Genomic DNA, 54,660 nt, shown 5'->3' on the forward strand with positions numbered 1-54,660 from the left:
CAGAAGAAATTCCCTCAATGCCCAGCTTGCTTGAAATTGAAAGTCACATGGCTTCTTGTAATCTGCTAATATGCCCTTAGCGTTTTGTATGGGGTTTCACATAAACCAAAACCTTATTTGCTGCTGAGTGGTATTTTTCTTCTGAAAGGGTGTTGCAAACACTTGAGCTTTAACCTGCCTCTGAAATGGGGATCTTGATGTCATTCATTTCTCATCTCAGGGTCTCAGTGTCCTCATCTCTAATGATAAGAGGCTTAACTAGACCTGTGCTCTCAATATAGAGGCCACTAGTCACAAAAGGCTATCGAGCCCTTGAACTGTGACTGGTCCACAATGGGGCATGCTGTGAGCATAAAATACACACTGGATTTCAAGGACCGTTCCAAAGAAAGAATGTAAACTTTCTCATTAGTAATAATTATATTGATTACACATTGAACTGATAATTTTTGGATATATTGGGGTAAGTAAAAGCGTATTCTTAAAATTAATTTCACCTACCTGTTGCTTTTTACTAATGTGGCTAATAGAACATTTAAAATACAGATGTGATTTGTAGTATGTTTCTCATGGGCAGGTTGGACTAGAGTTTCTGGGTTCCTTTCCATTTTTGGTCTGGTTGGTTAACTAGCCTGGAGTTAGGTGAGAGAAGGGCTTAATGGAAGACTTGAGGTGGCTGCAGGGCCCCTGCCTCTGGCTGCTCTAATGTGCCTCGCAGAGTTGGCCACTGTGGAAAGGGGAAGCCCAAGACTGCCGGGGTCCTTGTGAACAACTTCTGTGGCAAAATATTTGCTCTGAAAGGAGCTGCACCAGGGCATGGCCTGTCCTCTCTGCCACCAGTATGAGGAAGAGGTCACCCGTGCTCTGAGATCCTTCCTGCTCCGGGTTGACCAAACCCTTAAGAATGTCAGGCATGTGGCTGATGGCTGAAGGACAGTCTCAACTCTTGACACCACGTCCAGGAGTACGAGATGGTCTACCATGTTTTAAGACCTTCATAACTGTCTTAACTTCCAAAGAACTGATTCTTTTCACGTCAAGGCAGCTTAAGGAAAGAGATCAAAAGACAAAGGAAAGGGATTAAGAGCGTATCCTAGACAGAAACTGGATGACTCGGTTAAGAGGCTGACAGCACTTAGAATTCTCAAGAACTGGGGTGTGATACGAAAAACAAAAGAAGCAAACACACATGAAAAACAAAACCATATCTCTCATCGACTCTATTGTCAAAGGCCAGGTACTTGTGTGGCGTTGGTTAAGAACCGTGAATGCTATTTAAATGAATACCACTTAAAGGCAGGGCCTGGTAGATGAGAGTCAAGCATAAACTCATACCTGTGGGCAGCTGGATGAGGAACTAGGAGATGGGAAGGGTGATTCAAGAGTGGATTGACACACATAGTCTGGCCTTTGCCGCCCCTGCAGAAGGCCAGGGTTACTCCCAGGGAGAGATGGGATAAGCCTGTGAGACAGCTGGTTGGTCCTCCACACACACGGGGCACCATCATGAACACAGAGGGGTACACAGCAAGACAGCCTGGATGGGTTTTTGTCCCATATTCTCCTTCTCGAAGTGGGGGAACAGGTCTGTGAGCAGGAGTGACTTATCTAGGATCACACAGCTAAGTAGAGGAGAGCCGGGGCCAAGACCCCAGACTCCCACTGTCAGGGCCTTGGTCTCAAGGAGCCTACAGGATGATGCCACGGAAGCAGTGCCGGACTGGGTGTCAGAGGAACTTGGCCGTAGCCTTGAGTCACTACTAATGCTGTGATGTTGGGCAAGCCCTTTCGCTTCTTCTAAGCCGTAGTTTCCTTGTCGGTAAAGCAGGGGACTGGCTAGATGGTCTCTTAGATCTCATATCATAGCAGTCCGGATAAGCCAGTTTTTGCTGTGATAACAAACAACTCCCAAATCTCAGTGGTTTATGATCCAAAGACATGTCTCACTCCCACTGGTCACAGCAGGTCAGCAAGGTCTCAGGCTGAGGGAAGCCTCACCTTGACACACGTTTCATAGGGAGGAAGATGTGGCAAAGTATACACCAGCTTTTAAAGCTTCTGCCCAAAAACACGCGGATCACTTTCATTCACATTTGTGGGCCAAAGCACGTCACAAGGTCATCCACCAAATGCCCAGCAGAAGAAACTGGGAATTTTTGGTGACAGTCCTACCAGCCGTATGGTCCCTACATTGTGACAAAACCACACGGAGATCTGTGTGGGGCAGTGGGGATGGGCGCACTGGCCCTGAGCGGCCTGACGGGGAGGCTTCGCGGAGGAGGTTGCGCCCTGAGAGGCAAGGATTGGAGAGCGCAGCATCTAGAAGGCGTGGCGGAGGGGCAGAAGCAGGGTGTGACACAGGACAAGTAATGGGAACCGAATGGGGAACTGCCTCGTTTGGCTGAAGTGTTGGTGCACACGGGGAGGAATGATAAGAGAGACCAGATCATGTGGGGCTTTGCGTGCCAGGAGGAGGGGCGTGGGCCTTGTTTGCTAAGCCCTGCCATTTCTGAGCAGGTCTGTGCCTGTGTTGAGTGGTGTGTGGACGGTACCAGCAGCTCTAGAGACGTAGGGATAAGAATAGCACGGGTTGGGGGGCGGACGAGGTAAGAGGCCACTGCCGTCCTTGGGGCTGGAGGTGATGGGGCCCTGAGGCTTTATCCTAGGCTGGGCGCGGCAGGGGGAAACGGGACAAAAGCAAGTGAGGTGACCTGTGAAGGAAGCTAGCACAGGTCTCGGCCCCCAGGGCTCTCTGCGCAGGTGTGGATGCCCCACGGGGCAGGTGGGGTTCGTTTCCGGAGTGGCCGGTGGCTGCCCCAGGGCTTCGTGCTTCTAAGGGCACTGGGGCCTTCTCGGCAGGGAAAGGGGGTAGCCCGAGGGATGCTGGGGGCTCCCTCCTGAACGCTAAGGGGAGAATCAGGCCGAGCGACAGGGTGGACACTCCTAGCTGGTCTAGAGTTGTGGTCAAAGGCATGCATGAAGTCCAGCCCCAAACAAAGGGGCCCCCACGCGTCAGGTGTCCTTCGCTCTCATTCTGACTGGCCGTTTTGTGCGTCTTGTCCGGATCTCAACTTGCCCTTTCTGAAGGGGCCGCAATCAGCTGCAGTTGATGCAGAAAAGATGTCCACGCGCCCTCTCAGCCCCCCTGCTGCTTATGCTCCTCCAAGACTCTGAATATGATTATTTAAAGGAATAGTGAAAAGCAAAACAGGAAATTCGTATCCGTTTTGGCAGGAAATTCTTTAGCTGCGTGGAAGGTACTGCCCCGGGGGGGTTGTGCCCTCCAGGAACCATTTGGAAATGATTTATGGTCCAAGATGGCGCCAGTCCCTCCTCAAGCTCCTGCGTTGGAAGAGGGAGGGATGAGCTGGACCCTGGGAAGTGGGACCTACACTATCTCAGAATGTGCCTTTCTGTTGATAACATGTTCATTGTCTCCACTAATAAGTTATGGTCCTGTTTTCGTCTTGCCCTGGGAAGGGAAGTACCAAATTTAGGCAAAACAAAGATGTTCCACTGCAAGTTTGAAAAGTTTAATTCCTCAGTGTGCATGATTTTATGTGGAATCCTAAGTAATAGGACTTAGGAGAGATGGTTTACGTTGATTGAGGACACATGAGTTCCACGTGGTGCGATAGACCCTCTCTGTGTCGTGTTATTAACAATGGGTGTTATTTTCTTCATCTCACAGATGTAAACACTGAGGCGCGCTGAGGTTAAGCAACTGGTCCAAGTCACATTAAGTCATAAAGAGTGGAACCAGAAGAAATAATGTTTTCAATAGACTCCGAGGTACCTGGGGGCCCAGGCCAGGTGGCCAGGTCGGCTTTGCTTACCCAGCACCTGGCAGAGTGCCTGGAATACAGTAGGTTCAATCCCCCCCAGAAAGAAGTTCTCGTATGAAAAAACTAAGGTGTCTGGGAGGGGGGGCGTAATTGTCAGAGCTTTGCTGCAGTGTCTTATGGCGAGGTCCCCTTCTTCCCTTCCCGTAAGATCTTTGGATTATTTCTAGTATACGCAGTGCCAGGGAGGACAGATCTCATCCAAGGGTTGAAGGATGGGTGGTTTCTACCCAGAGCCAGTGATATGGGCTGATTGGTATTCCCCCCAAATTCACCTGAAGTCCTAACCCCCCATACCTCAGAATGTGACTGTGGTTTGGAGATATGATTTTTTAAGGAGGTCATTAAGATTAAATGAGGTCATTAGGATGGGCCCTAGTTCAATATGACCGATGTCCTTATAAAAAGAGGCAATCAGGACACAGACACACACAGAGGAAAGACACATGGAGAAGACAAGCCAAGGAGAGGGGCCTCAGAGGAAACGAATGTGCCGACCTCTTGATCTTGGACTTGTAGCCTCCAGGACCGCGAGGATATAAATTTCTGTTGTTAGACCACCCAGTCTGTGGCATTTTATTACAGCAGCCTGAGCAGACTAACACAACCAGCCTCTCTCTGTGTCTCATTGTCAGTGGGCATCACGTCCTCGTGTTGGCTTCTGGCACATTCCTTATTGCACTTTTATTTTGGAATCTGCCATCAGGATAAGGCCAGTGCTGAAAGCGGTAGGAAGTTCAGCTCGGGCTGAGGGTGGGGGCGGCAGATCTATATTTGAATCTGCTGTGTCTATAGACCCTCCTTTCTCCCCCTTGGTCACGATAATGTAACAGTTGCTGCTGGAAGATCTAGATTCCAGTCATTGGGCTGTCACAAACGGGCAGGCTCTTCCACTGTTTGAGCCAGTTTCTTCATCTGTATTTGTCAGGCTGGCAAAGGTTTTGTTTTTAAATGATTTTTAAATGCTTCCATTGAAAAGGGTGTGTGTTCTCCAGTTCACCACCGACCAGCGCCCCGTTGTCGTGCACCTGTCTGCTTTACTCGCGTATATTCAGGTTGCAACCTCTTCTGGCTCCAGCATCCACTGTGTACATGATGCTAGGACACCTGAGCATGCGGCTTAGTCTGTGCTTGGCCCCAAACTAAGGAGGCTTCTCATAGCAAGGGTGGTTCCCTCTGCTGCAAGGCCTTCTCTGTGGCTGGTGTTTGCGCCTGGTGTCCTGCCAGCTTGTCTGTCTTCATACCGCGAACTTACTTCAAATTCCGCTTCTGTGAACTTGGGACTGCCCCCTGCTTGTTTCATACCTAGATTAGCACTGACCGATTTTTAGGTTCTTCCCAGGCCTGACCGTGTCAGCAATCCCATATTCACTCATTCATTCATTCATTCAATAGATATTTATTGCTGGCTTTCCAGGATGTCTTTTCCATCCATTTTGATCTCTGGTGCTGCTAGCTTATTTAGTGTGGCTAAGACCTGGCAAACTCTTTTGGTTTATCCCTTTGAAGTGAATTGACGCTGGAAGACAGGCATTATAGACCCATTTTACAAGATGAGGGAATAGAAGCTTGGCAAGTTTAAATTACTTACCCAGAGTCACGTGGCTAATAGCAGCAGAGCCAGCAGCTACCCTGGTTCTGTTTTCTCAGGATACCCTGTTTGCTTCTAACTCCTGACAAATGTAAAGGGGAGAGGTTTTTCAGCTTCGGAGAATTTCCTAAATTCTAAGAAAAGGTAAGGAATTGTGTGTCTAAACCCTGCTTCTGTGAAACCACTGTTAAAAGAAGTGGACCCAGGGACTTCCTAGGTGGCGCGATGGTGAAGAATCCGCCTGCCAATGCAGGGGACACAGGTTCAAGCCCTGCTCGAGGAAGATCCCACATGCCGCGGTGCAACTAAGCCCATGAGCCACAACTACTGAGCCCACGTGCTGCAACTATTGAAGCTCCCACACCTAGAGCCCATGCTCCACAACAAGAGAAGCCACTGCAATGAGAAGCCCATGCACCACAATGAAGAGTAGCCCCCGCTTGCCTCAACTAGAGAAAGCCTCTGTGCAGCAGCGAAGACCCAATGCAGCCAATAAATAAACAAATGAATAAATACATTTCTAAAAAAAAAAAAAAGAAGTGTACCCAGGCTGGGGGAGGCTGGGGGGGATGAAGTGTCAAAGAGGGATTTGAGGATGTGGGCTCTGCAGTGATGTGGCCAGACGGGAGCGGGAGAAGCTCAGGGGATGCCCACTCACATGCCGCAGGCCTGAGCACTTGCTGCCCATGCCACACTTGGAAGAATGTTTTGATCCAAAGCAGGAGCCCAACCTGGGACCTCGGCTGTAAGGAGCTTAATTCGACAGGCTGAGGACCTTGAGTTGGAGGGACAGAGAGCTAGGAGGTCAGTGACCAGAAAGTTCTAGACAGCCAAAGGAGTTAACCAAGGGCTTGAATGGGGAGTAGCAGGAGACGTAAGACTTCAGGCTTAGCCAAGCTAACTGAGCAACAGAAAATATGTTTCCATAATCCGTAAACCCAAATGTGCACCAAGATACTTCCCAGTGGAATAAACATTGGTATAGAAATCCTCCCTTTCCAGGTCAGACTTTCTACCTCTCCCGGGGGTAATTCGCTCTCTCCATCCCCACACTGTCCCCTTTGCATTTTGTAGGATGACCAACTCTTTCTGGTTTACTTGGGACTTTACCAGTTTTAATGCTGAAAGTCTCATATCCCAGGAAATGGCTCAGTTATGGGCAAGCCCAGGAGGGTTGGTTACCATAAAGATCTTTCCCTCCACTGACTCGCTCCTAACCTAGCACATGCTGATGACTCCTCTTTGTTAAAGAAAATTCCATTTCCTTTTGAGCTCCTGCTCCATTCTTTTTTGTCTATGGATTGCTAAACCTCTCCCACGTGCAGTCCAACATCGCTATGTCCCTGCCCCCTTCTGGATGACTCCGGAACCTCCCCTATCCAACTTCACCAGCCTTTGTTCTTATTAGTTATTCTGTTGCATTTAGTACCACTGGGTTCTGAGATTCCATTTTCTCCTTCTAGCTCTGAAGCTGCTGCTTCTCTGGCTCAGGTCTAGGGAGTGACTGTGCCCTCTGCTCTCTCTGCCTATTCAGGACACCTCTCAAGGCTCAGGTCTTGGTCCTGTGCTCTCGCTGATCTGTAAAACGTCTCAAAGAGAAAAGCAGGTGATGTGATCTGTTAGGCCGACTGAGTGGGGATGGCGTGAACCAGAGTGTCTGTGCTCCAGTTAGAGAGGTGTTCTCTTTAGTAGGTTTTCAAAAGAGTTGGCCACCCTTGGTTTGAATGTTTTTGGAGTTCAGCTGTTATATGAAGTAAATTTGATCCAACCCCTCTAAATGGGATATTTTCTCCCAAAGGCATGGAAGCAAATCTGGATACACCTGAGGCAAGCATTCAGAGGTTTGGGGAATATCCCATCCTTGACTTGGGAGAAGAGTTCTTGTCCTTGCATTGGGGTGAGAAGGCTCTCTCCTCACCTGACTGTGCACCCTTCCGCCTCCCAAGCAGGTAATCAAGCTCCTAGTCACAAGGCTCCCACAGTACAGTCAGGACTTTGGTGGGGACAGATGAGGACCAGCTAGTCAAGTCCTGGGAGCATTGTTAACGTGGAAAAAAATGCTCCTATCTGATGAAAGTCTTTTCACTCATCAGAGGCTTATTATTCTTTCCATTGCAATTAAGGGGTAGAGTATGGCAATATCATGAGTGCACGATGGTCAGCAACCGAGGGATCAGGTCACATTTCAGTCACGAGCAAGGTCTACAGCTTGACTCTTTAAGCTATTTTAGTATTCAGTGTCACAAGTCTAGAAAAGACTTTGAAGAATAATTTGTCGATTCTTCTGGTCCCTAGTGGGGCTGTATATAAATAATCTCAGATTTTCTTTTCTTCTTTTTCTTTTTTTAACATTTATTTATTTATTTATCTGGTTGTGCCAAGTCTTAGTTGTGGCTTGTGGGCTCCTTAGTTGCAGCACGTGGTCTCCTTAGTTGTGGCATGTGAACTCTTACGGCAGGCACGTGGGATCTAGTTCCCTGACCAGGGATCAAACCCAGGCCCCCTGCATTGGGAACGTGGAGTCCTATCCACTGCACCACCAGGGAGGTCCCTCTTAGATTTCTGTATTCTAATTCTTATTATTTCCCTAAAGAGTTTGTGCCCTTTGCTCCTTGTTTCAAAACAATTCCTTCTTTCTTTTATTAAGCATTTTTAAAGGCAATATAGTTGGGTGTAAAATGTAGACGAAGGTGTCTCTCTCTCCTTGAAAAGTCTCCAGTTAGTGAGGGGAAGACAAAACATACAGAAGTCCTTGGAAAGACTTCCCGTTGCTGATCCTAGCCCTGCCACTTCATGGATGTCACCCGGGGGCAGGTAACAAGCAAATCTCATCTGAGTCCGTGCAAGGCTGGAGCTTTCTCTGATTGAAGCCCTCAAGGGACTCCATTCACCGGGCCTGGGCCAATCTGTCCAGCTCCAAATACCAGCAGATCTCCCCTGGCTCGTCCAGGCAGTTTGGGAGGAAGCTACAGGAGTAAGAAACTCAAGCCTGCCCGTGGTAGCTTACAGTCCGGTCAACAGAAAAATAGAGACCCTTGAGACCCTTACTAAACAGCTCAGTCTTACGTTATTAGGTACTGAATTTGTGGGTTCATCCATTTCAGGAAAGGGAGAGGTCACCGTGGACTTGTGATCAGGGCTGAAAAGAGGGGAAAGTGGAGACAAGCAGAGCAGGCATATTCCCGAGCTGCCTGCTGTGGGAGGGTGTTGGCAGGCAGTGCCGGGAGGAAAGGGTGCAGAGCTCTTACATTTTACAGATGTGATTCAAGGAAAGGTTCAACTACCTGCCCAGGGGATAGGCTGCAGAGGCGCTGGTAATGGACTTGGTGGCCTGGAGAGCTGACTGGTTCGTAATAGGTCAACATTGTCCTGAGTTTTCAAACTGCTCAGCTGGAAGCACTTTCCAGTGTTGCCTTTCTAAAGCTGGAATTGCTTAAGAGAAATAGGATAGGAAGGTTCTGGTGAGGTGTTTTGCAAAGTTGTTCTCAGGTATTCTCCAAAACTGTTGTACCACTAGAGAAACAGGACAAAAACAATTGTCAATACACACACAAACACACACATGAATACCAACACACGAGGCACACACACATGCTCTGTCTCTCTTACACACACACACACACACACACGAATGCTGAAGCTCTGTTACACTGCAATATTCCTAAAACATACTTTGGCAAATTGTTGAATTAGAGCCAAAAGCTACAATAACTGAAATAACTTTCTATGAAATCTTTTCGGGCAGTGGGAAGAGTCAGGGGAAGGGCATTGGAAGGATTACCTTACTTTTCATCCTTGTTTGATTAATTCTCACAGAGAAAGGGCGTGGGCTGAAATTGATCATATTCCCCACACCCCCAATCTGCCTTTTTTAATTTAAAAAAATGACTTTGGTTTGAGACACATGAATGATCCATTTGGTTTTCAAGGGAAATTCTACTTTTGCATTGGAAGAAAATTAGAGGTTTTTTTTTTTTTTTTTTAAACATATCTAGAGAGTTGCACTTCCTGAGCTGCAAAGAAAAAAACATTTTCTCTTCTCGTGACTTATCTCCTTTCTCTCAACAATAAGTCATCTTGGCTTATTTTTCTCCGTGCCTGGATCAAATGAGCCCAACAACGGAGGGAAATGATGGGACATGATGGTTTCAAAGCTTGGCCACGGTGGAAGGCAGGCCCTCAATAGTAGAACTGAAATTGGGGGAGGGCTGAGAAGGCGGTACGAGGACGAGGGGGCCCACGTGCTCCCGAGATAAGCTGCAGCTGCAAAGATGAGGACATTGCAGAGAGTTAATTAAATGATCACCTCTTTAAATCTTCTTTCTTTGCTAGACACCAATTCCCCCGACTCAAAACTCGAACAGAACCCTTACAGCACCCAGCAGTCATTGACTTTGTCTCAGTGAGATGGGAAAAGAGTCAGAGGACCCAATCCCATTGACCCCAGAGTTCACGCAGACAGCACTTCCTTCACTGCGACATACAGCTGCTGAGCTCCATGTGTGCAGACAGAGCCCTGATTTCTTTCTTTCTTTCTTTTCATTAATAGGCTTTATTTTTAGAGCAGTTTTAGGTTCACGGCAAAACCGAGCAGAAAGTATGAAGAATTCCCATATACCCGCTGGCCCCACACATGCACAGCCTCCCCGACTCTCCTCATCCCCTACCAGAACTACACTCGTTCCAGTGAATGAACTTACAGTGATGCATCATCTTATCACTCAAAGCCTGTCGTTTACCTTAGGGTTCACTCTCGGTGTTGTACATTCTATGGGTTTTGACAACTGTATTTTGGTCCTACATTGTTTCCAGATGCAGTTCCATGTGCATGTTGATAAGGAAAGTGTTGTGATAACGAGATAGTGACTGCTGAAAGATATCACATCCAGAAGACATTGGTCCAGACATGTGGGTGGCAAGGGGCACTCATAAGGATCTGGAGCTCCATTGGTGGGTGTCTGAGGCTGGGTGGACGTGATGATTTCCAAGGTCCCATTCAGCTCCAAGACCTGCGGTTCTGTAACCTAGGCCAGACATAATCAGGAATTGGCCTTATGTAGGCATGTTCTATAAGGGGTGCTTACCCGTCCAGCCCACTCTGGCCAACAGGGGCCTTACCATTGGGGTTCACCATGTCCAGGCTTCTATTTGCTTAAAAGTATCTGAAGAGAATCCCTTTTCTCAAGACTTTTCAAAGATGATAAAATGATTAAGACTATGGAATAGATTGACATGGTTCAGGGACTTCCCTGGTGGCACAGTGGTCAAGAAGCCACCTGCCAATGCAAGGGACACGGGTTCGAGCCCTGGTCCCGGAAGATCTCACATGCTGCGGAGCAACTAAGCCCATGTGCCACAGCTACTGAGCCTGTACTCTAAAGCCTGTGAGCCGCAACTACTGAGCCCATGTGCCACAAGTACTGAAGCCTACGAGCCTAAAGCCCGTGCTCTGCAACAAGAGAAGCCACCACAATGAGAAGCCTGCTCACTACAACCAAGAGAGCCCCCGCACACCACAACTAGAGAAAGCCCACGTGCAGCAACGAAGACCCAATGCAGTCAATAAAAATAAATAAATTAGAAATAAAAAAAAAAAGATTGACATGGTTCATTAAACTATGAACTATGTCTAGCATATAATTATTTATATAATAAACTACATATAATATACAATACAGCTCAGGTATTAAATTTGATTCCTCCTTACTGAGAAACTGGTGACATTTTAGTTTAGGATGGTGCCACCGGTCCCCATTCCTGTGCCAGCAAAGCCATAGCTGACTGGTCACGGGAGGTACCCAGGGTCCTCTCATCAGTATTCCAACAGCTGCTACTCGTCCATGGCTGCGGAGATGTGGAAACCAGCCATGGGGATGTTGATCCCCGTCAGCTCTTCTTTTGTTGCCCTAGTTCCTTCTCATCCACTCATCTTCTAGTATGTCCTACAAGTCTGCAATTAAAAAAAAAATCCCATCCTTATCCCCAGGGCTTTTATAGCAAATGTAGAAAAGTCTCTTTATGCAGTCCTTATAGACTTCTGCTTAAGGACAGCATCTTCACCAACTCTGCTCCTAAAGAAGTGTCCTTCCCTCTAAAGCTTACTTTTTGAAAGGGTGTTCTCTCCATCATCTATGGACCCCCATCTCTCTCTGAGCTGTGGCACACCCAAGAACAGGAGAGATTTGCTTTCAGTAAGAAAAGAAGAAATTACAGATTGAGAGTGATTTGAAAAAATGGTCTCATTCTACAAAGAAGAAGAGCCCTATGGTCCTTCTCATTCACTAATAAACAACCCTTTGGCTGGCGCTGCCTGAGGTGTAACTCTGGAACCACTTTCCCCTGCGTTCCATGGTGCCAGCTTCTCCCAGTAATTCAAAGTGCCCTGCCAAGTAGGTTTGGCGCCACATGGCACTTATATTCTGGCAAGGCCACCTCTCCTATTTGCATGGTCAACTAACTAGTCCCCATGAGGCCAACCTCTGACTGGATTTATTACTGAGCCATTGACTGTTCAATTGTGCCAACCACTATTTACTGAGCAGCTTCTATCTGCCAGACCCTCTCTTTTACTGCAGGTTGGCTTCCCTGGGAAGCAGTCCCTGGGATGGAGTTTAGCATGCAGCGAGTTTATTGGAGGGTGCTTTTGGAAAAGGGAAGGGGAAGATGCAGGAGAGGGCGGAGGGAGGTACTGGGCTGCAATGCCATCATGAGGGCTAGGCTGAGCCCATGTGGAGTTCTAAAGTGAGAGGGCCCTGCAGAACTGTGCCAGGTGGGGCACGGGGCCAGGCCTTCACAGCCACTCACTGACCTCTCATTGGGTAGAGCTGTCCCTGGGAAGGGGGTGTAGCATTGGAGGAGGCAGATGTCTGCCAGGGTCATTTCTGGAGACCGCTTGAAGTAGAGGGCTGGCAGCTGGCAACGCTACCTGCAGTTGGGGAAATAAGCACTCGAGGACAATCCAGGTGACACAGCAAGGCATCCCCTGCACGGGGCTAAGCACGTTCCATGCCCTGAAGGAACTCATTATCTGGATGGTGAAATTCAACGAGTGTGCGCAGGACATGGACCCAATTGAATTAGGTCCTGGAAAATCCCAGCTTGCGGATTTTTGTCATTATCCAGTCGCAGTCGGATTGAAATCCTTGGTGCATGAAGTGGCCCTTCTTGTACACAGACCACTACTAGAATTCCAAACCAGACATTAAGTCAATCCCCAGGGCTGAGGAGTGACATCTGGCCATGCCTTGCAGCTCAGAGTCAGTTTACTTGTTTTCTCTTCATCTCAAGAAGTTCCAGGAAATGTCACTGCAGGGTTCAGGGCTACTATTATCTCAGGCCTCGCTTCCTGTGGTCCCTGGACATGCCCGGGGATCAAGAGGACAAGCTGCATCTGCTCTGGGGCCCGGACAGTTACTCTGCTCAGGGCAAGAAGCACCAGCTGACTTCCTTGCAGTTATATCTTTACATGCCATGGCCTATTCCCGAGGAGCAGAATTTTCTGGAATGAGGGGAATTGCGTGTACTGCCGAGAAAGCTGTGGAGGCATTTAGGAAGCAGATAAGATCCAGAGGGGAAGCCTGCATAGGAGCAGGTGCCTGCATGGTGGCGTGTTCCAACACAGGCCTGACCCTGAATCTCTCACCTTCTTCTTTGCTGGATTGACAGGGACCTTTCCCCCTGGGCCATCCTGCTAGACTCATACCTGTGACCAGAGTCACGGCCCAAGCACTTGACCCCAGGGTCACACATGCAGAGTCTTGGTTCCTCAGATCAGCCAGTGGTCTTGTGGCAGGACCCAGCTCCATGGGAGGGAACAGACTGGGGGTGGGGGGTGGTGTATCCTTGGCCTGGGGAGGGCAGAATGCCCAGCTGGGGAGATGTGGTCCTCTGGCACCCTGAACGGGGGTAGGAAGGAGGGCAGGAGAAAGAGAGAAGAGAGGAAGTGGGTTGTGAGAAAGGAGACCTGGACCGAAGTCAGATTTCACCAGCATCATCATTATACCAATAAGTGAGGTTCTCTCAAAGGTGAAGCACATCCCAGTCCCATCCCTCGATGGGGTTGGAATGCAATGAGGGTCATCTCCTTTCTACTCTAATCTGGCATTTTCTACTCTCTTAGCTCCTTGTCTTAAACAAGGATTAAGAAATGCTATTTCAAAACAAACAAAAAAACAGAAAATACTAGCTGGCAGAAAAGGAGACTTCACCTTACACAATAGTGTGATTCTGGAACTTTGTGAATGAAGATAAACATTTGACATTTGGGTCGTGTTTTCAGTATCCTGGAGCATCTGCTACGACCTATGACATCTGTCAGTGGTCTGCGCTGGGGCCAGGCTGTCATGCTGCCCCTCCAGCCCACCCAGTGAGTGCACCTCGATTGTCCACAGCCTCCTTCCAGCACCGGATCTTGGTGGCTAGGAGGCCAGGCATGGGTGCCAGGCAGGGGTGCAGGGCTGTGCATTTATCCAAGTGGCAGGGGCCCTGGGATCCAAGGCCTGCAGGTACCCACAGGTAGTCTCCGGGCCCCCGACAGCTTTCAGGTATTCAAGGACTGCAAGCCTTGCTCTTCCCAGATCCTCCACAACTCCTTCCATACATAGTTACTTTCCTTCCCTCCTGTACATAGGATTCTCACCTCTTCCCTGAACTGTGCCTCTTCCAGCACACGCCAACCAAAGTCACATGTGTAGCATTTTTGTTACTGGTGAACTTTCCCACCTATTGTCTCTTTGTATTCTCACAATCTCTCAAAAAAATTGAAATGGTCCCTACTCAGAGGAAAAATGAAAGGAGGCACAGAGAGGCTGCACGTCGTATCCTGACGCTGGAGTTCAGGTAGCCTGAGCCCCAGGCCCTGACCTTTCCATCTCTTCTGTGGGTAATGAGGTGTGTACACGCTGACCAGCCCTTGGGCCATGGTTGCCGCTATTATGCTTTAGTGATGTTTCCTGGGGAGGGGTTGGGGGAAATTCTCCCTATGAAATTCTATAGGAGGAGATAGAACTGCTATTTTTAACATTTCCTTATTTTATAGTCTCAGATGTTCTAAGCACACACATTCATACCCTCTGGATTCTTAGAAAGAGATTATTACTTTGAAAATTCCCCAGTCACCATTCTTTCTGTAAAGCCGTGCCACCCCCTCTCTTCCTCACTTATCCAGCAAGAACCACTGTAGGGTATTCTCCCAGCACGCGTGCGCGCACGCGCACACGCGCGCGCGCGCACACACACACACACACACACACACACACCCCTCCACGACGTCTCCCCTGTTGCAGCCTGGTGCCCTCGGCACGTCTCAGCAGTGCTCAGGTCCCCTGGTTACGTGGCATGGGATCATTTGCTGTGCTGTCACTAGTGCAGGCCAGGGCTTCATCTGATCTCACAAGCAAGGCCTCTAGCTTCTTGAGCATAAGAAGGAAGTTGTGAAGTCAGGAAGCTTCTGTGTTAGCTGCTGGGTTCACCTCTAACATGATCTGCTTCAGTAAACTCTCCCACGAGTATATTTGGTTGGCAGGACCTAAAATCACATCCTGAACCTGGCTGCAAGGGAGTCTGGGGATTGTAGTTCTTCTCTTTCCAACCTGTGCACTCTCTGTTTAGCTCCAGGAAGACAAATGCCCAGTCAATCCTCAGAATCTATATTATCACAGAAAGAAGACAGGTCCTATCAGCATTTGTCTCCATTAGTGCAAAGTTCTCCAGCTTAAAAAGCAATATAGAAGGGTTGGGTCTGGGACATCGCAGAATATGGCTCAGACACTACAGACTTTGTGCAAATCACCTAAGCCTTTGGCTTCAGGTGAACTTGGTTTTTGAGAAAGCAGAAACTCAATCTCCTAGAAGACTTTCCTTTATACTTACTCAATGGACTAAACTATTGGAAGAACTTAGCAGGTATCTTGGTCATGATCATCTAAGTGATGCTGGGTGATAAATAGCCCATGACTGTGACTGTCAGTGGCTTAAAATGAAAATGACTAGAGTTTACACCTTGCTCCGCCACCCGTCCAATGCAGACTGGTAAGGGATTTTAGAGTGACCCAGGGACTTGGGCTCACCAAGGCTGCCATGTGCATTCCTGGCCAGCCAAGAGGAGAAGAATGTGGCAAACCACATGCTTGCTTCTCCCAGGAAGGGACATGTTGCCAGCCACCATATGACTCTCAGCCAAAGCAAGTCATGTAGCTCACCTAATTTTTTTTTATTTTATTTTATTTTTATTTTTATTTTTATTTTTTTTTTGCGGGGTACACCAGGTTCAATCATGTAGCTCACCTAATTTTAAGGGAGTAGAAAGCGCAGTCCTCCCTGTATCAGGAGGACCCGAGAACCGCAATGTGGGGAACAGCACTAATTACCTCCAGGGGGAGGTCGAGGGGAGAGCCACATCCCTCACATCATCCCATTTCCCTCATGGTTTCAGCTGGGATAACTTACATTCCCTGTTACCATTCTTCTTTTTCTCCAAGCACTGGAAATTTCAACTTTAAAGACACTGATAAAATTTTTACTTGAAATGGCCTGTGAAAACCAGCACGGTCTCTAGGGATGAAATTCTCATCATGCTTTTCCTCAAATACATCAGTGGTTCTGAGTTGCTCAAGATTTTGTGGGCTGGGAATGCTGTGTGTTTACTTTTACATAAAAATCCTGTCTCCCTTGGATTCGAGAAGGGAGAAGATGAGCACAAGAGGCAGACCCCAGAAGGCTGTGGGTTCAGCTCACGTGCTCCATCCTCACCCCACGCTTTCTCTGACCACCTTCTCCCCAGTTGGAAGCCATTTCTGACTCTCATGAGCCCCAACTTTGCCTGCATGTCCCGGTCCCAGGACCTGTCGTGGTCCCTCATTGTATTATCAGTGTTTGTACGGATGTTTCACCTCCCCAATCAGGCTGTGAGCTCTGTGAGAGCTGGAACTTGATTGGCTTCATCTAGAACTGTCCCTCCTGCACAGATGGCATTTGTTAAGTATTTCTGAATGGCTCAATGGATGTATGAATCTCATCTTAGAGTCTTTTCTCAGGAGATTCTCAGTGGCTTCTGAATGAAAGGATGAATGGATGGATAAATGGATGGATGGACACATTAAAGAATAAAAGACTGAATGTGTATAGAGGTTAGTTAATATCTCAGAAGGAAAATAAGCTTATTCCCCCTACATGGCTGTGCTAATTCTGAGCAGCTAACACATAAATGTAGACTCTTGGAACAGAGGGGACAATTGGGAATGGGGTGACTCAGGGCAACGTCTTACCACCCTGCAAACCTGAACCCAGGCCCTGCTGTGGCAGCAGGGTCTCCCATACGCAACTAGGCTTTTGTCGTGACTTAGCCCTCAGGTAACAGGGGCAGGCTTTCCAGAGACAAGGGCATAGGGCATGGCTCTTCCTGTCTCAGCATTTCTGTGGCCCAGGCTGAGTGTGGGGGAAGCAGCGACAGGCCAGCAGGGCCTCTAGGGATTCTTGCCGGCGCGACTGCCGTGACGTGGCGCTGCTTTCCACATTAAATGTTTTCCAGGCTGAGGCAGGAGATCTCCGCAGGCCCCCAGAGCCCGCAAGAGGTCAGTAGGCGGAGGCAGCAGGGGCAGAGGGACAGCTCCAGAGAAAGTGTTCCTCATCTGTCCCCCACCCATGTGGAAGAGCCTCAAGGACCACTTCCTCTTTCTCAGCAGATGGGAGAAATGCCAGGACAAATTCCCATGCCTCCCAGATCTCTCGGGGGTGGAGCCTTGAAAAAAGGGAGTGGACAGAGACGGGGAGAGGAATGGCAGGAAGGTGACACGTGTCCAAGAGGTGGTGGGGTGAGGGGACAAACAGGCACCCCTCTCTCATCTAAAACAAAGACAGAAACCTCTCCTCCCCCTGTTGTCATTTCTCCTTCAGCTCAAGTAAAGGTATAGAGCTGAGAAATGGTCCCTCTGCTGGGCTTGGCACTTGAGGTAGAGGAGGTTAGACCTCTCTGCCTTGGTCTTCCTTTGGCCTTCATTTAACGAGAAAGAGAAACGTGTGGATGCAGAAGGAAGCCCAGGAGTTGGGGACCATCTTCCATCCAGAGTGGCAGGGTGGTTCCACCAGGGCAGCCACTAGTCAGTGGGCCTGAAGAGGCACCAGGTCAATGGGATGCTACTTGTGGATGCTGGCGATGGGCGGTCCCCAGCCTCTGCCAAAGATGCCTGAATAAGAACCCAGCTCCTCTCCCTCAGCCTCCCACGGAATGATGTTCTGTGGCCAAGCAAGTACCAAAGGATAAATGTGCTATATTAACATGAATACTAATGACAAATGCACTGCCGTAGTAAGCACATCGTAGATACATAGAATATTCTCTATATAGTCTGAACATAGATATAAAATAAGTTATACTTGTTTTTGCTTTCCATCACAGTCGGAGCATAGCATACAAAGTGACTGGTTCAGTGGCCACAAAGCAAGCCAAGGGAGAGACCATGAGGAGGCTGCAGGGCACTGAGAATGGCGGGGTGGGGGTGGGGGGTTGCCAAGGACACTGCAGACTTGTGGGGGTCCTGCAAGGGAACACAACCTCAGACCTCTCAAGCTGGCCTTCAGAGAATCAGCAGGAGGTCCCATTTGATAAGAGCTGGTGGCTGCATTTGAGCTGGGATGATTCAGGCTACTGGGTGGAAGGCGGAGCAGAGACAGAGGCGAACAGCACCCAACAGGCCAGCCCCCTCCCCCGCTGGCGCTGTTGGGCTTCTGCGATTTTAGGAACATAGGGCGCATCGCCAGAAGGCACGGTTTGCTTCTGTGCTGTGACAGATGGCCAGACGGATGGCCCAGCAAATGCCGGCTGGCCCTTGTCCCTCGCCAGCCAGCTCTGGGAGGCCGTGAGGGCCCTGCATGCTCGGCTTGTTCTTCGTGGCTTGTCATCAGCCAGAAATGCTGGGATCCGCACATCATCACAGCAGAGGGCAGAGTCTGTGGCCCCGGCTCCATCACATGCGAGCTCTGTGACTCGGGGAGGGTACCTAAACTCCTGTGAGTCTCAGGCTCCTCTCTGCAAATCAGAGGGACTGACGCACACTTCCTTGGAGCGTGGTGGGGACCATATGGGATAATGTATATAAAGTGCCTGACAAAGCTCCTGGCACTCAGAAGGGGCTGGATAAATAAATGTGAGTTGAGTACAAGCATCCAAACACAGAGGCCAGGTGGGGAAAACATGAATCTCACAAAATCTGTGGAATGAAACCACCATGACAGGCTATGAGAGCAGAAGATGACAGGACAGTTTCTTTGCTTTCCTTCCTGCCAAGTTTCTCCTTTCTCTCTCTGGTTCTGGGACTCTTTGAAATGAAGTGCAAGCAGGTTTCGAAGCCAGGTCTGCCATGGCAGTCAGGACCTCAGCCTGGGAAAGAACAGGGCTCAGGGCTACGTCTCTTCAAGTCTGGGGCCTGGTTCCCTGAAGACGCTTCCAACCTCCCCTCCCCTCCCCTCCCCGCAGCAGCCCCCCTTCCCTCACATCTCCTGGCCCCAGAGCAGATTTCATATTGGGAAGCCAAAGAGGGGGAGAAAGCACAGAAAAAAGTAGATTGTCTATTAAGTGAAAAGCCTTTTCCATCTGCTCTGAGTCTGGGAAATCTGGAGGTGGGTGGGCCATCTGTGGGCGAGTGGACGGCCTCTGCAGGAGAAGGAGGGTCTCTGGGCAGTGGAACAGGGGAGGGAAAGAGGATGGAGACCTAGGCTTGACACCTGGGGCCCTGGGAGTGCTCCTGTGCTTCAGCCAATGCTGAGAACTTGGAGATGTGTCCACATAAAGATCCACCTGGAAACCTAAGGATCACTGGCCCCTCTTATCCGCAGTGCTGTTCTCAACGTGTGTGTGTGTGTGTGTGTGTGTGTGTGTGTGTGTGTGTGTGTGTGTGTGTTTTGTGTGTGATCGCCTCTCCCACCTCCTCTAACACCTGCCTGCTCTGGACCTCCCCGCCTCCCATCACTCGGCAGCTTTCCTCTTGGATGGGGGTATGAGGTGGGCAGGCAGCTCGTTGGGCAGCTCGTGCCCCTCCAGCTTGACCTTGATGAGGTGGTTGGCCAGTGCAAACTCCTCATCATCCAACATGCCATCCTTGTCGATGTCGGCCAACTTCCAGATTTTGCCCAGCACGCTATTGGGCAGCTTGGAGCGCACCATCTCCTTCTTGGCATTGGCACCTGTGATCTTGCCGTCCACCGGTGACAGGGTGTAGAAAATCTCATCATACATGGGCTTGTCTCTGGCCACCACCCACTCAGCATCATCAATGCCCTCCCCGGCCCCCTCCCCATAGCCGTGCCCAAAGGGGCCATGCAGGGTGCCCTCAAATGCTCCGCCCTTCACTATCTGGGCAGGTCGCTGTGTCTCCTCCTGGCGCACCAGCACCATGAGCTGGGCAATGTCATGGGCCAGCATGTCGTCCACCACCTCCAGAAGCTTGCTTTTCAGTGGCTGGAATTTGCTGAAGTCCTGGGCCTGCAGCTGCTCCTGGGAAGACAGAGAAAAAAGGTGAGGACAGAAGACACTGGAAGGAGATCCAGAAAAGATACAAGAGGAGGAGAAAAAGGGCACATTGGCTCTTGGTGGATTTTTCAGGAGAGAGAACAGTTGCAAGGGTGGAGAAGAAAGGGAAATTTAACAACTACTGGTTTGATCCATTTGGATTTCCTTCAGTGTTCTAGAAAGCAAGTACAGTCAGCCCTCTGTACCTGAGGGTTCTGCATCTATGGATACAGGGGGCCAACTGTACTACACCATTTTATAAAATGAAATTGAGCGTCCATAGATTTTGGTATCTGTGGAGGGTCCTGGAAGCAAGGAACGACTGTAATTAAATTTCTCTCTAAGTTAGTTTTGGCTGTCGAACAGTGAGTGGTTCTTGAATGCTGTACCCCTCTGAGACTGAGTCATGTGGGTCTCTACTTCGAAAAGGGTTATACTCGAAAACACTGGAAGTGATTTCACTACATTAATGATCTCATTCACTCCCCTGTGACCTTCTGAGAGTGTGAAATCACCTTCTGTCACCACATAGGAAAGGAAACATGGAGGCATAGGCAACTAAAAACAAATGATAGTAGAAGTCAAAGGTCATTCCCAAGCAGGTGGTTCTTAATCAGGGATTATCTGGAGAGAGTTTTCAACTACTGGCTACTCCCTGAGGGTTCTGACTCAGTAGACACGTGCAAAAGCTCCTGTCCTTGACTTCCCGAGACCTCCACACCACATGGTAAAAGAAATATGTCACGCTTTGCATGTCTTTGCCATTTTGAAAGGTCCTGAGTCTCAAATATCCAGCTTCTCCTTGGCCTCTAAAATGATAAGACAAGAGCTTCCTGTTCCCACCCTGGCTCTGGCCACAGCAATCTCAGGACACTGGGAGGAGGCCAGTGCACAGGGGACAGTCTCAGGACACGCACACTGAGTTCACTGCAGAAAAATTCAGAGAACACTCACGGCTACATTTCAAGACCAAGTGTGAGGCTGGGCATTCTCACCTCCCTTCCAGGGTGGGGCTGGACCAGGGAGGCTGGTGGGGCTGGGAAGGGGTGTGGACGGTGAGGCAGACAATCCCTCTCTCCTGAACTTGGGCACAACCTCCCAAGGTCCCTCTGTCTTTCCCAGCCTGTCCACATCTAGATGTGTTTGGTGGGCTCCCAACTAGGGATCCCAGTATCTTCCAGAGGACACAGCAGTGGTCCCATCAGCCCACAAAGATGCCCCCACAGGACTGTCATTTACATACTGATCCAGCATCCCTAACAGAACCTGACAGTAGACGGGCAAACAAGTGAGAAGGTGAAACCATTTATGTTGCAGAAGAATTCCTCACATTAAAGAATGATATGATCCCTTTCAAACGTCATCTTCCCCAAACATTTGCTTATAGATCCTCAAATTCTTAACAGAAAGAGAAACTGAAAGTTGAAACCCAAATTATGTGAAATCAATTCTGAAATTAGAGACTGGCTCCTGGTGGGTGGTTATAGGGACGAATAGATACATGAACAAATGCATACTTTGGATGTCTATTTTTCTCTTTATTTTACTAGATAGGAAACTAAAAATTTGTATGTAGGAGTATACTGATGTTCTAAAACCCTAAGAGCAAGAACAATATTACTACTACATCTGCTGCTATTTTCTCCTAATTCCCTAATTCTTAAAAACTTTTCACTTTTAAATAATTACATGACAATTAATCATGAGAAGTTGCAAAAACTGCAGAGAGGTAGGTTCTTCGTGCTCATCAGCCAGCTTCCTCTACAGGTGACATCTCGCCTCACCTGTTACTGCATTTTAAAAGCATAGTCTGCACCAGGCCGTGCTAAGTGCCTTGAAAGTATTATCTGATTTATGCCCACAATATCCGTATAAGGTGGTGCTTTTGTAGCCTCAGTGTGTAGGTGAAGAGACAGAAGGTCACAAAGGATCCAGTTAGTGTGGTGGGAGTTTTTGCTTTGACCTTGGACAGCTCCTGGGGTTTCCATCAGTACTTGCAGCCTACGTAAACACTATTAAAACTGCAGGCAGGTTAATTACCTTTGTAAACCTTAGCTTGCTCATCTGTAAAAGAAGGATGAAATGCCTCCCCTAGAGGACTGTTTTGGGGGATAACATAAGAAACTATGTGTGATGGACCCTGACGCAAGAGAGGGGCCCACGGTGCACCCCGAAGGTGGTGAGCTCCTGTGCAGACTTCTGTTTCTCTGTGGCTTATGTCCCAAATCACTCCCAAGTAGGAGCTCAGCAATAAAGAGCCAGGAGAATGTATGTCATGTGACTTGTCCTGTTTCACTGGACATGGTAGGGATTCTAAGCCTGTGGTGGCCAGGACTGGGGAAGGTCATAAACTGGAGATATCAGAACCCCCGAATATCCTCTAACACCGCTGCCCCCTGGGAGCACTGGGGCTCCATGTTTCTCCCTGGTCCCAGACAGCACCTGTTGGGCCAGTGTCAGCCCAGCAGGAAGGGCAGACCCAGGGCCATCTGCCTGCCTGCTGATTCTGGGTTGAGTTTCCACCGGGGACTCCAAGGGTGGCCTCCTCCAAACTCAAGCTGCTCTGCCAGCTCATCACTTTCCTGGAGCCCCAGACCCCGATTACCTGCATCCTCTTCAGGTTGGGAAAGTCCCCAGGTGAGATCTGGTACTCCCGCTCAATCTGGCCATAAATCTCACCCAGGTTGTTCACCAGCTCCTTCTTCTTGTTGTCCTTTCCGAACACTGAGGGCATCTCCTTCTTCAGAGAGCTGATGATGTAGGCATGGACCTGAAAAACAGGGGCAGAGAGAATCCTTCTGATCAAGACCTCAATTCGTTCCTTCCCTCTAGGGTGGCCTCTCACCCCATCTTTGCCCGTAAATCGTTCCTCCTCCTGCTCCTACTTTCGAAATAATTTCTGTCTCCACCCTCTTTCTCTCCCATTGCATGCAGCGCAAGCTGTTTTGCTAGATCTTGGGGAAAGGTGAGATTGTGAGGCGGTTAAGGCCAAGGCAGGAACAGGGATGGTAATTCTGGCGATGACGTTGATGGGGGAGACAGGAACAACAGCTGACATGTACGAAGTACTTCTGAGGATGCCAGGCACTGTGATAAGGGCTTTTTCCTTCTTTAATCTACTTGATCTTCTAAGCTTTTCATTTTACCATCATGGAAACAGGCACAGCGCCACTAAGGGCCTTGCTGGGGTTGGGATCACAGAGCAAACTGCAGAGTTGAGTACACAATCTGGCCATCTGATGCCAGGGCGTGTGATCAGAACCACCACACTACACTGTCCTGCCCCCCTCCTCCCCACAGCTCTAGTAGCTGACCCCCCACCCCAAACCACTGGCCCCACCCATGCTGCCCATCTCCCCAGGGGCAGCCTCACCTTGGCCAGCCTGGCTCTCTTGATGAGGTCGTTCAGCTTGCGCAGGGCAGCGTTTCGCGGTAGACTCTGGATGTCCTTGAACAGGTCCTGCTCCTCGGCCTCAAAGAGTTTCCGATTGTCTGGGATAAGAAGGGGGTGGGACCAGAAGGAGCCGATGTAGACCCGGATCACCTCCGGGGTGTTCACGATCTTCCCCAGGGACCACATGAGGGCCCCGTACACCCGCATCAGCTGCTGCGTCTCGATCTGGTCGGCCTTGTTCAGCACCACCCGCATCTTGTCCTCGTGGTTCTTGAGGGCCTTGATGACTTCTGAGAACTCATCAGAGATGTCCAGCTTGTGGGCGTCGAAGAGCAGGATGATGCGATCGACCCGCTCGGCGAACCACTCGAGGACTGCCGCGAAGTCGTACCCTGCGGCAGAGCAGAGTCAGGGGGCGGGGCCTCTGGGCCGAAGGGAAGGGGCTTGCGGTGAGGCCGCCGGTGCGGTGGAAATAACGGGGTCTCGGGAGTCAGATAAGGGTTCAAATCTGGCTCCCCCACATTTTCACTGTTTGTCCTTGAGCCGGGTACCAAATGTCTCCGAGTCAGTGTTTTTCCTTCTATAAATGGGCATACTACTAGTACCTAGCTGTTAGAATTGTAGGGACTGGAAACACTCGGAGCCTAGCACCTAGCAGCTGTGCAGTTAATGCTAGATATTATTACTAACATCATTTCCCCATGAAGCACAGTCACCATCCAGCTCCCCATCCTTGCTTATTGTATTTAGCAGCCAGGGGCCCTGCTGGAAAAGAAACTCTGGACATATATTTTGAATAAAGATCCAGAAATTCTTAACAAGAGCCCCAAATTGCAAAACAGTAAAATGGAAGATATTGGTGATTGTTCAGACCATGCCCATCACTGGTCTGGAAGAAGTCGGAGGCTCTTGACACATGACTTGTTCTCATGCCTGCTGATGAGCTCCCTTCTTTCCTTACTCATTGGCTGCAGCCCCCAAATTCCTAACTCTTAAAACCACAAGGGGTTTCTTCCTTAGCATGTGACGGACCTCTGGCTGCCACACCTTGGTTATCTGGCACTGAGCTGCTTCAGGTCAGGCTGGTTCCAGGAACCTCACAGCACCTGCTCTGCTCAACTCCAAGTAGCAGTGGATCTGGGAGGGGCTGGAGGGGGAGGTCATGCCAACAGTCTGTACATTCAGCCTCATATTCACTGACCCTTAACAGCTGGACGCAGGTTCACCTCTCTGTGCCTCAGTCTCCTCTTCCATAAAATAGAGGGCAATAGATGGGAAAATGAGGTTCAGAGAGGTAAAGCGACTTGCTCGAGGGCACACAGCCCAGGAGTAGCCGCACTGGGATGAGGATGGAGGTGTCAGGCCTTCTGCCGCTCCCTGGTGCCACACCTCTGGCGGAGAGGTAGGAGCCCTTCCTTAGGCCCTGGTGGGATCAATGACCCCAGCTCCCAACACCACAGGGTTCCAGGGCATCGACCCTGGGGCCCCAAAGCTCATTGTCACCACTGAGTGGGAGACCCAGCCATCAGGAAGAAGCCAGCAGTTCCCGCCCTGCCTCACGGAGGAAGATTAGAGACCAAGGCAGGTCATTAGGCAGCTGCCTCGCAACTGAGTCAGATGCAAGCAGCTCTGTGCACCTGTAGCAGCGGTCCTCAACTTGCATGTGCAGCAGAACCCCCTGGAGGGCTTGTTAAAACCTAGATGGCTGGGCCCACCTGAAAGCTTCTGATTCAGTTCCCATCATGACCTCATTTTACCCTCACACCACCCTCTGAAGCAGGCACAGTCCCACTTTCCAGAGGAGAAACCTGAGGTTCAGAGGTGAGAGGACAGCCGAATCGCCAGCATGCGGAGGGGCCAGGACTAGACCCACCCATGGGGCCCTGCACAGGCCATGCAGGCAGTGGTCTGGCACCTGTGCCCCGCCGCCTCCCACTCCCCTCCACTCCCTGTGCACAGGCCTGGCCAGCAGCTCCCCAGAGCCCAGGAGGCCCTGCCCCCCTGCTCCAGGTGGGCCTGTAGCCCGTCCCTCCCCCCGCCCTCCTCCCTTCCCAGGCCTGGCTCCCTCAGCATAGCCAGGTGGAGGGCAGCTCTCACCTCCCGAAGGCAATCCCTCAAAGCCCTGGGAGGGGACAGAGGGGCAGAGGGTTCAGAAAATCAGGTCAAACGGACTCCCAGGCCCCAACTCCCGAATCTGGAGAAAGGGGTCATGGCCTTGCTGCTCTGGTGCCTGGAAGCCGCACGCTCGCCCTCCGCTGTCGCTGAGGAGGGCAGCGGGGCTCAGAGGCCTCCGGCCCTCTGCTGAGGCCTACTCCCCAGTCCAGCCCGACAAGGTTCTGACTGTGGGGTGCAGGCCACGGGGAGGGCAGCTGGGAGGGGCTCGCTGCTCCCTCCCTCCCACCTGCACAGGATTTCTGCCCCGCCGTGCTCAGCACACTGCCGGCAGCTGCTCAGCCGGCTGCGCAGCCAGAGCAGCTAGCCCTGGGCGCCTGATGGCAAGGCTCAAAGCAAGTGGCCAAGCAGCGGGGCCGCCAGGGCCAGAACCTAGCCCCGCACTCCAGCAACCCCTCCACAAGCTGGGGAAAGTGAAGGGGCCAGAGAAGCCGCAGAGAAGAGGCTCCCGGCCTCCGAGCCCTCACCCATCCCCGAAGGCAGCAGCCATGTGAGAAGAGCCTCAGCTGCAAAAGCTTGGGGGGCGGCAAACCCCAGCAACCTGACCAGCCCCTGCGGGGGGCGGGCAGGACAGTGACAACACCAGGTGCATGCTGCCAGAACAGGATGGCCCCCTGTCCGTTCCTGTCCTCACGGCTGGGTCCGGTGCCCCTTAGGAAGGCGCCTGCCTCTGCTCACCCAGGGATATGTCGTCCCCTCACTGCACAGGGAGCTGGGTGAGGAGGGCCGCTCATCCTTCTCCGCTTGCCCTGCACCAAGCACAGTGTCCCGCACACAGCAGGTGCTCTAGCAGCATTTGCTGAATGGAACTGAAATGTGACCCCTATTCTGCCTCTTATTACATCCTGGGGACAGTGAACAAGTCATCGCTGGGCCTCAGTTTTCTGGTCTCTGAATTGGAACCCACCAGACCCTGCCAGAGAGTGGCCATGAGGGTCCAATCAAAGGAGAGGAAGCAGGTAAGACTGTTTGCCTGTGACCCTGCCTGTTCCTAAGGCTCTGCCCATTTATAAAGAGCTCCTTCCACGTACCAGTTTCTATGACTTAGGTGTCCTCTGAAGGTGTCACCTGAGGTGAATTGGGCTGGGCAAGCCCGCCTCTAGTTTCTGCTCAGCTATTAATTTGCTGTGTGTCCTTGTGCAAGTAGCCTCCCTTCTCTGGTCCTTGGTCTCTTTGCCTGGTCATCCAGGGGGTCTGAGTTTCCTTTCTCAGTTCACAATGGCCTGCTTCTAAGACTGGAGGTTTGAGGGTACAGCAGGATGGGTGGAGATTAGACACAAGGAAGCTGTTACAGGACAAGGGGAAGGAAGGCTGGGGGCTGCTGTCTTTAATGCCCGGGGGCGCCTATGTGATGTCTGCTCCTGTCTGAGGACAGGGAGATGGCTTCTGGGAACCCTTTCTAGGATTTCAGGAGCACAGGGGACTCCTATTCATTCTCCCACTTTTGCATATTTTGTGTGCCCTGGCAAGGCTGGCTATCAATTACCAACTGGGTAACGCTGGACGCTTCCTCCCCAGGTGTGGCTGTGTGGAAATGGGAATCAAGCAGTGACTCTGTGGGCTTCCTCTGAAGCTCAGCCTCCTGCTCCTGGCTATTCAGAGCCTAGCAGGCTCCAGGCTGGGTATTTAATTATGTCCATAGACTAGGCTTATGCATATCCAAGAATGGGAGCATCTGAAAGGCAGGACCGGACCTATTAAGGAAAAGGGTACAGGACGGCTCTTCCGTTTGCTCTCTGTGTGGCCTTAGGCAAGTCTGAACCTCAGTTTTTTCAGCTGTAAAATGGAGATAAAAACAACTGACTGATGGGGCGTCAGTGGTAGAACCATGGCAACAAGATAGCGGAGAGAGGGTCCAGACTCAGTCTGGAGGCTCTGCCCTGACGTCGCGGGTGACAGGCCCCTTTCCCTCGCTGGTCCCAGGAATGGCTCGGAGCCCCATAGCAGGCGCTCTTGAGCACCTGCAGCAGCCCAAGGGTTCATGAGATACGGACTAGTGGGCAGTGGGAGATTCAGACTCCAGGAGACGGATGGCGAAGCTGGCTGACCTGGAATTACGGGTAGCAAGTCCGCCGCCTCTGGAAGATCTGGTGTGCAGGCACCCGGAGCAGATACTGGGCAGCCTGCAGGGAGCTGGGCTCCCCCTGCCCCCAGGCTCCAGGGGAATGCAAGGAAAGCATTTCTAAGTCATGCCAGTTAGGAGGAAATCAATGAGACAAACACAATAAGTGCAGCAACTCCTTAGTCATCAACCAGCTTCCTTCACAGCCTGAGAGGCAGTGCAAGGTGCTGACAAGGCAGCACATTTCTTTGTATTTTCAGCCACACAGTCTCATTTGATCCTCATAACTCTGCATGTGCAAGGAGGTAAAGAGGCACACGCATCTTACAGGGAAGGGAGAGGGAACAGAGAGGTTAGGGGGCTCGCCCAAGCTCACACAGCCAGGTGGTGGCAAACTCGGGGCTAGGACCCAGATCCTTATTCCCAGCCATGTTCCCTTCTCGGCTCAGAACCCTAAGAGGCTTTTTGGTGGGTACATAAAAGGTCCCATCCTGCCCCCCAAATCTTCCAAGATTTAAAGACATTTTAGCAAAAGAGAAATTAGAAGGCACCAATTTGCAACATGTAGGAAGAGTTCAGATGACAAAGGCCACCCTGCATGCCTCCCAGAAGTAACCTTGAAAAGCGGCCCAACAGACTCGTCCCAGGCCTCCCAGATGGGACCACATGGTGAAGGCGTGCCCTCCTGAAGGGAGTCGGGACTCTGCTGCTCTGCCCCTGTGTGTGATGCCCCCACTGCCGTGTACGTATAGCATGTGGTCTGCGGCCCCAGAGGCCCCTAAGTGAAGATGGCAAGGACAGGCCAGGGATGGGAGGCTGCGAGGGTCCACCAGACCCTCCAGGGTCCCCCAAGGGAAAATTGTACGTGAGAGTTTTCCCTCATTCCTCTTCTCTGAGTTCTTCCTGGGCGGGCAGGCTGAGAAGCTGCTGGACGGGAAGCAGGACACCAGAGTTCCCATCCCAGTTTTGTGACCTGGGCAAGTTTTTTTCTGCTCTGGCCCTGCCGAGCTCACCTGCACAGAACGGGGTCCTCTGGGAGTGATGTGTGCAACGTGCCATGGGGCTGCTTTCCTTGGGGGGGCCTGTGGGGATTTCTAGCTGAGAAGCAGACAGGAAATGTGGTTCCCAAGTGTGAGGACACTCAGACTTCGGGAGCCCTCCCACTTCTGCTGCATCCTTGCTTCTTCCCAGTAACAAGTCCTGGACTGCATCCTGTCACTTCCAGGAACTGCCTCCCTGCCCCTCTCACGCCCACACCAATGCATCTACATCCAGAGACAAGTGGGGGCCTGGGACTTCCCGGGCTTAGGTTCCCAGATGTCCCCTGCTTCCGCTCTCCCCCCAAGACACACACAGCCCCTCAGGTCCGGGCAGAGGGGCCACACCCTGAACAAGGACCACACTTTGTCCAGCTCTGGCCCAGGGCCTGAGTGCTCCTTCCTGTGAAGCCTGAGGCCCGGGGAGCCCTTGGGAGCAGCTGGCTTTCCAGAACGTGGCATACTGGGCCTCGCCCCAAGGGTGGCTCTGTGTGGACTGGATAATGATGCCCTGTTTTTCTGGTGCGACACAGCCCTGTGCCTGGCATGAGGCTCAGTGAGCGGAACGGGGGCTGGATTTCAGGCTTGACACACCCCTCAGTTAGGTGCACTCCTGCAGGGCTGTCCACGGACTATCCGTGGGGCTCTGCCCGGCCCTGGGCTGGAGGAAGGCAAGAAGCACCCCATCTGTGCTGTGGCCAAACCCAGAATTCTGAGAGCCCCAGGCAAGAAGCCATGCGAAGTCTGCTTGGCTCTGTGCACACTCTTGCGTGCTTGCGCGGGGGGGGGGCGGGGTGTGGCGGGAGGCGTGATGTGTGTAGATGGGGGGCATATGTGTATAAGTATGAAATGAACTACTGAGTTCTGCGGCTGATTGTGAAGGATGAGGAGGGGGTCTTCCTACTGGAAAGTTTCCTCATGTGGGGTGCCCTTGATATCTGAGGGTGTCTGATCCTTGTCCCCCCATGTTCCTGGTCTCTGTGGAGTGCTGAGGTCAGCACTGCCCCAGGCTGACGATGCAGGGGTGGCGGCCCGGCTCTCCGCTCTTGTTTTTATCACAGGCCTGCAGCTGCATTTACAGTCTAGACTCAGGAGGGCAGAGAACAAACTGGCTGGCATAGATACACACAGGGGCTCCCACGTCTCCCAGAGGTGGGATGAGAGCTGGTGGTAGTCAGTGCAGGGTGGGAGGGGATAGGAAGGGCCGGCTAGAAAACCAAGCCCCCAGTTTACTGTAGAGCAGCCACTGAGGTCCACAGGGAAAGTCAGCAGAAAAGGTAGAGGAATAGGAAAAGAATGGAACGGAGCAGAAGCTGAGGAAGGCAGGAGTCCCTAGAAGCAGGGCCACCACATACAGCTGCATAGGCTGGACTGTGCAACTGCAAGGTAGGCCATTCACGTAGATTACCCTGGGGTTGTTTAACAGGGTGGCCCTGAGTGGCAGATAAAGAGGAAAGAAGGGAGCTCACTGTGATCCAGACCCAGAACTGACGTCTGTGTTTCCATTACCGTCTGTGGACCTCACAAGGTCACGTGATGGGTATCATTACCCCTTGTTGTGCATGGGGACATTAAGGCTCAGGGGAAAAATGTGACCTCTTGAGACCCACAGGTTCTAAAACCCAATGCTCTAAACTCCCAGTCCAGTGCCCTTGGAAACCCCGAAGGCTGGAGTCCTCTCTGGACCCACCTGTCAGGTGTCACCAGCCTTGCAGGGACAGGTGCCACCCACCCCCTGGGTAGTTCAGGTGGAGAACTTTGGCTGTTGCCTGAGCCTTCCTCGAGGAGACGCAGGCTGTCTGTGTGACACAGTAAATTCTCCCTAGGTCTAAACTCAGGATGAGCCTAGAGGAAGACTTAAGGGATGAGGGTAGGGACAGCTCAGGAGAGAGGGAGTATTTAGGGAAATAAACAGAAAAAAGACAGAGAGCTGCCCAAGCTGTACCCCCTCCATGGGGCCCTGAACAGGGTGCCAGTGAGCTTACAAAGGGTAGGTAAGCTGGAAGGGGGTGGAGGGAGATGCCCCTTCCCCCAGGGCTGTGGGGTCTATGCCCCCCTCACCCCTGTACCAGCAATACATGCGCTTCACCCCAGGCACGTGTGGGAGGAAGGCAGACAGTCACCGAAGGTCAGTTCAGGGCAGAGTTCCGGCTGCTGCCTGGAGAGCTCTTGCCAGTCCAAAGCCTTCCCTTCCCGGAAGCTGCCTTCTGAGTGCCCGTTTGGCTCCTGCCCAGCTCCCAGCTCCAGGACCTGGGTGGGTGTGGCTTCGTCAGCTCTTCTTACCAGAAACACAGTATGAGGCACAGAAAGGGTCAGGGGCTACCTGGGGCATGCAGCGTGCTGTGACAGGAGAGGCTGCGGGAGGGGAGCCAGGAGCTGTGGTTGCCAGATGTCTACAGCACCCATCTAGTATTTTAGAGGCAGGAAAAATCCAATGACGATGGTAAGGATCTATAACACCTCACGTTTACTGGGCACTTGCTACGTGCCAGGCAGGAGGCTTTTTATCTCTTTTAATCCTCAGACAACCTAGAAGGTAGAGAGAATTATGTCCCCTACTCTACAGATGAGCCAGCAGAAGGAAAGAAACCTGCCAGGTCTCCCTGTCGGGAAGTGTTAGAGGCAGGCGCAGAACGCTGGTGGGCTGGCTCCCGAGTTCCATGCCAGCGACCTCCCTCAACCAGCAATGACCCACCTCTGTCTGGAATGAGCAGTCTTCGAGTGCTTTCACAGACCCAGGTCCCTACTCTCAGGCCCCAGAGCACACTGTCGCCCTCACGTTGTGAGGGTGACACGAAGTCCTCTGCACGCACTTGCCTCCCCTGCAGAGCTGCAAGCTCCCGGGGTAGCAGGGACTTCAGATGCAAGCCAGGGTCCGGCCCACGAGGAAACCCAATGAAATGCGTAAGGCAGACACTGACGTCTCCATTTCACAGATGAGAAGACCGAGGCCAGTTGTCTCCTGAGCTGCAGTGGACCCAAACCCACTTGCTGGCCCTAGTTTAGGATGACCCCACACAGCACACGAGGCAGCACTGGCTCATCAAGAGACAGCAAGGCCCCGGGAGCCTCTCTCCTGCTATATAAGCCAGAGAAGGTACCAGAAAGAACCCAGAGCCAGAGCCAGCCCTACCAGGCGGCTCGCTTACCTCGGCTGATCCTCTGCTTCTCCCCAGAGAGGATGCCCGGCGTGTCGATGACGCTGATGCTCTCCAGCACTGGGTTGGGCAGCTGGGCGCACACAAACCTGCGTGGGTGGGAGGAGAGCCGGGGTGAGCCGCCGTCCTGTTCTCGCCTCTCAGGCACCCTCGCTTCAGCCCCACGCCAACCTCTGTGCCCTGGGCAGAGGTTCCGATGGGCTGCCTTCCAATGCAGACTCCCAGATCCAAGCTAGACTCAGCCCCAGCAGTGGGCCCAGGATCTGTACTTGGAGGAAGCTCCCAGGGTGACCCTAAGGCAGCTGTGGGCCTATGTCTGTGAGCCCCTGCTGTCAGGGACACCAGGATGTCCACCCTCGATCCCTGCCTCTCAGGAGCACAGTCTGGTGGAACAGTGGAGGCGTGCACAAGGATATAGGTGTGATGGGAAAAGCAGCCCCAAGGGAGGTCACGTGAAGGGCTTGGGAGATTCAAAGTGGAGGGGAGGCTTCCTGGAGGAGGAGGCACTGCAGTTGCCCTCGAAGAATGGGTCACACCACCCAGGAACATTTATCTGGGCTTCTAAAAGGCTGTCCAAATACCAATCATTGCTATTAGGATAGCAGTCAAGCCTTATTCAAGGAAATAGTTCTACTATTACATCCCCAAAACTCAAATACAAATTGGTAAACCTAAGCTAGATCCTCAAGCATTCTCTCTTAAATGCCATTTTTGGTGGAAGCCAACAAAGTGTCTGACCATTGCAGGTACATTTCATGGTCCCATAGTCTCTGGGAACAGACAGGGAAGGGAGCCTCTGCTACCCAGTGAGGTGACTGCAGAGATGCAGTTTAGATGAGGAGGCCAGGGATGCACGGGAAAGAGGGTCCAGGAAGCTTCTCAGAGAAGGCAGAACCTGAACTGAGACCTCAAAAGATGACCAGCATTTGCCGCGCAGACGAGGATGCGGGCAGGAAGCCAGGGTGCATGCGTGTGTGTGTGTGTGTGTGTGTGTGTGTGCGTGCGTGCGTGTGTGTAGCTACGTGAAGATACAGACATGCACAGAAGGGAGACGGCCATGTGAAGATGGAGCCAGAGATTGGAATTAGGCTGCCACAAGCAAAATGCCTGGAGTAACCAGAAGCTGGAAGAAGCAAGTAAAGATTCTCCTCTACAGGCTTCAGAGGGGGCATGGCCCTGCTGACACCTTGATCTTGAACTTCTCGCTCCAGAACTATGAGTCAATAGTTATTTTAAAGCCACCCGGTTCATGGTAATTTGTTTTGGCAGCCCTAGGAAACTAATAGAAGCAGTGTAAATGCGGCACAGAGATGGGATTGGGGGAGAGGAAAAGGAGGGAGAGAGAGAGAGAGAGAGAGAGAGAGAATGAATCTGTGTGTATACAGGCACCATTCCAAGGGGACACTCATCACTGAGATGAGAACCGGAAGGCAGAAGCAGCTAGAGATATGGCCGGACAGGGAGACAGGGGCCAGATCACCAGGGCCTTGCAAGCCACATTAAGAAATGTGGATATTATACAGAGGGCAGTAAAAAGCCACTGGAACATTTTAAGCAAAAGAGTGACACAATCTGATATGATGGTTGTCAGCTCAGTTCAACAAATATTTATGAAGCATGTGCTGTATTTCTGGCACCGCGCTAGACAGTGGGGGCAGAAAAGTCCACAGCACAGCCCCGGTCCCACCCATTGAGCCTGGGGCCCAGCCACATTCTGCTCCTTAGGGTCTAAGGCACACCCCACTATAAACGCCACGTTTTGCTGAAGGCAGCTTGGGCGGGGCTGCTGTCACTTGGTGACCAGGTGTACACGGGGCTGGTGTCTGCGGCCAGGGCTGCAGCCAAGGCATCACCCAGGCCAGGTGCCTGGAGTGAGGAGGGCGGGGGGCTGAGGGTGACACCAGGTCATAGGAGCCAAAAAGAAAGGGGACCAGGGGAGACTGGAGAGGTTCTGCCAGGGCAGCAGGAGGAGGGCCACGGAGCTGAGAGGGGCTGGTGGGTGAGAGAAGGCAATACCCAGGAGAGATGGGGTAAGGTGAGGACGGAACGTGCTCACGGCTTATCACTGAGAGGCCACGGATGACCTTCACGTGGGCAGCTGTGACAGGGTGAAGCCATGTTCCACAGGTTGGGGGAACAGGAAGAAGTGAAGGTGAAGCCCAGAAACGGGGCTATGGGAGGAAAGCCGGGGGTAAGAGCTAGTAGGGCCTGCTGCAGGGTTTTCAAGAGGAGACAGAGAGTTCCATGCGGAGAAGGAGCCAACGGAGGGCGGAGCTGTCAGAAAGAGGAGGAGTGACTGGCAGAGCCGTCCCTGGGGTAGGGGGAAGGGAATCCATGGATACGCGCTTCCAGCTTCTCTAGAATAGGAAGCAAGGTCATCGGCTGAGAGAGAATGAGGCGTCTGGAGAAGGCGTGGAACACCCGCAGGGAAGGGGAGCGGAGATGTCAAGGGGTGCGAAATAGGACCACAAGGCAGCACCGATTCGGGAAGCAGATGTCTGGGGCGAACGTGCGGCTGCAGTGAGGCTGGTGGCACAGGGAGGCCCTCCCCCACCCCAGCCCACTCCACCCGCGCCCCGATCCCTGTAATTCTTCCAATGGACATGCCTGGCAGATCCCCAGCCAACAGTTCATCTGCACATCTGTCACTCCGCTGCGGCGCGCTCCTGCGGAGGAGCACGAGCCTCACGCTGCCAGCTGCACGTGCAGGGCCGTCTCCGTACGTCACAGTGTTCCTGCGCTGAGCCACATTCTTTCATCCTCTCTGCTTTTATATACATATATTTTTCTATATATGTATTATATACATATTTGCAGTTTTCTCTGGCTGGAATCTCCTTTTGTCTTTTTTTTTTTTTTAACTCAGTGTGATTTCCCTCATGATTGAACATCTGTGTCAAATGCCAACTTTTCCACAAAGTCCTCTTGCCTTGGAGGAGGACATTACTATTATCCTATTTTACAAATGGGAAAAGTGAGACACAGAGCAGCTAGGTGATCTAAGATCGTGGTGCTATTCGGTGGGATTTGAACCCAAGTTGGTCTGCAGCCAAAGCCCATAGTCTTTACCTTTACTCGAAAAGCCTTTACCTCTACTCTAAAAGATAGTAGTTTAAAAATTTTTGAATGCAATATGCATGCAAAGTTGTGGAGTGGCTTATATAACAAGCATGATCAGGGGATCAGCCTGCATTCTAGTGAAGCAGAATAATGGCAAGACCCGGGTGAGCTTGTCAAGCAGTCCCTAGAGCTTCCTGCATTCAAAGCAACCCCATGACCCTGGTGTCTGCAGGCTGACTTGTCCCAGCGGAGGTGACGTCCAAGGTCACAGAGTGAGTTTAGTAGGAGGGTGAGTGCTCAAAGCCAGGGCTTCTACCTTACGTCCAGGGTTCCTGCCACCAAATAAAAATAATATCCAGGAACAGAGAGGAAACTTCTTTTGCCTCCTTCCAGTTGGATGCAAAGTGCTTCCACAGTAGAGGCAAAATCTGGGAACTACACAGAGCAGCTCTCTCTGCTTTTCCTGGAGGGAGGTGCAGATTAGAGAGATGTGATTTAAGAGGGTGAGTCAAAAATTATCTGCACTCTGGCTGTAGAATTTATTTTAGAAAAGACAAATACATCATTTTTTGACATAATCTCCTTGCTTTTCAGTACACTTTGTCCATCTGTCAACAAGCTTTCATATTCCCTCACTAAAAAATGTTTTAGGCTGAGTTGTGAGCCATGAATGTACCACTGTCTTCACTTCTTCATCGAAAGTGAATCTTCCTCCTCGTAGGGCTACTTTCAGGGGACCAAACAGGTGAAAGTCCAAAGGAGCAAGATCAGGACTACAGGGAGGATGCTTTAACACCTCAAAATCAAGTTTTTGCAGAGTGTCGACAGTGTGGGCACAAGTGTGCAGATGTGCACACCCTCAGACCACAGAAAACGAATCACTGCACGCTGTTCTTTCGTGCAAATCACAAGTGGGGCATCCATGTTTGCTGGCACCACAGTTGCAAATGAACTGATGTAACACGTTCACACCTACACAGTAGTGACTGGGGAGACAGTAGCCTTGAACAGAAAGAGCTGATAGGACAGTGTGGCCAACAGAAGTGTCAATGTAACCAGAGTGCGGATAATTTTTGACTCACCCTCGTAACTAGTTGGACCCTTCCCTGCTCCTTGATCAGGAGAGATAAGCCCAGTGTTTGCAGCTCTCACATCCCTAATCAATGGTGGTTTCATTCCCAGCAAGAAGGGGACAATCAAGAGAGATTCCAGGTCTGGAAAAGGTATAGAGTCTCCCAAGACCCTGCCCTGCCCTTTCACTTCTCATACTCCAAGAAAAGAGAGCATCCAAGGTGTGTGTGTTCCCTCTGCACTCACCTGTTCAAGAAGGCATTGCCAAAGGCGTTCAGTTTCCTGAAAGGTTTCTTAGGATCCACCACCAGGGCGTTCCCGGGGATGATACCCTCCACCTCTCCCTGCATCACCGCAATGAAGGAGTCCGTGGTTGGCTCGGGCCCAATCCTCATGCCTGGGAAATCCTGTTCCAGCAGGTACCTGGCAGAAGGAAACAGTCATAATGCAGGGATTCTGTTCGCAGATCAACACCGCATGCCTACAGTGAGGCAGACGCTGGGGTGAGTCAGGGCAGAGGGGCAGATCCAGAGCAGGGAGATTTCATGGCAGGGAGAGGTTTTCGTGGATGGGGAATCCAAAGACCTTTGGGAGGAGGTGGGGTTTCTGTTGAACTTAAAATATCAAATCTGTCCTTCTTGGTCCTTATCTTTTCCCCTCCATGAAGCAGTGGCGGTGGGGCGGGTGGGGAAGGAGAAAGGTTTGGGCTCAGAAATAAAGAATGGCTTGAAACTGATCCCTACACAGAATGCTGTAGACTTCACAGCTGAAGGGAGTCTTCCAAAGTCCCCGCACACAGGCCTGGTTAGAATTAGACCACCCATAGGCCCTGCTGGCTGTCCATAGGTCGTAATTTATTTATCTGCATAGTCAGTCAATTAATGTAAAAATAGCACGTACATGATACAAACTGTGTGGGGGGGACACTATGACAAGTGGATCTCCATCCCACCCTAGACGTGTGGTCCCACCCTCTAGCACAGGTACCAAGCTGTGGCCCCAGGGGACAGGTACCTCCCTTTGCTCTGCTCCAGGCATGAGCAGTGAGAACCCAAGGCCAGCACCCCTCTCCACAGCCCCCTTTAGCGTACATGGTGAGCCAGAGAATGAAGAGAACAAGCTGGAAAGAAAACCAGGAGGAGCTCAGAACAGCTTTGATCCCAAACAGCTTAAGGCAGAGCCCAGAACTGCCCTAGGTTGGGACTGGCCAGAGAAGAGTCCCAGGGGCCATGATGAACAAGGAGCTAAGGGGTGTGTTGTCCAAGAAACACAGACCCTTGGGTGAGCCCTCACCGTGTGCCAAGACCCTCCCCCCAACCTCAAAGGCTGATGTTCACACTGAGAAGGAAAAGTCAAAGAGCCCTCAGGAGAAGGGATGGCAAATCAGAGACTGCTGGCCGGGAAGGGAGCCTGAGACCTCCTGGACCAGCAGTCCTCAGCCGGCTGCCCGTGGAGCTACCGTGGAGCTCTAGCTAATGGTGCTTTGGCCCAGCCCAGAGGTTCTACCCCTCTGGCTCAGGGTGCGGCCCTGGTGACTGGTCCTTTGTAGGAACTCCCCAGTTGATTCTGATGTGCAACCGGGGCTGACAACCTGCTCTAGAGCCTGTCGCTATGCTGATAACACCACTGACACTCGAAAGCACGTCCATGCCAGACACCGCACTCATCACTTCGAGAATGCACCTCTTACCGGCCTCACTGCAACCCTATAGGCAGGTACAGTCGGGGTCTCCGTATCCACGGGCTCCACATCTGAGGATGCAACCAACCCCAGAGGATCTGGGTTGCATTCCGTGGTTGGCTGAATCCGAGAGTGTGGAACTCGCGGATCCGGAGGGCTGGCTGTATTGTGCCATTGTATGTAAGGCACTTGAGCATCTGCGGGGGAGGTGGAGTCCCTTGGTCCTGAAACCAGTGCCCCGAGGACACTACCGAGGGACGGCTGTACTGAGGAAACCGAGGCTTTGGAGGGTCACGTGGCTCCTCCACGTTAAAGAGCTAACAGGGGAGCTGGAACCCAGACCCTTCTCAGTCTGACACCAAATCCTTAGCTCTTCAACGGTCTTCTGCCCTGAGGAAATGCTCTCTGCCCACCCCGTGCCACCCCAAGGTGGGTCTGCTCTGCCCAGAGAGTGGCAGCCGGGGGACCGGCTGGGGTTTCTTCTGGCTCATCGACACCCCTTTGTGTTCTGAGCTGTTACTTTACTCCGTGCTTCCGGGGCAGTTCAAGTCGGGTTGCCACGGTCTCCTTCCCCAAGGGGCTGCGGTGGGGGAGATGCTGCCCGGGGCCACCCCGCCTGCACCAGAGGTTTCAGGTTGCCTTGGGAAGCCCCTCATCTCCCTCCAGGATCCCAGCCCAACATTCTGTGTGTGAAGACAGGATTTCCTCCCATCAGAGGATCATTTCGAAAGCTGGGTTGTGATGAGACTAAATCACCACAGCTGCACTTGGACAGTGCTTTCTGCTTTCTCAAACGCGCCTCTCCTTCAGGGCCTCGGGGGAGAGGCAGGGATGCTCAGGGCCTGGGGCCAGCAGACCTGGTTTCTCTAACCTTCAGAAGGTTCTTGGCCTCTGCAAACCTCAGCACTTTCCTCTACAACACGGGAGATCACCGCTCTGATTTATTAAGCACCTACGACATGGCACGCACTGTTCCAGACTTGCCACGAATTATCTTGTTTCATCTCATGTTTCCTCTGATCTGAGCTCTGTGACCCTTCTCATCAAATGGGCCTCATAGGTAAACCCACCTCATCGGGTGTTCTGAGAGTTAAATAAGTTACAGACCTTAAGCCCTTAAACCAGTACCTAGCACTTAGATCACCATCCCATTTTTTTTTTAAATTATTTTTTGGGGGTACACCAAGTTCAATCATCTGTTTTTATACACATATCCCCCACCATCCCATTTTACAGAAGAGAAGACAAAGGTTAAACTATTTGCTGCAGGTCACACAATCAGTAAAGAGCAGAGCTAGGACTTGAACCTGACGCTCATGCTCCTAACCACTACATTCAGGGTCTCCCTTCCCGCCTGAGGTCTCTCCTTGACCAGGAAATGCAAAAGGACTGAGCACCCCCTTGGGACTAGAAGGAGGAGTGGGACAAGAAGGCCACAAAGGAATCTGGTTTGGCAGGAGGCTGGCCGGGGGCCAGGCCTTGGGGGGGAAATGTTAGGCTTAAGGGTCCACAAACCCAGGAACTACTCATCTCCATAAACATCCGCCCTTGGGGTTCACAGCTCAGCCTCAGTGGGTGGGATGTGGCAGCAAAAGCTGTTGCTACTGGGTGACCAGAGCAGGCCCCAGGCCCACTGGATCTAAAAGGATATTCTTGGGACTTGATGCAGTTTCATGAGAATCAACACTGTGATCTGGAAACCCCATCCATTCCTGCCCGTGTGCAGGGAGCATCTGTCCCAGCGGGTGCTGGGGTGAGGGGCCCCGAGCAGTGGGTGTGGCCCGTGCGAATTCTGTGGCAGAAGGAGGGTGGTGGGTCTCATCAAAGGCTCAGGGACAACTGAAATAGACAGGGCTGGAAGAAGACAGTCTGAGGCAGCCTCGAAAATGCCCAGCCTGAACAGGGCCAAGCAGCAGCGAGGAAGTACCTTCCTGACCCAGGCGGCTCAGACTCCATCCCTGAGACGCACTGTGCTGGCAGGTGAACAAAGGGGGATGCTCCCCGGCATTGCGGGGACTTCCTGGGATGTTCTGGAGCTGCAGCCGCGAGCGGTCCAGCAAGGGCCTGGGGGCTGGGCCTGCTATCCTGCTCCCTCCGCTAAACCCACGTGACCCCAGATTTGCTGACCACACATGGGTCTGGAGAAACACAGAGTCCAATGAAGCCAACAGCAAGTCCAGGGATGCAGTCAGGCCAAACAGAGAACCCAGGGCTGGGTAAATTCTCAGGGACATCTGGGCATGGCCTGCAGCCCTGAGTGTCCCCTGAACAAAGCCACCCCTGTGTCCAGAAAGGAAAACCTATTGAGGGAATCTCATGGCCGCTTCTCTGTGGGGAGTGATACAGATCGCCTCTGTTGCCAGGCAAAAACATTCCCAAGGCAGTGTAAAAAAAGAAAAGTTAATTCAAGCCTGGGTGGGAGCAGCTGAGACGGGGAAGCACGAGAATAAAGAGGGGCTGGTAGGCTGAGTACCTGCTGGGAGGCACGTGCTGTTCTGAGACCTTTCCCTGAATTATTCCACTTAATTGGTCCTAGAAGCACTGTGGGATGGCTGAATTATTTGTTTCTCAGGTGATCAGGTTGAGATGGAGGTTGCCTAAGTTCAGGGCCAAATACAAATATGTAGAGGCCCAAAGAGCTGAAAAGTTTTGGGTTCCCCCATCACCCTCCAATGTAAAATAAATACTGAACTATAAAATGGGTATAAGGAAGGCCAACGCAATTCTGATTTTTCCCATGAGGACGACTTTTCTTATATTTTTCTTAAGCAAACTATTTCCTGACATTTCCCTCATTTTTTGGTGTCCTGCTTGGCTGGCAACCTAAGCGTGTGGCTTGCTTTACTGGTGACCTCAGCACCCCGGGTAAGGCGTGGAGCCAAGAATCTTAACCCAGTCTCCAGTGTACTGGTCTCTGCAATAATGGGGCCAAACCTCCCTGCTGCTGGGATGGCACCCAGGGTGGGGAACAGAGGGGCTGGGGCCACCAGCAGTGCCACCAGAGGCCTTGGGCTGGCTGGCCCCTCTGCCTCGGCTCAGTTAGGGAATGAGCCTTGGTGGGTGGCTGCTTCATTGCAGATGTGTCCTTGGACAAGTCCCTCAAGAGCCCGTTGCCTCAGTTTCCCCAGTTTACCAAGTGGGGCTAATCCTGGGTTTCTAACCAGCTCAGCCGGATAGAGTGAAGGTTTTATGATGATATACGTGAGTCTGGGAAAAGCAAAGGCTACACCAGACATGTGCCCACACTGGCAGAGACAGTAATTAGAGAAAATGAACATCTCATCACTGCCAGTAAGTACTCAGCGCATTTTTACCTGGACTCCAAATCCAGGGCCCTCGCCGCCTCTGTGATGTGAAAATCCGCATAGCTCTTAATTTGCATATCTTCAGGTAGACACAGAAGGCACATATCACTTTCTGCCTTGTGTTACAGGTGTTTGTGTTATATATCTGTTTTTGTTTGTTTTGGCCACACAATGCAGCATGCCTGATCTTAGTTCCTCAACCAGGGATTGAACCCGTGTCCCCTGCAGTGGACGCGCAGAATCTTAACCGCTGGACCTCCAGGGAAGTCCCATGTATATCTGTATCTTTGATCTCTCTCAGCCTGTGTACTTCAGCTTTAAAATGGGGTCAAGACAATAATACTTGTCCTGTCTGCCTCTCAGGGTTTCAGGGAGACTGAAAATTGCCCCACGGACAACGTGAGGTAGGAGATGGGGGACTCGAGGGCCGAGTTGAGGTCTGAGTCAGCTCTGTGCTCCACAGGGCGGTCACCACTGTCCCAGGCTCGCAGCAGCCCCCACCAGGGGACAAAGTGAGCCCAGTACAAAGGAGACCAGTGGCCAGACTGTCAAGCCTCCTTCTCGCCTTGCTTCCCTGACCACTCCCTGTGACAGGCCAGCCTGAGTGACCCTATGAGGTGGTTGTCACTATTCCCATGTTAGAGACAAGGACACTGAGGTTCAGAAAGATTAGACCTTTAACAAGGTCTCTTGGCTGGGAACTGGTGGAGCCTGGGTTCTGCTAAGCCGTCCGTGTTTGCTCTGTGGCTGCATTCCCTTGTCAGTGGGAATGGGATGGAGGCCTTCCCCAGTGGTCCTTCTCCCAGTCCTGTTTCTCCTGATGACCTCCACACCTGACTCTCAAGACAGGTCTTAAGCTGGACCTCAGGCAGGTGGACCCAGTGCCTCTGCCCTAGGCCCTCTGCTCCCTTGAGCAGCATTCAGGCCTTGTAAGAGGCAGGTGAATTTCCGCCAGTCCTACTTAGGGACCAGCAGATCAGAGCCCTGGCAGGAAAAGGACATCCATGGACCTCAGAGGGGAGACGGGAGTGAGGATTTGCAGGGGTTGTGGCAGCAGGATGGGCCTGGCAGAGGTCAGTGGGTCTACCTGGAATGGAAGGGTGGCCCCTTCTCTAGCCCTTCAGCTTTCCGGAGAATCATCTTTCCTGAGTGGTGATGCTGCCATGAGGCCTGGGCAGCAGGGATGCCAGGGAGGTGATGAGAAAGGGTACAACCATAGGCAAATGCTGAGTCACCTTTGGGGGAGATGCAAAGAGCCTCCTGAAAAAGTGGGGGAGGTCGAAAGGGCTGGCTGAGCAGCCCCCCAACCGACCCACCCCACCGTGTGCTCATTCATACCTGAGTCCAAGTCACTCTATAGAAGGGCCAGGTGGTCCTCAAGACCAGCTCAGATCTCCCGGTGGAGACCCAGGCAGCTTAGCGCCGGCAGCCCCGGGCCCCACACCCTGAGACACTGGGCCTTCCAGCCCCTGGGGCAGCCATCCATTCACCTCCATGATTAGGGGGCCACATAGTGAAAGACAGGAGGGACTTGAGGCTGCAGGCCAGCGGGAGGAAGAGTGCAGGGAGAAAAACAGCAGAGGCAGGAGGAAAGGCTGCCAGGCCAGAAGGACACAGGGCTACTGTACTCGGAAGAGGCAGCCCCTGTTGAAGGAAGCATCCACCAGACCAATTTATTGTTTATTTTATTACCCTGGGCTGCTGGGCCTTAGGCCAGGGAAGTTATTTCAGGCAGAGATCATAGCCCATTAATTAGTTGTTAGAAGAATGTCCTTTTCTGCATGTTCTTCCTGAGACAAGAAACAGACCCTGAGGCAGGTACATATAACTGAAAGTGGATGGACACTCAGGAGGCAAAAGGCCAAGGGCTGGGGAATGAAGAGGCAAGTCTTTGTTTCCGAGGGAATGGTCCCTCGCAGGTTCAGGCCGGGAACACAGACACGAATTGCCGTGTTCAAGGCTAGAAGCAGGGACGGGAGAGGGTGTAGCCGCGAAGGCAGGCTGGGCTCTGCGCGCAGGCGCAATTAGCTACCCCAAGTGGAACTTTGCTTTGGGGAAGGGGTGTTGTACCAACCTACCCTCTTGGAAAGCAACTCAGAAATGTGACTCTTAATACCAAGATTAAAAAGTAAGAAAGTGTAGAAAAAATAACAACAGCAAACAAACACAAGACTCTGTACAACCTTTGACCTAGCGATTTCACTTCTGGGAATCTCTGAGGAAACAGTCTAATATGTGGGAAAATATTATGCACAGAGACATTCAGAGTGATTCTACAATGGTGAAAAATAAAATCAGAAACAAATTCAAACATTCAAAAGAAGTAGATTCGTTAAATGAATAACTGATATACGGTGAAATATCGTGCGGCTGTTAAAAATAATGCTTACAAAGATTTTTTAATTTACCCGGGAAATACTCACGCTGTAAGTGAAATAAATCTGCATACAAAATTACAAAATTACATTATGGCATGCTCTCAACTGAGTTATAAAATAGCTAAAAATACTGGAGATATATATGTATATATAATATTTAAAATGGTTTCCCCTGAGTCGTGGGATGATGGGGCATTTTTTTCTTCTTCCTCAAATTTATTCTTGTCTGCATTTTCCAATTTAAAAACATAACTGTTCAGTGGATTTAATGAGAAAAAAGGAAAATATGTCATTTGGTTTTGGAGGACTTCCCTGTGCTGCAACCCCTCCTCCCCTGCTGGTAGCCTTTCCCTCAAGGGGAGACAGCTTTTGATGCACGAGCTAAATTCAGTTACTGACATGAGTGGCGAGGGAGAACTCTTGTACTGGGAGGATAAGAAAGAGGAGGCATCTGCCTCTCCTGGCCTTCCTGTCTCCCTCAGATAAGGAGTAATCTATGGCAACTCGGCTCTGCCACTTTCTTAGACCCAGTTAACAGCCAGCATGACTCAGGCAAAGCCAGGAGAGTGTCTCAGACAAGAGGCACTTAAACACGCCTGCTGCTCCAGGATCCTGCCCTCAGGGACACGCGCTTTTCCCCATCTCCCTTCCCATTCTGCAACCATCTACTGGGAGCTCCTGTAGCTGAGACCCCGAGCAATGCCCCAGGGAGCTAAGGCACAGTAGTAAGTGCTGGTGCTATAGGAAGGAGAAGTTATAAATAACATACAAAGAATTATAACCATGGTGTGTCCAGAGGCCTGGGGAAAGCTGTGCGAGGGTAGGAGCCATCTGTAAATGGCCTACGCTTCCCATGGGGCGTAAACCTGACCAGGTGGAGGATGCATGTTACAAAGAAATCTCGTACAGAACCCAGGTAGCTCTGGAGTGCCTTTGGCGGCAGTGGGCGTTTAAGAAAATATGGGAGATGGATTAGATCAGGGGCTCTTGCCCTAAGGTCCAAGGCAGCCCTTGGACCCCCAAAATTATATATAAATTTGGGATATATGTGCATTTTTCTAAAGATGGGTCCACAGATTTCATCAGATTTTCAAAGGAGGTACTGATCTTTTGAAAAGTTAAGATGCAATGAATTAGATTCATCATTAAGGGCCCTTGTAGTTCTAACAATATAAGATATCCAAAAGCCAGTCTTCCCCCTGGGCACCCAATTTCAGAAATTAGCCTCTCAAAGCTGCTGAGTCCAAGGCAGTCCACCCCACAGGGGAAAACTCATCTGGTGTTCTGTTCAGACATGACATGTTAGTATAGTGCATGCCCTGCTCCCAGAAGGCTTGTGTTAAAAGCTTAGAGCTAGGGAAAATTTGAATCTAGAAAATCAGGAACCAGACTGAACTTTTCTGCTTTCCTTGCCAAACAAAGCACAATGCTTTGCATGTTGCAGGTGCTTGGTCAATGAATGGAAACAAGAGCATCCTTGCTTTGAAACCTTCTGCAGGAGATGAGCACCGTTGACTCTGGTGGGGGGGCAGGGGAGGGGGGGCAGGGGACTGAACCCATCACCACTATTTTGAGCCTGACTCTCAACACAGAGGGCCACAAACACCCTCAACAGCTTACAGGGCTGTGAATGAGGCCAAGGAAGATGGCCTGTCCTTGAAGGCTGTGTGGACTGAGGAATGCAGAAAAAACCTGTCTTCTAAAGATATGAAAAGGTCCTTATCATTCTGGTGGACAATATGCAGACCTCTCTGAATGCAGGGTGGACAAGTTGACTTTCTGAGGACCCCTCCAGCCCAAAGATTCTGAAATCCAAGGGAATGGATGACTCACCCTCAGAATTACAGGCATTTAGCCAGCCTTCTCCCAGGCATCTAGGACCTGCATCCCAGGTCAGCCTCCCACCCTGTAATATGGCTTTGGACAATGCGTTTAACCTCTCTATACCTCAGTTACCTCACCTGACTTGTCAAGGGGCTGAATGAGACAATGGCCAATATCCCTTCCACCTCCAAAAAGACTTTTGTATGATTACGGAGCCATTAAGATCAACGGAAAAGAAAAAAGCATTCTGCTTCTGGACAGTGCTTTTCTCCAGCCTCCAAGAGATATTTGTAAGAGCTCTGCTCAGAGAAGAATACTGATAAAAGAAGGACAAGTGGAACTACCAGAAAGGGGGCCACCGGCTCCCCAGCCCACCTCTTCAGCAGCAACTGTAAAGCTCCCATATGAGTGGCTGAAGCCTTTAGAAGGCAAGGGAAGTGGTCCTGATCATCAAGGGTATGTCCCTACAAGGAAAGGAAGTAAGACACCCCCACCAGCCTAAGGTACTCTTGCAACCAGGAGCGTTCTCTTTTGCGCCTCCTGGGTTTCAGTTTTACCATCCATAAAATGGGAAGAATAGGGATGGCTCTGAATTTTAACACTTCAAACTGATCATCAAAGCCAAGAGCTAAGTGCAATGGAGAGGCACTAGGGAGGATGGAGCAGGGGACCATCCAATGAAATTGTTTGGTAAGCTTTGGATACCCCTACACAAGAGTTTCTTCGGAGTCTTCAAATGAAGACTTCCCGCTTGTCCCCGGGCAGGAGGGGACATCGGGAGTGAGCGGAGGGCCTAAGCGCTGGGCGGCTGGGTGGGCTACGGGGCCTTTGGCCGGCTCACCTGATGAAGGTGGTCTTCCCCGTGGAGTACTGGCCCACCAGCAGGACCATGGGCTTGTTGTCGAAATCGGCATCCTCCAGGGCGGGGGAGTGAAACTCGTGGAAGCGGTAGTGCTCTTCCAGGGGCATCAGCTTGGTCCTGTAGAGTTTCTTGAGCCCCTCGCTCACAGTCTGAAAGACCTCGGGGTCCTTCCTGCGGCGGTCGTCGGAACGCAGCCAGCTGAACATCGCGGCCACTGCTCGCCCGCTCGCCCCCTGTGCGCAGTCCCAGCAGGAGAGCGCGGAGTCTGGCGACCCGGGCTCCTTGGGAAGGCGTCCTGCAAGGCGGGCCAGCAGGGCTTCCAGCCGCGCCGCCGCCTCACCGGAGCGCGGGGCTCAGCCACACCATGGCCCGGGAGCAGGGCTCGGGGATCCCTGGGGCGACTGCGCGGGGCTTAGAACGCGCTCTTCCCCTGCTACTAGGACCAAGCCCAGCCCCGCTTCATCCAGCAACCAAGGCCGGAGGGAGAAAATTTATCTGGGCTGCGCGGGAGGGCGGCGATCTTGGGAAAAAGTCAAACCTGCAATTAAAATGTCAGATGCCGGGGTCCCCGGTCTCCCCCAGCTCCCTCCCACTTTGGCTCGGGTGCAGTTAAGGGATGCTTCGGCTCCGCTCCCGCCCGCCCGAGACGCTCAGGGGAGGCGGAGGCACTGCCCAGCGCGCGGACAGCTCAGCATCTGCAGCCGCAGCCCGCAGCCCCAGGCGCCGGTTTAAATGCCAGCCGTGCAGGAAGCCGGCTCGAGGAGGAAGTCCCCGAGTACTGGCAAGGCTGGCGCGGCCCTGCGGCCCCGGCGGGGAGAAGCTGAGCGGGGCGCCGCCATGTTTGTGGGCAGTCGCCCCACTGGGGACCCGCGACCGCTTGCTGCCTGGGAAGGGAGGGATGCTGAGTCCGGTGGGAACGCTCTATTTCATTCCCGGCCTCTGGAGGTTTGATTTGGGAACAGCGCCCTCTCGGGGACAGCTGCGAAGACAGAGTTAACAGGCTTCACACCCCCCTGGACCTTAAATATAGCCTTTCCTTTAGTTGCTGAGTTCAGTTCCTTAGGATGACAGGTTCTCTCTTATTTGGGAATATTTTTCTTGGGGCATGGAAAGAAGAGTCCAATATCAGCGGCCCCAATGACCCAAACCGTCACTACCCACACTTTTTGCTAGGTCTAGGGTGAAGTCAAAACCATTCTCATCATTCATTCATTTGTTCATTCCTTCCAATAAAACCAAACAAAACAAGCAAAACCTCCACAAGTCTGAGCCACAGTATTATGGCACAATTTTGGTGACAAACTTGATCACCAAGATGGGCACATATGGTCTCTCCTTTCCAGGAGCTCCAGCCCAGGCTGGCTTCAAAGAGGAGGTAGCAGCAGAAGGCTTTGGGTGCACAGCAGGAGGAGGTATTCTTTTTGTCTGGATGATTTGAGGAAGGCATCACAGAAGGCATGATTGTGAGCTGAATCTTAAATGATGAATCTACGGAGAAGAAGGAGGACATTCCAGGCTGAGCAAAGGGTGCTTGCAAAGGCAGGGAAACATGGAAGAACTTGGTGTGATGAAGGCAGAGTAAACAGTTTGCTACCTAGAGCATGGGGTTCAGGAGGGTGGGAGGGAGTGACTGAGGCCAGGCACAAAAGGCTTTGCAGAAACAGAATCATGGAGGGGATAAGGAACCAATAATAATGTTATTATTGTACTAATAGTTGTTAGCATTGACTAAGCGCTCACCAAGTGCAGGGGCCTGGGGTAAGTTCCCAGCAAGTACTGTTTCTTGAACCTTCACAGCAGCTCTATGAGGCAGATCACGTCTCCAGGGTCATGCCAAGCAGAAGGGTATAAGAACAGCTGGCCAGGTGTAGGCAGAAAGGGGTGCATTGTCTGTAGGGAATTTAAACACAATAATAAAACCAATTCAATCTGCTTTATATAGGCACCGGTGAAAAAATACTCTCCCCTGCAAAGGCAGACGGCTCCCAGATACTCCCCTCCACAGATGAGGAGACAGAGGAGGCTAATGGGCCAGGTGGGACTGCTACTGCGGGTAGCAGTGCCGGGGAGGAGCTGGAGAAGCAGAAGAGGCTGGAGGCCAAGAGACTGATTAGGAAACTATTCAAAAATTTGGGAGTCAGGGTAATCGGGCTGGGGAAAAGGTCATAGTCAAGAGATTTTTTTTTTAATAACATAGAATGGACAGATCTTGGTAAGCAATAATAAGGGGAAGATGGAGTCTCGGATAATTCTGAATTTTCTACTGTAGGGGACGAGATGGTTGGAGACACTGTTCCGCCAATTAGGGGAGTCAGGAAGAGAGCAGACTTAGCATTTAAAGTCTGAAACATGTGGTCAGGGTGCCTGTGGAAACTCCAAGGGGAGGAGCGTGGTGAGCTGCAGAGATTTGGGTGGGGATTGTCAGAGGTGGGTGCTGGCTCGCATCTCCTTGGCTACGGCTCAGATCTCCTGACTCCCTTCTTGAACTCCAGAGCTGATCACCCCCTTCTCAGCTCTCTGCACCCCTGGTTGAGAAACCACTCAGATTAATATTTCACCCTTGGTGTTAAGTTAGCACTGGCATATGAGCATAAGAGGCAATTTTCAAAGTATTTAACAACTCACATGGCATGGGAATGGCGCAATCAGAACAGATGTCTGCCTTCCCAGTGAAGCGGGGCTTAAGGCCCTTTTTTTGTAGCGCTACAAAGGATAGTGAAAAGATACTATGATAATAAAACCCGCAAAAGAGCATCCAAAATATATAATTAATGCCTGTATGTTAATAAGAAAAAATTCCAGTGGAAGAAAATTGGCAAAAGACACAAAAATTTATTCTATAAAAAAGGCTGGGTTTCCCTGGTTGCACAGTGGTTAAGAATCCAACTGCCAATGCAGGGGAATGGGTTTGAGCCCTGGTCCGGGAAGATCCACATGCTGTGGAGCAACTAAGCCCATGCACCACAGCTACTGAGCCTGTGCTCTAGAGCCTGTGCTCTAGAGCCTGTGAGCCACAACTACTGAGCCCACGCACTACAACTACGGAAGCCTGCGCGCCTAGAGCCCGTGCTCTGCAACAAGAGAAGCCACCACAATGATGTGAATTCTTAACGGCATCATTGCTAGATTCAATAATTGATAGAATTTAAATTAAAATCTGAACAGGGTTTTCCATGGGAGTTAACGGTGATCCTAAAATGTATATAGAACAATAAATAGTCCAAGAATAGCTAAGATATTCCAGAAGAAGAAGGAAAGAGAGGAAGGCACAGGAAGTTAAGGAGGAGGAGGATGGAAGAAGGAGGAGAAAAGACAACAACAGCAATAGAAACAACTAGGCGGAGGGAACTTGCCCTAGTGGATGTCATTGTCAAGTTGCAATGGTTAAGGAGATGAGGTTTTAGCATAGAGATAGACCGGGAGAACAGTGACCCAGTAAAATAGCCAGCAAATATGGAAACCTGATATATACAGACATTACAATAGAGAACGCATATATATATTACAACAAGGTCAGGAAGAATTCCTTCAATAAGACACCAAAAGTACAAATGGCGAATAAAAAGTTTAATACATTTGACAATAGTAAACCTAGGTGACTATTAGTCAACTGAAGATACAAAAGAGAGTGAAAAGATTTGCAATACATAGAATCAACCAAAGAGCATCCAAAATATAAAATTAATTTCTGCACATCTGTAAGAAAAAGACAAATATTCCAACAGAAAAAAAATATTAGTAGAAGACAGATTCCTTTTCCAAAAGAGGCTAGATGACTTCTACCCTATAAACGCAAGAGAAGACGTTGAACCTCAGTAGTAGTTAGAGAAATGCCAAACCACAATTAGACAGCACTTCACATGCACCAAAATGGCCAAAAAGAAAAAAATGTTGGTTGATACCAAGTGGTGGTGAAAATGTGGAGCAATGGGAATTCTCACTCGTCACTGGTGGACGTGTAAATTGTCATACAATTTGGCAATGCCTGGTGAAGCTCAAGGTGTGTGCGTCCTCCAACCACCCTGCAATCCCACGTCTACTTGTTATCTAGAGAGACTCTTGCCTGCATGCAGGTGCATGGGGAGATAAGTATGTTGAGGGCAGCACTGTTTGTAACAGCAAAATATTATAAACAATGAAATTTTCTTTACCAAGAAAGTGGATAAATTGTGCCATGTTCATATAATAAAATTAATTTCATATAATAAAATAACTACTATACAAATGAGAAAATGAGGGCGTTGGATCAGATGCCAAAACACGGTGCTATGTAAATAAAGCCCGAGGGAGGCTACGATGCAGAGCATCATAAATGCCACTTCTTTAAAGTTTTAAATTATGCAAGAAACATTCCCTGTTGTTCATGATGCTCAGAAGGTTCTAAAAAGTAAGTGAATTGAAAACAATCTGGAAAGCAATGTCCTCTGGGGACTAAGAAGAGACGTGAAATTGGGGATGGATACACAGGTGGCTTCTACTACATTTGTAGTGTTTTCTTAAATTTGAAAATGAGTGCTTGGCTGTTTACTTATTATCCCCCCATCCTTTATAAAAATATCTGGTCTTTGGATACACAAAATTAGATCTTTTTTCATAATTGTGGTTCAAGATAAACTCTTCATACCTGGGTTTTTTTCCTAAGAACTGGAAAAATTAGCAATAATTTGCATATGTCTATGTGCTCCTCCCTTATGCTGTATCCTGCCTCCTTGCCACCCCCAGAGCTAGCCATTACCTGGAATTTATTTATTTATTTATTTAAAATAAATTTATTTATTTATTGGCTGCATTGGGTCTTTGTTGTTGCTTCTGTACACGGGCTTTCTCTAGTTGCAGTGAGTGGGGGCTACTCTTCATCGTGGTGCGTGGGCTCCTTATTTCGTGGCTTTTCTTGTTGCGGAGCACAGGTTCTAGGCACAGTAGTTGGGGCATGTGGGCTCAATAGTTGTGGCTCATGGGCTCTAGAGCGCAGGCTCAATAGTCGTGGCGCACGGGCTTAGCTGCTCTGCGGCATGTGCGTTCTCCCTGGAGCAGGGATTGAACCGTATCCCCTGCATTAGCTGGCGGATTCTTAACCACTGCACCACCTAGGAAGTCCTGGAATTTATTCTCTTGGTTTTTAAATTACTGTTATCATTAATAATAGCATATTGTTGAGGTTTCGTGCTTTGGAACTTTGTAAAAAGCATATCCTGCTGCATGTATTCCCCTGGAACTTAATTTTTTTTCCTGCTCAACATTCTGTCAGCAGCATTTGCTTTCAGCCCCCTCTGGCTCCTAGCTGCTTCTCTCCTACCAGCTGCTTCTCCTAAGCCCTCCACGTGGTTCCTATATTCTGTTACCCTGAGGTTACCCTGAGGTTCCCAGGCAGACAATCTGCAGTAGACAGAGCCCCTGACTCCGCCACAGCCTTACCAACCTCAGCAAAGTGGCTTCGCTCTCCCAGCCTCAGCTCCATTGTGAGTAAGAGTATTTTTTCAGGATGAATGGAGACAATGCATGCCAACTGCTCAGCTACTGCCTGGTCCGTTGACAGTGCTCAGTGTACATTATTAGCTCTTAATATAATAATCGCTGTTATTTTTATTCACTACGTGGGTACTGCCCTGTGTTCTGGACCTATTTAATAAGCTAGCACATCATCAGTGAGTGAGTAACTTTTTTTGGTTCACTGGTATCTTAACTGAGGGTGGCTCACGGGCTCTAAGAAATACAGTTGCTAATAGTGGAATGTGTGGCATTTGCTATAGGCCCTTGGGGGTGACACTATGAAACTGGGTTCTTTTCTTCTTTTTCCCTTTTTCTTCCCTTTCTCACCAAGACCCCCAAAGTCTGGGCAGAAGTAGAGAGAGAAGGTGAAAACTGCAGTGGCAACCTGGAATAAAAGAAGCTTGAGCCCTGCCTCTAACCTGGGGAGGTGAGAGGAGTCAGGAGGATGTTTCAAGTGGGGACCAGTGTCCACAACCCTAGAGCTTGAGCCCCTCCCAGCCTGGCCCCTCGCAGATGACTACACCATAGTTTACTCATTCTGTTGAGCTCCATTGAAGGGGAAAATGCATCAGCTCAGCCAGTTCCTCTTGTTGAAAATTAGGCTAAACTATTTAACCCCTTTTTATGACAATATCCTTATCTGTGAAACCAGGTCTAAGAATGACACTGCACAATGCTGTTGTGGGGATATATTGACACAGCGTAAGTTAAGGACCTCATATAGTTTTACAATCTCTATATAAACATCTATAGATATAATTATATATGCATATATATACATATATATGGCTATATATATGTGTACATATATATATATGGCACTCGGTAAATAGTAGTTCACTTTCCCTTTGAATGAATGAAAGCTGAATGCATACGAGGAAAGGGAAGTCTGGAATAAAAATAAGGAGATTAGGGAATTGTACTTGGGACGTTTATAAACAGAAAAGGAGATGAAGTAACAGGCTGTGTCCAGTTGTCCAGTTGTGCCTGAACAGCTTGCCCCGTTCATACCATTACTGCCACAACTACTTAATTGCTGGGATGTGCGTCTGTCATACACAGCAGCTCTCATGGGCAGAAAGTTTGTTTCATCCCTAGGTGTACAAGGGATGAGCTCATCTGAAAAGTCCAACAACACAAGGAGGAAAGCCCACACCATGGGGGGAAGTGGTGGGTGTCTGGTTTTATTAAAATGTCTGCTTGATGAGCCTCTACAGCTCAGTTTTCTCTATGAGAACCTCCTCTCCCAAAGGCAAGACATTTGTAACTTACAAGATGTGAGCTATAATTAGAAAACCTTCCATCATCACCTTCATTATCAGTCTCTGCTTTCATAGCACTTGCGTTCCTAGAGGGTGGGCATTGGCCTTGTAGCATCTGGTCCGCACAGCAACGCTGAAAGTGAAGATAGGAATGTTTCCTAGAGAGGAACACTCACGCACAGAGAGGTTGAGAGCTTTGCCCACACAGGCTTCCTCTCTGGAGCTATCTATCATCCTACCTCCTTTCCCCTCAATCCACAAAAGCTGTGAGGCAGCTTACCAAAACCTCCTGAATTCTGAAAAATAGTTTAACCCTCGAGACAGTAGATAGGAGGGGAAGGGGCAGGTGGCTGGTGCGGCAATCGTGTCGAGGGGAGGTGAGCTCACCCAGTGCTCCTTAGAGGAGACCAGCATGTGCGTCTCTGAGCTTCCTGACGAAAGCAAAACCAAAAGCAAGTTCTTGGTTCCAAGCCCACATATATCAATCTATCCCCGTGGGCAGTATCTTGATCGTACCATCCCACTAAATGACGCCCCCCTGGAGTAATAACATGACAAAGCAGTGAAACGACAAAAGCACAGGGATCCAGGAGGCCCAAGGAACTAGGACAAGTCCTGAGCATCTTTCCTAGATGGTAAATCTTGCCTGTCTCCCTGCTGAGCGGGTAGAAGCAGCTCCTTGACGAGGAATGCTGGGCTTTTAGTCTCTCTTAAAACCTAGCTCAGGGCTGGTGCGGGCCCCAAACTTGACTCACTGTGGAAGTGGTCCTTGGTGGGTAGAGACACTGGAAACATGAATTGCCTAAAGTTGGCCAATGATTGTAAAACAATAAGGCTATGACCATCACAAAATGTGTACCAGCAGAAGGAACCTGATACAGGCAGAAGATAGGAGCAGGCATTGTTTAAAAATAAAAAGCAGACATCCGTGGAAGTTGAAGAAGTAGAGCCTGCTCCTGTCTTTAAAAGTCTACTACTCAGCAGCTATATCTCAATTTTTCTCTGTTTAAAAATTGTATTTATTTTTATTTTAGTTTGTATTTTGCTTTTTAATTTTGATTATGAAATTATTTTTTTTTACTCACTGAAGTTGAAAATTGTTTTATAGGAAAAGCTATTGGTTTTATTCTTTATGATTTCTCCTATTACTACATTAAACTTAGAAAGAGTTCCCCTGCTCAGGAATTTGAACATTTATTTTTTCAAAATTGTTCTGTAGTTTGAAACTTTTATATTTAACTTTTAAAGTCATCATTAGCTTTTTTTTTCCTTTCTTTTTGTGTGTGTGTGTAAAGTTGTGGAGTGTTGATGTATTCAAAATTATTTCCAGATTCTTTACCAGTTTTCTGTTGACTAGTCTTCTGTTTTCTTTTATCTGTCAAGTCTTCTTAAAGATATGTTATTATAAATTATTGAATAATATAAGCCCTATTTCAGAGTTATCCTGTTTCAGTGAGCTATGTGTCTATTTTTAGTAACATGCCATTTAAATTACTATAATCTTATAATCTTAGTATCTGGTATGAATATTCACTCTCCCTTACAATATGTCTGGAGAATTTCTTAGTCTCACTTTCTTCTTGTCCTTGTTGTCTGCTCCCCCCTCCTCCTCCTCCTCCTCTCTCTCTCACTTTCTCGGTCTTTTGTTCCTTGTAATTGAAATGTAACTATGAAATTTGGGGGTAACTTAGTTTCTGTCTTATGTCGATATATATTTACATATCCTCTGCTTTTTCCCCAGTTGACATTATACCATGTGTATTTCACATATCCTGGAAAACTATTTGAATAATTAAATTGGAATGAATGCTAATATTCAACTATATGGAAACTCCACAATTTAATTAACCATACTCAATAATGAATATGTAAGTCATTGGCAAAATTACTGCCAACAATAACAAAAGCTCTATTTCAGAGTTAACTATTCTGTTTCACTGAAAGATGAACACCTTTGTACATAATTCT

At 50.3% G+C, this 54,660-nt stretch overlaps 1 protein-coding gene across 1 annotated transcript; it reads right to left on the minus strand.

The window, feature by feature from the left end:
* Positions 1-17,681: 17,681 nt before the first annotated feature.
* EHD3 (EH domain containing 3) lies at positions 17,682-46,279 on the minus strand. Its single transcript, XM_057741900.1, has 6 exons — positions 45,920-46,279; positions 36,137-36,313; positions 31,751-31,848; positions 23,310-23,722; positions 22,542-22,706; positions 17,682-19,921 (listed from the first exon to the last, which is right to left on the minus strand). The coding sequence occupies exons 1-6, from the start codon at positions 46,144-46,146 to the stop codon at positions 19,394-19,396; spliced, it is 1,608 nt and encodes a 535-aa protein (XP_057597883.1). The 5' UTR covers positions 46,147-46,279; the 3' UTR covers positions 17,682-19,393.
* Between the last annotated feature and the right edge of the window lie 8,381 nt (positions 46,280-54,660).

Source organism: Hippopotamus amphibius, chromosome 7 (genome assembly GCF_030028045.1).
Source record: "Hippopotamus amphibius kiboko isolate mHipAmp2 chromosome 7, mHipAmp2.hap2, whole genome shotgun sequence".
In the NCBI taxonomy this organism is placed as follows: domain Eukaryota; kingdom Metazoa; phylum Chordata; class Mammalia; order Artiodactyla; family Hippopotamidae; genus Hippopotamus; species Hippopotamus amphibius.

Excerpts from the sequence above, each read along its gene's own strand:
- EHD3 (XM_057741900.1), bottom strand. The coding sequence starts at position 46,146 with ATGTTCAGCTGGCTGCGTTCCGACGACCGCCGCAGGAAGGACCCCGAG. Across the intron at positions 23,723-31,750 it reads GAAGCAGAGGATCAGCCGAG|GGTACGACTTCGCGGCAGTC; the intron begins GTAAGCGAGCCG and ends GCTCTGCCGCAG. Across the intron at positions 19,922-22,541 it reads CCAACCTGAAGAGGATGCAG|GAGCAGCTGCAGGCCCAGGA; the intron begins GTAATCGGGGTC and ends CTGTCTTCCCAG.